This window comes from Cyprinodon tularosa, unplaced genomic scaffold, assembly GCF_016077235.1.
Source record: "Cyprinodon tularosa strain WSP-4 unplaced genomic scaffold, ASM1607723v1 ctg271, whole genome shotgun sequence".
Classification (NCBI taxonomy): domain Eukaryota; kingdom Metazoa; phylum Chordata; class Actinopteri; order Cyprinodontiformes; family Cyprinodontidae; genus Cyprinodon; species Cyprinodon tularosa.
This window is the reverse complement of record NW_024038976.1, coordinates 248,766-320,854: the sequence shown is the minus strand read 5'-3', so window position 1 is coordinate 320,854 and position 72,089 is coordinate 248,766. Positions and strand designations below refer to the sequence as shown.

Here is a 72,089-nt window from a genome sequence, read left to right as displayed (position 1 = left end):
GTAGATGTTTTTACAAATCAGTATCTTACCTTAGTTAACAATTACAGCCTCCAGTCCTAAATGTCATTGCTTGCTCTTTTTTTTTTTTTTTTTTTTTCAACTGATTGCCAAGAATTCTGTTTCTATTACTGCTTTAGTCCTGCTTTATTTTATTTACTTTAGGTACCTAAAGTTTTGTCATTCTTCAACCAGCTACTCATTAAAGTTTTAAGTAAAAGCAACATTATCTATTTATGTCCTCTCCAAGAATGCATTTTAGTGTTCAAAGAATATTTTCTTTAAATATACTTAAAAACATGTATTTGTGGAGATTATCCATTTTCAACTGCCAAAAGTAAAAAAAAAAGTATGAATTGCATAAAATAGTAATGAGTTTTATTTTTTTTCTTATTTTTGTTTCATTATAAAGTTAAGAAAAATCTTTTTCCCCATCTGTATCACATGAGATCCTTGCATTAACCACATGATGTCAGCATAGAGCCATCTAATTGTACACATAGCTTACAAATCTTATTCTCTTCATGTTATCTTCTATTTTCAAGGTTTATCAGGTGATACTTTAACATGAGATCCTGAGCATATCTCATGAGGCTAACAGCTCTTTAAATTGTCTAAAAAATCATGTTACAAAATAAAACAGAACATAAAGATAAAAATAAATGTCATAAAAAAAGACAGATTAAATGGTTTGTTCACATTAACTAATTGTTATTCATTTATATTGCAAACTCAGATTTCTTTGTGTCTTTTCTCTCTGATCCAAAAATCTATAAACATATTTTGCTATTTCCTAAATAAGTGGTTGTGCATTTTACTTCGAGGCTGCCTGAGCTGCTTATAGTGAATTCATGTAGACTTTTTGAACTGGACATTAGAGTGTGGAATTTAATTTTGATGACGTGAAATGGTGAAGTACCTCTTGGGGAAACACTGAAATTAATCAGAGATATTGCTTTGTTGATCATTTTTCCACAATTTGCATGAAGCAATAAATCTTTTATTGCACAAATGCAATTGGTTCTACCCTACCGGCTGTGTGTGATTGGGTATTTTTATAAACTACATTGCTCAGGAAGAATAGGATACATCACTGCTTTAAACAGAAGGGGTTTGGAGAATACCTTGAGATTAAATGGTATTAAAAAGATGATATCTAAAGTATATATGTATATATTATATTTTTAATTTATTATTTTGAGTTTTAAACTACTAACAATTCTAATCAATAGCTGTGTAAGTGTAAATCAGATTTCCAAATCACAAAGTATTCCACTTCTTTCAAGATGCACCATTGTTTAAGTAGGCAGAGAGTAACTTGGACTGTAAATGATATGCCATTACTTGAGTGGAGTATGCTTTTGGCATGAAAATTTAAAAGGATCTTCTTGCAAATAATTTAATCAGCTTAACTCGTAGTTTCCTGGTTAGTAATCATTTTCAGTTTAAGTTATTTCTACTATGTAATTAGAGCACTCACTAGGAGAAGCAAGGTGTTTCTATCCTTTTACTAGTTTGGCGGGTGAACATATGCTTGTTGGATGGAAATGCAGAAGTTGCTGTCGTCATTGCAATAGGAACTATTTCTGTACGAGTGCATGGTGTGTAGGCTGTCTTTTGTGATGCATGACAACATCACTGTCAGTTAGTTTGAACAGGGGAAGTGACTTTATTATTGCCTGCCCTCCTGGGAGCTGTAAACCCGGCTATTCATACTCACAGTCCCTCATGTGTGCTGTGCCAATGCCGTAGAGAAATTGGACTTTACTTAAGCATCATTCCCTTTAATCTACTTGGGCTTATATTTTGAATTATTGGCTCTAAAGTTCAAGTAAAATATATATTTGTATTCTATCTTTGTCAAGCAGCTCATCAAATAAGTTACAGTATTAACTGAGCCCAATCCAGATATATAGAAAAAGCTTTAGGAGAACATATAAGATTTATATGAACAAATATCTAAATTACCGTTGCCTAAAGGTCACCCAGTATGAATCCCTGTCAATCTCTATTCTATTTAGTCAAACAAGGTAAAGTCCAATTTCTCAAGGCAGTTTCTGTCAAACATAAATACAGGTACATCATATAACTGTAGTCTAAAAATGATGCAAAGGTGATTTTATTGATCTTTTCCAACCAACTTTAGTCAGACATTTGCCTACTAATGATGCTATGGTAATGATGCTATTATTACCTTGCTACAATGTTGTGGTAAAACATCGTCCAAAACACTGACAGCCAAGGATGCAGACCAGGAAGGAGAGTTTCAGTTTAACACACCTCCCTGCAGCTTCTATACTGTTACCCACACATTACTTCATCCAGACAGTGTCTTGTCCACGAGCGAAATAAAATTAATTAGAAAAAAACGCTAAAACAACGAATAATGATAATCTAATTAAAATGTAAAAAAAAAAAAAAACTTCAATTGGGCAAAAGTTAAAACTATATAATGTATATTTAACAATATGTTTCCTCAAAAAGTTTGTTAGTTAATGACTTGATTTGAGATAATCAAATCTATTTATGTTGCTTCACAGAAACGTGTGCATAAATGTGGAAACTCTCTCTGGTTATTTCAATTTACACATATAAATTCTGGGAAAGGAGGAGGAGTAGCAACAATCTGTCAGTCTGACTTACTAATTACTCCAAAGTCAGTTGATAATTATAACTCTTTTCACCATTTAAGCCTTAGTTTCCCTCATCCAAATTGCAAGGCAACAAAGCCTCTTCTCTTTGTAACTTTGTATCGTCCACCAGGTCCTTACTCTGCATTTTTAGATTAGTTTTTCACAGTTTCTTTCTGATTTAGTGTTAAATACTAACAAGGTCATCATAGTGAGGGATTTCACCTTCCATGCTGACATTAAAGGTGATAGCTTAAATGCAGCCTTTTATAGTATATTAGACTCAATTGGTTTTGTTCAAAATCTGAATACTCCCCCACATTTTGATATTCATACTTTTGACCTTGTGCTGACATATGGCATTGAATGTAAAGAAATAATATTATTTCCTCACAACAACCCTGTACTCTGTGATCACTTTTTAATAACCTTCAAAATGACTTTAACAGAGTTCTCCTCCCCCAAAAGAAGGTTGCACTTTAGCAAATCATTATCAGATAGTGCTGTTATAAATTTTGAAGAATCTGTTTTATTTTCTCTCTCCTCTGTGTAGCTGAGCAGTGCTGTGCGGAGTGTGAACATTTAGTTTATCCCTTCACAGCTTGATGATTTTTTTATGGGCTGAATACTGCCTTAGCCTCTTAAAATCCAGGTTTGAGTTTTGAGAATCTTGGGCTTGGGCTCGCCGGTGCACTGGTGGTGCTCGTTGTTTGGGGGTGGATACCCAGACGGCTACTGGCTTATTCCTGGCAGCTGCCTGGCAGCCCTGACCCACCATGGCCCGGCCGCAGGATCCGAGGTGCTGGGGCTTATTTTAGCTTTAAAAGCGGCAGTTTCACTATCTTCTATAGATTTTTATGTCATTATAGTTGTAAAAATACTACATATGGTTATATACATTGATTTTGAAAAAAAAAAAAGTGGAAAATACTTGCTTCATAAATGTTTTGTGGCCATCAAAACGCTTCAGTGTTATTCTATAGGTCAAATAGTAAAGCAAAGCATAGTAAAAGCATTTGGCAAAATTTGACAACTTTGGAGAGTTTTGGAGACGCTGGTGACACCAAAATTTCAAAACCCCACAGCTCTGGAACTGTAGTATGTGAAGGAGTCTAAAATTTCTGCATTTATGGTTGACATGATGTAGAACAAATGTAATACAATAAGACATGCCTTTTCTCAAGCATGTCTTTATTACTGCTGTTCATAAAAGAAATATCATTTTCGAGAATAAAAAACAACAACTTTGAGTCATGTTTGAACTGATGCAGCTTGGTCTGTGTTTCTCTCATCCAATTTTCATATATACATATAATATATTTAGAAACTACAGGGTGCTAGCTTTCAAATAATATATTGTACATGTAATTTGTGCTTACAGTTCCTAAATTATTTTTTGCTTTTCCAGTTTCCAGGGTATGCAAAATAGACTTGAATTTCACAAAATGAGGTGCATGTTAAGATGTAGCCCCTTTGAAAGAAAAAAAAAAAAAAAAGTAGAAATCTGTTTAATGCAGAGCTGCGCTCGTTGAGGCAAAATGCTGGGAAACTGGAGAGAAGGTGCTTTACATGTGTACGAGCTTCATAGCTAATCATAGCACTGAAACAGCTCTGGTGAAAGTCACTAATAATACTCTCATGACTTATCTGCACTTGTCCTGTTAGATTTCGGTGCTTCCTTTCGATACAGTTGAGCAAAGTATTCTTGGAAATACACACACACAATTCCTGAAGTTATTAGTTTAATATTTAATCATTCATAACTAATAATAATATGTAATCATTCCAAAGTATTTTTTAAAGTAGTTTTCTAACAATCCTTTGTAAATTCCAAACAAGCCAGGGCTTGCAACGTCAATCCTTTGATTTCAGGGCAAACTCCTACATCCGACGCCACTGTCGCCCCAAACAAGTGCCAACGAGGTGACTTCTAAAGTGAATTTGTTGCCCTGGATTTTATTCAGTATAATGTTAATGGTGCAGACCACACCTTTCTGTTTTAACCATGTGAAAGTATTTCAAAGCGTTGCATTGTTTCTGTTCTATGCCTCAGTTATACTATGACTTACAATAGTGTGGTATATCATAGTAAATCCCTACAAAAAACATAAAAGATCTCTGGTTTTGCAATGTAATATAAGTAAATGGTATGAACCCCTCTGTAATGTATTTTTATTTAACCACTACTTATGTTTTCAAATGTAAAGGTATCTAAAAGTCAAGAACAGTGACTTAATATACTTCTGATACTAATAATTTTACATAATGATCTTATGTGGAAAAATTTATTTCATATATTGGAAATAGAAGAGAACGGATAAAGCATTTATCACATTTAGGAGTATATCTAAACCAGCTTGGTAACTAACCTGTGAAAAATGTAAGCTAATCTTATTAACTTTGGCTTCTCATTAGCTAATTGTATTTTGTATTTTTAAAATCCAGTTTTAACCGGAAAAATAACAACTGAGATTAACAATTTCCTATTAAAGAGAGACATTTCAATATGCTAAATAACTTTATGTAACATACATTTTAATTTACAAAAAGTTAGTGACATTAATATAAAAAAACAACTCATAAACATGTTTCAATCTAAAGTATGTGAGTTTTAGGTCACATGTGATTCCTAACTGATTTCAGGTGTGAGGTCGCAGATGGTGGCACCTCCTAAGCCTTATGATGTTGTTACATTATTTATTTTTTGCTTTGATAGCTAAATCAATTACAGTATTTAAGATTAGTAATACTTTATCAGACAAAACAAGGAAAAGGATAAACACAGATTTTGCTTGAGCTGTAAAGTACCAGCACTGAGATCCAAGTCATTTGATACAATGTCTTCCTTCTTTGGCGTAACATCTTAATTGGCATCTTTCAATTATTCATGAGGTTAAATTGTTTCTTAGAGGGAACACGTTTATTTATGGTGTCCTTCTGATGTCATCAGGCATTAAACTGCACTCTGAATAAATGATCTTCTTTGTATAATGTTCATCTTATAGCCTCAGAGCATTATTTCCACTGGCAAATTAAAATCATGCTCCTAACGAGTGTGACCATAGCTAAACTTTCCTACCATTAGGGAAAAGATGAAAGGCTTTGATGTTACCTCACATGATCTTACAGACACCCTAATTACCCTTAAATGCATGAGAGATCATTGGTGTCAAATTTGATCTAATGATCTTTTGCTGCCATTTGCTGTATATTTGCTGTACAATATCTCAAATTTGTGTGAAGATATTCTTCAACATAACTTGTCTACCCTATGACATTTGTCGATTTTAAATGTTTAATAATCAAGTATTATTACCCCATGTCCAATAAACAAAACCAGGTGTTATAACTACAGATTACATCCATCTTTGTGATGAATCAGCAGAAAGAGGACAGATAGTGTAAGAGCAAATGGCAATACATGATGATAGCTTTGCATTGTTGGGTGACTTTGAAACTTGTTTGCTCTTGGCAATATACTGTCACTGTGAGCCGAGAGAGTGCAGCTGTTATTGCACAGGCAGAGCTGGCCTAAGGCATCAGAGAACTTATCTTCTATATGGGGCCCTCAGGCCACCCGGGGTCCCTGGGAACTTGAAATTTCCCACAGCGCCTCAATAAATTAGTAGTATATCATTAAACTTTTAATTTGCTCCAATGAGCCTGTTCAAAATGAGAAGGCAACAGCATAGAGAAATATACTGAGCTTTTAGTGATTTATAAACACATTTATTAATGTTAACTTGAATAAAAAAGGTGAATGTTTAACTTAGAGGTTTTACATTTCTGAACATTTTTAGATTCTATATAGCAATGAAAATCATAGTTTTTCCCTTACTTCAAAGCAATTTGTTAATTCCATGTGACAATATTATGACCTGTTGCTGACTCAATAGTAGCGATTTGAATAACACTTTGCAAAATCTAGATACAGGTAACTATAAAATATGATGGAATTGTAATCTTATTAAGACCAGATAGGTTGCATGGATAAAATGGCAGGACTTACCGTCGGACTCACTTTGTCAGGATGTTGGCTCAGAATAACATTTTATACATATCCAGGGTCACATCCAGTCAAATCAAAACATTATATCATACATAGGTTCTTTGTGAATGAAAAGACTTTCTTGGCTCCAGCCATATCAAGATAACACAGTGTTCTTAGATTAGGGATACTCCAAATGCACAGTGACAGAAAACTGTCTTAAGTTCATAAGGAGAAAACATAAGCTTTAATATTTAACACGTAGATAGTATTACAGTTTGATAAGCACATTGGTTTTCGGTTAGGCTTGGATTTATGTTATTCTGTTTTACTGTTAAAAGTTATATCTTTTTTTAATTACTTCTTAGTGTCAACAATGGCTGGTGAGGTTGCTTGAGGACCCAGATGCAGAGACAAGTGAAGCAGGGATGAGTTCTGAGAGGTTTAATTGTAGACCAAAAAGCAGCAGAGGCAGAAATCCAGAAATCCAACTTAAAAACAAACCAAAATCATGGAGACATCAGGGGAAAGACGAGTCTGAGGAGCCGGGGAGAGTTCGAACAGAGTAGACTATACAGCAACAAGAAGGAACCAGCACTGAGTGACTGCAGAGGTGGAGTATTTAAGGACAACCAAACAAAAGGATGGACTAACGAGCTGAATGGGGAGCAGGTGTGGGTGGAACTGGCAAGAGGGAATCCAAGGGAAAAGAAAACAATCACAAGGGGGCAACAGAGAGTAACTAAAGAATGCTTGAAGATCATGAAAAATAAAAAACAAAACAACTGATAACAGAAAACTGAAAACTCAGAGTCACAACAAATAAGAATCATAACACTTACTGTAGTCATTCTGTTCTTGTTTGGTTTATTTTAGTTATCTCCTAATTCAACATTCTTATTCTTGTCATTAATTTTCTAAAGTTATCTGACAGCTTGAGATAGGCACGAGAACCCATTGCGACCCCAGCATGGATAGAAAACGATGGATGGATGGATGGATGGATGGATGGATGGATGGATGGATGGATGGATGGATGGATGGATGGATGGATGGATGGATGGATGGATGGTTGTTTACAGTATTTTTTGGTTATATTTCCCAGTTACTCTCCATTGCCTCCAAGTAACATCCTCCTTCCCAGTGGCTTTCTTCTAGTTCATTCACTGCACACCTGTTCCCACACAGACCATTACTCAAATCTTTGACCTGTTAGTCTTTCTCTCTCTCTCTCTCTCTCTCTCTCTCTCTCTCTCTCTCTCTCTATATATATATATATATATATATATATATATATATATATATATATATATATATATATATATATATATATATATATATATGTATACCGTAAATTCTCTAATATTGGCCTGTATTCCAATAGCGGCCGGGTCTCTAATAATGGCCGGTCTCGCTGTCAGAGGAGGTAAATAATGGCCGGTCTCTAATACAGGCCGGGGCTATAAACGTTTTTTCTGGGCATACCTCAACATTATACTTGTGGTAGTAACATACAAGTACCACAGCCCTGCGCAGCTGAACGACAGGCCCTGACTGCTGCCCGTCTGCGCGAGGAAGAGAACAGACACGCAGCAGAACATGAGGAGCAGCGCGAGTGATGAGGAGAATAAAGGGAGAGATGAAGAGGAGGAGGAAACTGAGGAGGAGAATTAAACAGAATTGGAGGATTTTTATTTTTTTTTTTACTTCAAACCAAGCGAGACATGGTAACTGTACTTTTTCAATAAATTATCCTAGTGTTTTATAGGTTCAAATAGACACAAAATCTCGTTTTTATTCATTCCACTGGTAGTCTGTTTTGCTCAAATAGCAATAGAGGCCTGTCTCTAATACTGGCCTCTATCCAATAAAGGCCTGGACCGCGATGCACTTGAGTGAAATAAAGGCCCGGGCCTATATTAGAGAATTTACGGTATATATATATATGCATTTTGGATCCAGCTACAAATTTATCCATTTACTGACAGCACATACATGAATACAAAACAAAACTCCTGACAATACTATATGTTTAGATAATCTATGCAATTCAACTATCATTTTAGAATTAATTACTGACATAACAAATCCTTAAATAACATAAAAAATTATTGAGATGCAACTGAATACTGTATTTCATTCATATGACCAGTTCAGTGAATCAATATCCTACCAAAACATTAATGTCTGATGCTTTTTGAATAAGTGTGAAAAAAATTGGGTGGGGTAATGATACTATTTGAAGGTGTGCTTTGAAAGCTAGTTCTGCATAGGGCTCTATGGACACAAGTTGGAGAAACATTTACATCGGGACAGACGCTTTAACTTTTATAACTCTGTAGAAACGGGCTGCTCAGTGACGTGGTGGGTAGCACTGCTACCTTGCAGCAAGAAGGTGCCGCAAGTATGCGTGCGTTCTCTCTGGTCATCTGGCTTCCTCCCATAGTCCAAAAACATGACTGTTAGGTTAAGTGGTTTCTCTAAAATTCTCCTTAGGTGTGACCGTGTGTATGAATGGTTGTTTGTCTCTGTGTTGCCCTGCGGTGGACTGGCGACCTGTCCAGGGTGTACCCTGCGTCTCACCCATTGACAGCTGGAGATAGGCACCAGCACCCCTCGCGACTCCACTTGGGATTAAGCGTGTTTGAAAATGTATGGATGGATGGACTCTGTAGAAACAGATCAAATCTGATACAAGACAGTATCCAAACAACATTTTAGTCTAAGTTGACTTTAGTCTTAAAATAACCTATGGTGTTAAATTTAACAAATTACATTTAAAGATTTAGAAGCTTTTTTGAAACACAAAATTTCCAGCGTCCGCCAAAAGTGAAAACATTTGCAACATTGCCAGGAGGGACAGAGCTGACCTCTGGCGGATTAAATTATATTGTTAAGTCTCACACTAAGCCACAAGTGCAGGGTTGCCTTTTTTTCTCATTGGGAGCAGATGGTGCAGAACATGTGCAGCAGTATATGGGCTAAGGCACAGCAGCAGAGGAAGCAGTGTTTTTCCAGCAGTGGATTATTCTTAGAGATGCAGCTGTAATGGTTTATATGAATGATGAATAAACCCTGCAACTGTGCTCCATTGGTGTAAGGGTATTGGTGCCATCATTGCTGAGGCAGAGGAATGAGAGAGAGAGAGAGAGAGAGAGAGAGAGAGAGAGAGAGAGAGAGAGAGAGAGAGAGAGAGAGAGAGAGAGAGAGAGAGAGAGAGAGAGAGAAAGATGTGTTGTGAGATGGAGAGAGCACTTCTGTCGTGAGACCTGGATTAGGCCATAGGCAGTTCATGCTGTGGTGGAGACTGCTGTTTTGCAGATTGCTCTAGATTCTCAGAGATTATGGTGTATGAATGAATGAGACTGAATGAATGAATAGCTGCATGATTTTCAAAACAACTGTACAATCTTTAAAAGTTAATATCCACTTAAGTAATAAAAGATTTCAGTTTTTTGTTTAGAGCATTAGAGAATATTATACAATTTGTATGTATGATGTCTGCATGTTGTTTTCTTTTAACTGAAAAAAGTCAATGGTGTGAAACTATAACCTCCTAGTGAAAGCATAATCTCTGGCTTAAAAGGTGGACCCCAATTCTCTAGAATAAGAGGACGCAGCAGGATTAGAGGGGTACAAATAATTAATATGGGGTACCCTCATTCAGCTAAATCCATCAGACACCACAGCAACACCTAAATCATGGCTCTTTATTTGTGTATTGAACTTTAAAAGCAAACAATCTAGACTCAGTTATATCAGTCATTTGTAGTATTTTGTTCATTTGAATTTGATGCACGGAGTTTTGGAACACGGAAATTTTAAGTGAAATTTAGAAACAAGGTTATTTGTCTTAGTCTTAGTTTTTTATTAAATTTCTTGAGTACGGAATTTTAATCCGATGTCTAATCTTTGTTGGTAGAGTATAGAAGCAAATTCCAAGTTAATTGGCTCTTGAGACAAAAACACTCAAACAAAAAGAAATAGTACATAAGCAGACTTTGGTAAGATTTATTTGAAAGCATTTGTGAACGACATAGCAAGGGATGCAAGCAGCAGAACTTACTGAATGAAAAGATTTACACTCTGATGTAACACAACTATCACACAAAGAAGATGGTGTTTGATATATTTATAGACGTTAAATTTATAAATTTGCTAAAATCTTTCAGAAAAAAATATATATTTCAGCTTTAAACTACTTTAAGTATCTGCTACTGTATCCTAAGAAATCTAATATGTAAGATCCCTATTATACGTACATTATGATATACAGTGAATGAAAATTAAAATATTTTTCGGTGACTTAGGTTTTGGGACTCTAAACAGACACTAAATTATGTTATGCCCTGTTTTGGCTCTGGACACAGAGTTTAATTTTGGGAAGTCATTTCTTTTAACATCTGTAACTTGTCATGATCTGCCCTGATAGCTGACTTTAATTGTTAATTTCACTCACCTGTCTAACTCTGTCCAGTCTCTAATTATCACTCATCTCATCCCTCTGTTCGTTCTGCTTTATATTCGGCTCAGCCCAGCTATCGCTGCCAGATCATTGTTTGAGTTTTGTATGTTTCAGTTTTGTTAGTTTTAATTTATTCCAAGGTTCATGTCCCCATCCCCGGAGACCGGTGGGATGAGAGGTTTTGGTGTTTGTCTTGTTGTCTCCTGATCGTGTCTTGGCTCCTACGTGGAGACCAGTTTAAAGTTCTGCAGATTTCCTGGTACCACGTCTTGTGTCTGTCCCTCAACACCTGAGTCTGCCTGTCTGCATCTGTGAGCCTCTGTCTGAGCTCGTTGCTAAAGGCATGGAGCTCTGAACCTGCATTCATGCTATGTGGATTCCTGAAACCCTGAATCTGTCTGTCCGGTCCATCGGTTGAATCCTGCCTTCCTCTGAGAGGATGGACTGAACAGTTTAACCAGGTAAGTGACTCACACACATGTGCTCACTTACCTGTGTTTCTCCCTTCAGAATGTCAGATATTGGGCAATGCTGGCAGTTGGTCAGAGTGTGAATTAAATACAGTTATAGCAATAAAGCACACTTCCTAAACCTTGGATCCCTTCCATGTTTCTCTCCATTATTTACTTTCCTGATTTCCGTGGCACTGGTGACATCATCATTGCTAATCCAGTATGATGACATCCGCAGACATGCAGTTGTGGGTGGACAAAGGCCATGATGCTTGGTAGCGAAGGGTCACACCCAGCGTTTTTTGCAATGGGAATGGGGCCAAATGCTCATTATTATTGGGTTGCCCTATGTTTGAAATATCTGATTTAACCGACTATTTTCAGTGGGAAAGAGGCATAAGTCTAAAGTTTTATCAGTCATTGTACTTTACAGTATTTTAAATTGTATGTAAAATACTGTGATTATTTAATCAAGGTTCAAAGCCTTGTTTGGTAAAACCAGTTTAATGCACCATGAGTATGAGAATGAACAAGCAGCAGAACACAAACAGAAAAAAAGCAAGATGTAAAATGATTTTCATTTTTTTGCAAAATGTGCAAGTTTAAAATACAAAGTAATCTCTCACTGCTCAAAATTTTCAAATTTAGACTCTGCCCCTTAATTGCTGTAAAAACTAACCTGGCCACATTTGTATTTTTGGTAGGGGAAAAACTTGCAGCTAAATTTAAATATGTCGTAGGGAAGTCATATTTAAATTTCAAATCATTCTGACTTAAACACGTATATAAATGTACTCTTTATCAGACCATAATGTCCCAAAAGTTAGAAAATTCCCAATTTTAAAATAATCCTGCCTTAAAATCTGCTTTTTTTCTCTGTTATTTTATGTATGTCAGTTAGTTATACGCCAGCTTGTACACCTAAATTCGCCAATCATATATCAACAAACAATCATCTGTCAATTACATTTACGAGTATAGTATTTCGGTGATATCTCGTAGACCCTTGATTCATATGTCACATCTAATATACGCAATGCTTGAAATAAGAAATAAGAATCATTTTCTTTACCATTGAGTTACGTTACAGTGTACACAAGGATAAACGTCTGCGTCTGTTTAAAAAATGTACAGCTGTAAGCCTTCTACACCAAACGAAGCTTCTGCCACCCTGGCATAAAAAATGTATGACGGAGGAGACTCATCCCAACCTCCGACACAAAACTCACCTCTTGCATGTTTCCGCTGTCCATAGCGTTCCTTTACAGTGTTATTGCTAAGTGCAACTTGGTCCCAATGTAATTTCCCATTGGAAACCTAAATGGTTAGCAAGATGCTTCCGAGACTTGCAAACTTTCCGCCACAACAATCTTGTCCCCTTGATAACCGACTAGTCACATTCACTTTTTCGTGTAAAGTTTGGCACCACTTGGGAGAATTCAGAACTGCAACCGTTGTAACAGCCGTTTCCCTACGACTTTGATGAAGGCTTTTAAAAATGCCAGTTGTCATGATCGGCTCAAAGAGTGTATTGAGTAAAATTCAATACACTAAAGGAGATGGGACAGACAGGTATGACTGGCAGCAGCAGGGAACCCTAGGTGCTTGCAATCTCCTTTAAATAATTCTAGCTGTGATGAGCTGCACCACGGGGCTGTAAGGGAGGGTCAGGGCAGAGGAGCAGCACATGGCCTGAAAAAAGAAAGGAACAGAGGAGCAAATGCAACATAACCCCTGCTCTGTCTATATCACAGGCCAGGGGCTGTCCCACCCCCTACCTAAACAGGTTGTCCCCTCTACTGGCTCCAGACCCTTATACCAACACTTTTTTTTTGGTTTGTGTTTTTAAAGAATGTTTTGTCTTCAAGCAAGGCTACCTCAAACAGGTGGAGAATGTGCAGGTCATAACATTGTCATGGGCATGTCGAAACCAGGTCCAAAGGCAACAAGTGACCACCAGGCTTAGAACTAGACTCTGGTGGGCAAGCCAACCATTGTGAACAGGAAAATCTCATTGAGCTGAACCAGACACAAATCCTGATGCCACAGTCCAAAGTCCCAGCTGTGATCAGGAAGACCTGCAAAAACAAAATCCCTCCCTCATGTCATCTCAACTGCATGTGCTCCCACTCCGAGTAACATACCAACAAGATTCACACCTCCCATAAACAAAAGAACCAGGTAACCAAGGTAAGTATAATGCCAACACCCACAAAGACAGTACCTATATAATAATCTACATCACAAGGGCATGCAACAGGGCATCCCCTTCTTGCCCACAAATGTGCTTGATGTCCATACCAAATCTCAAATTGCCAAGGACCAACCAAACACTGATTCTGTGATTCGATGCATTTCGAAAAGGATATAAGGTTGTGGTCTGTATAAACAACTAAGGGTGCTACCCCTCCCATGTAGACTTCAGAGTGTTACATGGCCCAAATTAAGGCTAAAGCCTCCTTCACAATGACAGACTAATTGACAATATGAATTGAACTTCTGTGAAAAAACAAACAGTATTAAAATTAAAGTAATTTATATGAAACAAAGACAGGGCACTTAGCTTATGCACCTACCAGGAACACAACAAGGTCCAACTGCTGCTAACCAGTAACCAGTGTGCCCGACCCTTATCCACAGGGTGCTCAATTTAATTACCGTAGCACAACCATATTGTGTGGTTAGTTTTGATAGCAAGTGGAATGAAATTTCCTCTCAACTCCGTTATACTTGACACAGCATATTTGCCCCCTTTCGATGAAAAATAATTTGTTTTAGTGCAAAGAGATGTGCCAGCTGCACCCTGTTTGAAAGGCTAATAAGGCTAATATTTATAATGTGAGCAAAAAATTAAAATGAACATCTCTACTAATAGAAACAAACTTCACAACAATAAACATATTTTAAAAGTAAACAAATTCAGGCAATAATATATTGACCTACACTAATATTCTTTAACAGACAATTATTAAAACACGGATGGACTTTCCATTATTTTAACCTCATTCATTAGAAAACAAGATATTTCATGTAGTGTATTGTTCTGTTTGATAGTAGGACATTCATCTACTCCTGTATCAATAAGCTTAATCTCAAATCTAATAAACAACCTCTATATTTGCAATCCTTTGTTGTTTTAAAAATTGGTGAGAAACTTTTCAAGTTCTATTTGAAGATTTTGAGCAATTGTCAAAGAGGAGTTCTACACAATTCTAAAGGACCTTCGGTCTCAACAACATCACAATGACTGTTACAAATACTATTTGATAAACCTTTAAACCATTTTCATATTCGTAACACAGTTAATTAAAGTTTTGATCATAATCTGCACAGTAAATTGTGGTAGGGGAATCTTTGTTAAGCCTCTTACAGTAACAACACATTTCTTCAAAACTTATGATAATCCATTTTAGCATATTTACATATCTTTGCCCAAACGCCTCTTTATAAGAACATATTTAGCTTGTGCACTGTAACTTTGAGACATCCATGAAATACTGCTTTTACTACAGTAATTGCAGCCATAGAAGAAGTACCAAAGAGCTGACAGAAAAAAAGAGAAGCACAATGACCTCCTGGTGTCTCATTTTCTTTGTTGATTGTAAGTTAACAAAATTGTTCTCAAGGATGATTTTTAAATTAAGTCATTTTCGAAGGGCAGTTCATACAAACTGTTTCCCATGACTCTCGAAAGGTTGGAGAAGACATTGTATTACCAGAACACAAAATTGTGCATACGTAATACATAAACAGGTTTTTAAAAGGAAAATATTAAATATAAAGTTAGAAATAATCTAAATGCAATATAGAAAAAAACCAAACCATTTTACAAAAATTCTGCTGCTTTCAGAGTGATGGTAAAACATAATAAAATAAGTAAACCAATGGCTCAAGTAAAAACGGTGGGTCACCAGCAGGGGGCTCTCCAAAAAGCAATAATTGTTGGAGAAATCAAGCCTTCAAAACATGTAAGAGGATATTCTTACTGTCTTTTGAGGTTGTTGATTTAAATGCCGTCTATGTGTTTCTGGTCTTGTTGATTTATTGAAGAGATTTAAATGCTATGCAAATGATATTAGTCCTGCTTTATGTGTCCTCCGCCCTCCTCTCTAGACTGATATTGAAGAGGACTGGCCCAGTGTGGGTTTAATCCTCTCCTAAACCGCTTCCAGACCCTGAGGAGGGAGCCTATTTATTCAGGATTGGTGGTTGGATTTGGTTGTTGACTAAGGGGAAGTGCATAATGACCCAACCTCACCCACCAGGGTGCCTGTTGCAGATAGATCACTTAAGCTCCCCCAAAATATTTCTTTTTACATTGATGAAATATTTATTTCTGAATGCTATAGCCTATTGATGACCATTAAATCTCATTCGTAATTGGCCAGATGTCCACTGAGCTTAAAGAAATACTAGGACAGATGTTGGTAGACTGCAAATGAGGCTTTACATTATGAATAGATTTTCATTTGTGTGCCACATGGCTTGTCTGTACATTCTAAGCCCACTTGAATGGGTGCATGCTAAACAGACATAATTTTCATCCACCCATTGATAAAAAAGAGAAAATTATTAAGAAAACATGCCACAATTATTTCCTCTTAGTGTGTGTGTGTCCAAGAAAGAATGAAAGATACCTCCGGGATGCAGTTGAACTTTATTGAGCTAAATTAATTTTGCTTTATGTGCAGAGATTGCAGAAAATGTAAAAGATACTGCAGCGCCCCAGACAGTGCCTGGAGTCAGTCCGTTAGTCAAACACAATTCATTTTGATGTGAACTTAGACATACTGTTTTCGTTCAGACATGATTGCACAAAGGATTGTAATGTCTGCTTTTTAACCCCTATTTATAAAGTACTCACATTCTGCATTTCCTAAGAATGGGGAAAAATAAGATTTTTGTTTTTCTCAAAAAAGGCAGATCAATGTTAATCTGGTACTTAACTTATAGAGATAGCAGCAGCTGAGTTTATCAAATAAAAACTTCAACTTCAACAAGCAAATTGAAAAAAGCAAAATAACATATCAGAATGGATTATGTTCAATTATGTTCTTGATAAAAATATAGAATCAGCCTCATTGTGTTTTGTTTTGGATGTAAAAAAAAAGCTAAATAAACATTTCCATATCTATAGTTGGTAAAAGACAAATACAGCCGAGGTTAAACTTACCTTCATATTGCAATTTTCATGTTAAATCTTCTAGCCAATTTTTTTTTATTTTTTTTTTTATTGAATTTTCAGGAAAAACTGTCCAGATGGGATTAAATACAGTCCTGGTTCATTAAAAAATGTGAAATAAATTTATCTGCAAGATTAGGTGGCAGGTTCAAATCTAATATCAGCTTCAGCATTATTAACCTTATGAGACGTGCAACTATAGAGTTTGGTCCTTGCAGACAGGAGGACTACAATTCCCAGTTGAATGGAGATGTGAATTATTAAATAATATTACATTTCTACAAGTGCTCTTTGGTTATCCTTAAGTAATGCTGTCCTCATCATCCATGCAAGCAAGCATCCATCCATCCATCCATCCATCCATCCATCCATCCATCCATCCATCCATCCATCCATCCATCCATCCATCCATCCATCCATCCATCCATCCAATATTCCGGGGAACTGCGTTCACTGCAAAACACATGCAGACTACCTTAGAGGGAATATCCTGGACAGGTCGTCTTTTGATTTCAGCACCATGGACAGCAACATTATGAGTCCATCAGCCATAGAATTACTAAAACCTTACATATTTACAGGTCTGAAGACTTTTAATAGTACAGGTTAACCATATTGTATCATAAATAATTTAAAACATTCATAAACATGATTAATTAATGTATGAGTAAAGCGAAAAAGTATTTTGCACATGCTCAAGATTTAACCATTGCTTTCTTGCCGATAAACTGATGATGACACACCATGATATGTCCCTTTAAATCTCCAAGGACCATAATGCTTACTCCAGCTCCATTTGCGGTAACATAAACTGAGTTTATCACAGCTTCATTATGCAATGCAGCTTAATTGCAATATGCTAATTGGTGAATGCTAAAGTCAACCCTGTTGTAAGTTTTTTTTTTGTAAAAGTAACCATATCCCACAATTTTTTTAAAATTCTTTCAAATTAAAATAATAAATCTCAATAAATTTTATGAAGATAAGTTGATTAACACAAAATAATATCTATCTGTAAAGAAAAAAAAGGGAATCAACATTTTAAATATTTTAACATTATTGTATTTTATGTTTTAAAATTTTTGGCCTGCTCTTGTATTAATGGCCACTAAGATACTAAAGGGTAGATTACACTTTTGCAACTGCACTTATCAAATGTCGCTTGGGTCTGGTCGCGAACCAGTTTTGCTGGTATGCTGCTGCACTGTTGGTCTGGAATTTCTAGGGACGCACAGCAGTCTCCCGACTAAGGGAGCCTAATCGAAAACTCACGAGAACTTCGGTGGATGGTCACGAGAACTTTGCCGGCGCCGATGGGAGTGTTTATCTTCCAAAACAACAATGGCACGTCTCCAAGATATCACGATCACAGAGATGGATCTAGATTTGCTAGACATCAAAGAGGTACAGGTTCTGTTAATGGAGCGAACCTCCTCAATTAACCTTTTGTCATAGTTGTCCATTGTAGTCTTGCTTAGTTTTTAAAAATGGTGCGCCCCGGCACTGAATCGAGAAGGACGACCACACAGACAGCCGGAAAGGCATACCAAGGACCAATCACAGCTGCTTTTTGGCTGAGCACTTCCGCTGCGTGGGTTTGCGACCGTCCGGCGCGTAGTCAGGATTTTTTTTTTTTCAGCTGCAGAACCTCTGCTTGAAGTATAAATTGGCTTTAAATCTGCCTAGTGGTGGATGGTGGATCGGTCTTGAATAAGTTGTTAAAATAAACAAAACATTTGTGTGAATGAACTGAATCAAAACAATATCAGTAACTGATTTGTTACTCTCTATGTTTAGTTAAAATCAGCTCCAGCTGGTCCTGAGGGAACTTCTATTAGTCACGCAACGGCATCAGGTACTCCGACTTAACAGCTCCATCCCTCCTGGTTATCCCAAGTTAGCCTTGATACCCCAAACTAATTGCTAAGCTGTCTAAAGCTAAGGGAGTAAGTTGTCTATGTTAAGCTAACCTACTAGAGAAACAGTGCCAAGGAGAGATTTGCCAAGTAGTACTTCATGAAAATGACATTGATTCACTCTCTCTGGTACTTTAAGAATCTGTGGTGATTCTTAATGGGCTGTAATAGAGTTGGTTCAATCACTCACTCACAGTAGGGAGGTCATACTTGCTGAGAGTCAGGAGTAATTCATGGTGCTGGATTCCCTCAATCCCTAAGTCTACAAACAAGTAGCTGATGTGTTCACAATGCTGTGTCCTGAATGAATCATGCAGTACAGAAATGACACTGAGTGGTGCTGTTTCTCCTACTGTACTTTGCTTTTAGGGAACATAAAAGTCTGTGATGGACTGGTGATCTGTCCAGGGTGTATTTTGGCATTTCACCAGCATTTGTACCAGCCTCGTGACCATGACAGATAAGATAAAGATGGATGGATGGATAGATGGATGGAACATAACACTTTATTTGCAGAAAAGCCATACTTATTAACAGAACATCTTATAGGTGTGCTCCAATGCTATCCTTATCATACCTGTATGTTAGACAGAGAACCAGTTCTGAGGACGGCTACTCTGGATTTTAGTAGCATTTTAAAGGATTTTCTTTGTAAAGCAACTGTGAAAGCAGCATTTCACTTTTCTGTTATTGCGCAACTCAAGAAAAACCTTCGACTTTACCACATGTAAACGCTCCCTGGCTTCTGTTTGTAAAAAATACACAGTACATAAATTACTTTATTATTTATTTGTTTGCATGCTTTGAATTAGTTATTTAACTAAATAAATCTTACCTTGCACTGGTACGCACGGGGAATTTCGAGCTCTTTGATTGAGACACATCGATTTTAAAATCATTAGAGATCTAGCAGACCTTGTTTGTGTTAAATATTGATGTCTGAAGGGTTGATGTCTTTGCTTTATGAGACAGATGCATTTTGATTCTTAACAATCAGTCCCTGCTGGGAGAAAAAAGAAGTGAAGGTTACAATTAGCGCAAAGTCTTTCCTCAGGTTTTAATGCAGCTGTAGTGCACAAGCAGAGCTGCCTAAGCCCACTGAGAGCAGCGTCACTCCTCTGGCATATTATCCAGCGTCCAGTGTGAGCGCCACACACACACCGAGACGGAGGACGTCAGGATCGCACCCCATCTTCAGTGCGAAATGCTCCGCGTATCGGATCTCACTCAAGCTTTCCTCCCCGAATCCGTCCGGCGTTTCGGCGAGGAGGCATTCACACGCTCCGGTATACAAGCAGGGTAAAGAACTCCAAGTGAAGGAAGGAGGTTTAATTTAGAATAGGTATTGAAAAAAATTAAAAATAAAAGTGGAAAGAGGTTTCACCCCCTGTCCGCAAGTAGAGGATGCAAGAGGAACCATCACAAAGACGCAGCATCTGCAACTTCAGGATTTACTTATAAAGGCGCTTTTTTATTGGAGGTCGTGGAATTATCAGCGTGTAAACATGCCTGTAAGAAGAGGTCACGTTGCGCCACAAAACACGTTCCTTGGATTAATCATTAGGAAATTCGAGGGGCAGAGTGAGTATTCTTTTTAAATGCCCTACATGTATTTCAACATAAGAGTAATAATAGATTCTCACCTTCTTTTCTCTCATAAATTCAAAAATATGAATAAGAATGTGTTAATTTTTTCCAGCGTTATGTATATGTACATGTATAGCCTATGCAATATGATTTTTGTGTATTTTTTCATAAATAAGTGGAGTTTGTTTTCTTCATTACAGATCGCAAATTTGTGATAGCCAATGCCAGGGTTGAGAATTGTGCAATTATCTACTGTAACGATGGTTTCTGTGAGATGACGGGATTCTCAAGACCAGACATCATGCAAAAGCCTTGCACCTGTGACTTTCTCCACGGGGACCTCACCGAAAAGGAGGCGATCAACCAGGTGGCGCAGGCTATGCTTGGCTCTGAGGAGCGCAAGGTGGAGATCACCTACTACAGGAAGGATGGTGAGTAACTGGCATGGAAAAGCAGCAGCGGATCTTGCATTAGTGGCACCCTGGGGCACATCAGACCTCTTTCTGGCTTAGTATAGAAAGTATAGAATACTTTACACAAAGTTGCATTTAGATTAACTTTGAATTAATATAGCCCCATTAATTATGGGCTTCTCTGTTGCATTCAGTGTTTTCCACTTTTCATTGCCTCTCCTTTATATTGCTCTAATGATAGAATGTGCACAGAGTTTTTCACTGTCTGGGAACAGAAATGGGAAGGGTACAAATATCAGGGCTTCAAAAACATACACAGGAGATGCCAGTGTAGGGCATATTTTACTGAGTTGCTTAGTTTGTTTTAAACTGTTTAAGGATGGATTGAGTAGCTCTGCCCTATCCCCTCTTGCTGCTGCACAATAGTCAGCTGGCTGAAAGAAAGCTGTTACTTTTCCCCCTCACTTACAGTACAAAAACAAAAATGTAACTGTTTGAAAATATTACAGTAAATATTACAGTGCGAGAAATTCTCTTCATTTGGAAATATTAAAATAGTCCCCTCTTTATTCTCATATAAACTCTCCATCTCAAAGTCAATACTTTCTTAAAGGCAACAACAAAACCAACTTCTTGTGGAGGTATCTGTTGCCAGTTTAAATCCAAGAGTCTGACTAACACCTTTAAATAAACTGTGTCCACTGCTAATATGGGCAGAAACGTGTGCCATTAGAAATTGCCCCATTCATGTAATTTGCAGTTAAATACTAAATAAATTTCACTACATTGAAACCTAATTTAACAGTTTGAAACTGAATTAATTAGCATTTGTTGCATTTTGGTTTTTCATTCAGTTATACAATTAGATTTCCGCTTGAAAATGTTGTTTCTTTGTGTTAGACAACTTAGGCCTCATGTAGGAAGTGTGGGTATGTGCAAAAATATTGAGGCGAAATCTTTCAAGCACAACTTGGCATGTACATAAAAAACATGTGAATATATGCGTTAATTCACACAAACTTTAAACCTGCTGTGAAAATGTGATGTAGCAAAGCAAAATGTTTAAATCTAAATTAACAATCTATAAACCCCATCTAAATACACTGAAATATGACTCCAAGGTTTGAAGAACTAGATGCTTTTTTTGTCCATGAATATGAACTTTTATGACTTAATGTTTTAAAGGGACTAGCAGCAGGATAAGGAAATGAGAGTCTGGAATGACATGAATGGCAATGCGGGCAATGGCAACTGCAGATAGGCTATTGTCATAGTCCTCCACTAATAGATAAACAATGGCGATTTCCTTTATCAAAGCTGTTGGGGGCACGCATGCAGCGTCAATTGCCGTCACAACGCTATCCCTTCTGCACTGGAAGCGCATTGTGAAAAATACAGCCTATTCAAGCCAATAGAAAGATACGAGGGTGGGCTCGTTGTGGTTTTGGATTGTAAGGCTTCATTGGCCATTAGCATTGGACATGTATGTGTATTCTTAAATGATTTCTTCTTGTAGTTTGTTTACCTATAACCCATTTACGGTTACTTTCATTCTAACTAAAAAGGCAAGTTTATTTTAATTGCAAAATTCAGTAAAAAGATGCTTCAAAGTGTTTTAAATGAATTAAACAGAAATAAGGTTAGATAATAGGAGCAAAATAAAATCCGAGTTAAAGCAAGGAAAGTTAAAAAGCATGTTAAAAGCAAGTATTAAAGTAAGTATATGTTTAATGGAATGCAGTATGTGTTCCGAGTTTTGACTGAACTGCACATAATGATGGATGGCTTATTAGCTGGTTTACACTGACCAGCCTCACAGAGGGGCCCTAGGAGGAACCTTTGGTTCAGCTCGTCACTGTGTTATGTGCAGCTGGAGTGTTTGCAGCTGATGGACAGTTCTGTTTTTTATCCGTCAGCCCTAAGCCACCTCACTTCAGGCAAATGGGATGACCTCACTTAATATTATTCAATATATATAATGCAGTTTATTATTTAATATAAACTCCACCTGAATGGACAGAATTATGATATAAAGCAAGAATTTAAAAACATAATCTATGGTTGTCCTCATTCTGCTATAAGGACACCATCTGTTAATGAATTTTTGCTTTTATGAATGGAAAGCTTTTTTATTGAGTAGATGTACACCTATTTGGTGCTCACAAATGTAAAGGAACAGACTTCAAGCAGGCTTTGTGTACAACTTCTTACTTCCGTTCTTTCTTTTTTTATTTGAGGTCCTGAATGGTTATAAACATTGATTATACTTTACATAGTTTGTGTAGGCAACATGGGGGCATTTTTAAATAAACAACTCAGTTAGTTACTTTTTATGTGACAAGCAAGGATCATGCTGCACATTTTTGTGAACACAACTGGCACCTTTGTTGAGCATTATAACGTGAGATTTCCATTTCTATTTAATTGATCCTAATTATACAGTGCAACTTTAGAGAGTCAAGAGTGTTATATAGTTGCATGACTATGTGTGAATATGTAGCTCCTCAGAACTTTCTTATCAGTTTGCCTCAAGGCAGATGGGAACAGGTTAGCTAGTCCTTCAGCCTCTTGGATCCATTTTAAAATACAACAAACATAGCCACTAATATAAAAGCCCTAATGGCTATCTTCACAGTAATTTGTATATATTCAATATAGCTTGTAATCTCTTTGGAATACCAGTCAAACTACCAAAGATCATCTTAGCATGTAGGACGAGGCAAGTCCGCTGGAAGTCGGAGTGCTGGGGGTGCTGTAGCACCAAGAGGGATACTTTTAAAAAAAATGTATGAAAATACTTTGCACAGTTTATAAATTTCTTAATAATATTTTAGGAAATTATTTTTATTTTACTATTAGGTGTATTTGGATTTTTTATTTTTATTTTGAGGCATAATCAACACAAGTTCACTGAAGTTACATTGTCATGGCAATGTCAATCAAGCCAGTGGTGACTATAAGAGATATCCCACACGCTGCAGCAGACTAGTAAATTTACATAGTGTAATAACGGAAACGAGGAGGAATTATGGCACAGAAATATATTGCAGATTCATTCGCTCATCAGAGACTTTATCTCCATGAACCCAGAGCGCACCTCAACAGTTGGACCATGTTAACAGAGCACCCTGCCTGTAGCTGAAAATAAGAGCATGGTGCCGCCGTGCACTTTCATATCTATATGTGCAGTTTAACGTAACCATAGTGTTTTATAGTGTTATTTTGATCTTGTGTTCTTTGTGTAAAGCAGAACTGTTCACTAATGTTTAAAAAATGTGTAATAATATAATTATTTTTTTGTCATCCTTGGCTGGAAGTCTAAATAGATGACCAAATTCTTATTTTTGGCACAACTGACTGATGCTAAGGCCAGAAAGGCTCATCGTCCATTTCAGAATCTGACACTGAGTGAAGATGGTATCGATGCAAACCATGAAGCATCCTTTTTTACCTGCTTACGCCTTGTTGCAGCTCCTGTCTTTATCCCCCAAGTCATCACTTATGTTGGTTGGTTGCAAACATACAGTACAGAGTCAGTTACACGGAGCACAGCACACATTACCCTAGATAAGAGAAAACAATGAGGGCAGTCAGCTGTAGCTCCAGCCTGTACGTTTAGTCTGAAGGTAATGTACAGTGTAAAAGCCTGACTTTAATGATCCTGAAAAACAATGAAGGTTCTTGAAATCTTACTTGCACGACAATAAACATAAAAAATCGTAATGAAAAGGATTGTCTTGAAAATAGTACATCTACCATGTTTCTTCAATTGTTTAGATTACGTCACTATGGGTGTGTGAAAGGATATTGCAAAAAATACAATGATTTGGATATTATATTTTAATCTGGTTTTTAGACTTTTATATCAATGATTAGCAGGGCTTGTATGGTAGCCATTAGTAAGTCTGTTTCCATGTGTATCCCCTACAAAATGCACATCCTTACAGTGGTTTTTACATTTCTAAAGGTAGACAAGCACTCAGAAACTCTGCTTTTCCACAAAAGACCGAAGTGGGTGTGTTAAAGGAGGAACTTTGCTGCATTGCATTCCTCTTTCCATGTATTCATCGCTATGCCTTCTCAGTTCTAATTTCTTTACTGAAAAATTTTGGTGCAACTTGATTATGAGTATTTCTAGTTCATGAATGATGTGGTGTTTCATTTATCAAAGATTGTGTCAGATCTATACAAAGAGTGTGAATATATCTAAAAGTGGACAGTGGTACAGTTGATGTGAGGGACTGTATGTTTCAACGCCGTTTGTTTTTGATAGATGGCATCCTTTTCTATGGAAAATTTAGTATGCAAGTTTCAGGATTCTTTATGCATCCTGATATCCCTGAACATCTCTATTCTACTGTGCCAAAGTGTCTTGCTTCACTTTTGATTCACACCATAAGAGAAGATTAGAACAGGGGTTTTATAAGGTTATAGATGCTGAACAGGATTTAAGATTTGATGAATTGTGGGAAACAGTAATGAAAGTGACAGATTATACAAAACAGATGAGCCTAGCCACAGCGACTTCATCCTTCCCTCTTTATAGACAGGCATTTTGTTCTAGTAATTCTACTCTGCTGTGTTACATTTGACTGTTGAAGCCACTGAGTGCTAATTCTGGAACATAAGCTTGCTTAACCATACCCTGAAATGATAGTTTCTGTCTATATAAATCAAGTTTTAACTCACACCTGTCAGACTGTTGTGGTACAGTACATGGAGTTGGACACAAATGCAGACAGGCGGAGAGGAGTAACTCAGTAAATAAAAAGCTTTACATTTTCCAAATAGAAACCTAAAGCAATAAGGTGAACAGAGCAAAATAAAGACTGAAGCAGACATGGATACAGATGGGTAAGGCATTAACATAAAGTAAGATTTTCCAGTGAGGAGTAAACAGAACTGAATAATATAGAGCTGGAGTTGAGACAGAGAAAATCGATTGGCGTTACACAGCTGGATTGAAAGAGACTAATTGACCAAGTGACAAAGATTAAAATGTGAAATTAAATATCAAATGAGCTGAATAGATATGCAGGCCAAAATACGTGAGCGAATCACTACTCACACAATAAAAAAAGAGCTTAAATTTTAAAGTTAAAATGTTCTTTATAACTTATTCAAGCATGCCAAGAAAACACAAAAGAGAACTGCCTAATTATATTAATCAAGCAAGTTATAATTCCCTCACACCAATCAATGCGTTTTAAGAACTTAACTGTACATTTCCACATTGAGTAAATGGGCTACTATGCATATGCTACTCTGGCTCTGTCTCTGTATCTGGCCTGGGCTGAGATGCAGTCTCTAACAATGCCTGCTCAACCAGGCTGAGCAACCATTACCTCCATGACCCCAGATAACCTACACACATCAAATGTTAAGCATTGCTAATTTAATGAAACCAAACAGTGCAAGCAAAATGTATATAGTTTTTTTGGGGGGCGAAATATTCACTTTTAAATAAATTGCTTTCACATGAGAGAATGAGAGAGTAAGTTTGCTCCTTCTACATTTTGTCTTTCATCAACATTTATTTTGCATGTGAAATTTTTATCCCGTCTTGTTTGGAAGAAGACTGAATATTTTGGATATACAAATAAACAGGTTGAGCAGAGGTAACATTCGAGGAGAATAAATAAGTAATTTAGATATCGAAAAGTAATATAATTGAATACAAAATAACTATTCAAAATTATGATTTTAGTTTTTTTGAAAAAAAATCAAGTCAGTGCTATTAATGCTTAGAAATTAACTTACGTTGAGCAAATTTTCATAAATGTGGAGTAGGCTATAATGATTACAAAAAGCAGCAATATTTCCCCAAACTGAAGAAAATCATTAGATAGGAATGTCATGACTGGGAGGATCCAGAATTCAGGCAAGACAGGCAGTGGAATAACTTAAAGTGTTTATCAAAACAATGATAATCTGAGTAGCAGCGACTAGGGCGTATATCACAGGAACATCTATAGGAGAGAAAAACAGGTTAGTGACCACAATAATCTGACAGAAGATGATGTTGGTTTGACAGTTCAGTCCATGCCCAGAGAAAAATGATGATTTCAGCCAGTTGGCTGACAAGATGCAGTGGATGCTGCCAGAGAGTTCCAGATGTGGAAGGCCAGAAGGCTGCAAAACTGATGGCAGATCAGACCTGAGCAGACATAGAAAGGCAGGATAATCCACAGGGTGAAGTCATGTTCAGTCCACAGAAGAATCCAGCAGGAGTCCGAAGACAGTCCAGGCAAACCGATCAGACACGGGCAGGCAGGCTCGTAAGTCTGGATAAAGAAACAGGTCAGAATCCGGCAAACATTAGCTGTAACGAACACTCAAAAACTCTGTACACCAAAGGCTCAAGAATACTCTGGCACTGATGGCTGGGACCAAGGAGCTTGAATTGAAGCAGGAGCAGGGGGATCTGATGAGCATTGATGAGAAAAGGTAGAGCTAGACAGGTGAACGAAATGAGCAATCAAACCAGCCATTATCGCCAAAGCCATGACAAGGAAGCATTTACCCTGAGTGATTAAATGATTTCAAAGCTAAAGCTATGAGACCTCAGCAAACCACAGTAAGAATGAATATCCACAAGTGAACAAAATAAGGAAAGATGGTTAAATTTTTCACTTTGACGGCATATTTTCTGTTTAATATTATTACCCCTGTATTGACAATTTTTTCCTTTGTCTAATATCAAAATTCATTTGTTATCTTCAACATTTTAGTAAAATCAACATTTACATGTGGAGAAAATACACTTTAGATATTTGATGGCACAATAGAATTTGTTGTTTACATCTGCAAAATCAGAGCCCTGTTTGAATGATGTACTGCAGAGAAAGCAGTCCTAAATCGGAGAGAATTAATACAATGTCACCACTCACTGGCATAAATCCCCAGATTGACCACCTCCTACTGTGCCTTATCTAAAGCTTTTTATGGCAAGCATGACATGGCTGCACACAAACAATCTGAGGTCCCTTCTGTTTTTCAGCAGCATGTAATAAGTTTGCATGTCCAATTTTAATTTTGACACGAGGCAGTTTATTTCTTTTAGCAATGCTCTTGTGTTTAATGACTGTCTGAAAAGGCTTAAGATGAAGGTGCAAATAGCAGTCTCAGTTTTAAGGAGTTCAAATGTAAGTAAAGAAGTAATATTTTATTTAATCAGAAGGAGCCTGATGTTAATAATTGATTAGGGTCCTGACTACACTCTGGACTGCAGATACAAGTTTAAAGGTACACTATGCAACCGGTGTTGATTTTCCAGTGAGGCTCCCTCCAGAGGGCGAAAGTAAAAGTGCACTGTCGTAAATATGCTCAGCTGTTCTCCTGGTTTCTCCGTCAAGCCAGGCGCGGTTGTTTTGAGCTTAGCAGCGAATGACTAATGCTGCGTTCACACTGGACGTAGCTGGTGCGACAGAAGCAGCGAGTTTACATGCAAAGTCAATGGTTGACGCGCGTCAAGGCGCAACAAAAGGTCCCGCGGCGCGTTTTGAGCACCAGGCGCAGCACGTCTGAGCAGCTGAAGCAGCGCGTCGGGTGCGTTTAACGCAGGGAGAGAGACACAGCGCTGATGATCACTCCTCTTAAACAGTTTATTGACGCCTAAATTAACTTAAAATGCAGAAATCTGCCGGCAGAATATGCAGTTTGGATTATTTAGATGAAAAACACCTACCAGCTGCCGCGGTGAACCGCTGCTGATGAAGGGATCCATACTGTCGGCGCCCCGCTGGTATGTGGGGGTCTGAGCGGCTCCGACAGAAAAAAAATATGGAAGGCAGGATAATATTCTGAATGAACTGACTGCACTGATTACGTTTTCAGGTGTATTTTCTCACTTAAACACATATTAAAACTACTTTATTCCCACTGATCACAGCAAATATAGCTGCAAGGCAGAGAAAGGATAGTGAAGCTCCGCCCAACGCGCGTCAGAGCCACTTTTGCACCGGGCAGCCAGAGCAGCAAAGCTGCTTCAGCCACGCGTCAGAACTAAACTGGTACAAGCAATAAAAATGAAGCAGCAGACGCGATTTTGTTGCTTTTGCTGCGTGAACGTAGCATAACTGCACAAGGATCGCCACTGTGCTAGCAACGAGAATGCTTTTAACTGGGGGGTGTAGCAGTTCTCGCCGTAAAGCAAGACTGACTCTCACGAGACTTCTGAGCCTGTGGTTGCGGGTCGGTGCTCCTGCAGTTGCAAGTGCAGTATTTCCCCCACAGACCACCAGGGCGGCCGAGAATACCTTTGTTCAACCTGAAATGACTCATTTAGTCATCCATAACGTTAAGGAACACATTAATTAACTGAAAAATGTTGCATAGTGTCCCTTTAATCTACAATCCGCAGCCATCAACCTCAATTTCTCTTCCTTTTATGGCTCATCTTTGAACAGTCAAACATAATATTTTTTTTTGTGTACATGTACTTGGAGTATTTTAAAGGAACTTTGTTTGGTTTCCATATCCTTCCGTCATTCATGCCAGTTTTGTGGAGCGTTTGAAAAGAATCTCATGGCTAGAATATTTTAAAAGCAGAGGATGGGAGCTGCTAAACCTTCTAATGTTATAGTTGCCTCGAGTCTCTTTACAATCCTCCCTAGTGTGCATCAGAGCTTCAAGACAACTCCTAATACTCCTCAGAGGAATTTAGAGGGAGCTCATGAATAAAGATGTCAAGGCTGACAGTGCAGTGACTGGGAATGAGCAGCTTACAGAGTAAATGCATTAAACTGGTATGGAGGACCCAGTTCGTGCTCTCCTGGTGCTAGAGGGAAATTAAAGATTCATGCCTTCCTTGAGAGTAATAGACCCATTGATTTAAGAGTGTCTTTAAACTGAAGTCGATTGAATGGAAGTGCATCTGATGCCTCTTCTCCTGAAAGTACAGTATTTCAACAATCAATTCTAAAGGAAATTAGCTACAATCCTTTCATTTCCCTATGTGAATGTTTGAAATCACAAAATAAACCATCCTCAGTTCAGACAGATTCGTAGCCTTATTTTTTTTTTTTAAACATGTGAGATTTACTCAATTTTATCACGTAATATGATATGAATTGTAACTTTAAAATCCCTTTTAACTTTGAGTAGATTTCCTTTTTATTTAATAAAAGGGGATGTCTTAGAAAATGAGGTTTGAATTGATGAATCCTAGTGACAGCAGGAGCAGCATAGCTTTGCCGTTTTTTTCCCCTGAAAAGGCAACAAGTTAAGCTGCTTATATGTACACTGCTTAAAATGAAAGGTAATGCAACGATAGAAATTACCGAAGCTCTGAAAAGACTTCCCGCATGGGATCTTTTTCTGTGAGTTTCCCTATTTGGGAGAAACCTAGACAGGTTGTAAGAGATTCGTCACATGCAGTCTTCCTCCTGTGTGGATACATAGTCAATGAGAAAAACGCTTTCCCTTAAGGGCTTTGTAAAGCTATCCTATTCCAGAGGGTGTAATAATACTTTGTACCTGAATGAGTCTTAACAAAAGGAAGCTGACACCGTGGAGCAGGGAGAAGTTAAATGGATAATGACTACATAACAGCAGCAGCTTAGCTAAGCACGCTGAATGATCTGGGACATGTGGCGTGCGTGGGTGCAGTGTTTCATAGGTGACTCCCCACCAAGGGGACTGAAGGGCCATGTGCACCCCGTCAAGGCTTCAGTGGCAGGGGAATGAGGGGACGTGGGACATAGAGTGCCTCCAGTACACAAGGTGCGTTGTAGGACACTTGGGTGCCTACACTCTGAAAGAGTGCATTCATTTTTTATTACGTACAGCCTTCACTGCTCTCTTGCACTGTAGTATTCATCATATAAGCTCTCCAAGCAGTAGTATCAAATTATATTGAATTAAGTGCTATGAAAAGTTTGGATACATGCCGTAGCTGACATTCATTTCAGACTATAAATATCAGCTTAATTAATGGAGGTATTGGATGAAGATAATTATTAATTAGGATATGATGGCAGCCTTGAAACATCACAACACAAGAAGAATAAAAGATTCTTTTGATTACTCTCATAACTGAGTGATGGAAAGGATTTTTTTTTTAAATACTCTGGCATTTGGCAGATGTATAGATGTATATATGTATATATGACTGGCTTGTTTCATCCATTTTACTAAACATTAAATGCTCTTTGCACAGTTACTGGTGATATACTCAGTAGCTGAACTGAGTATTTGCCCTATATTTTTGACAGAAGTAAACAGAACTTCTGTTTGTTGACAGAAGCGGCTGTACACTGGCTCTGCTGGACCTTCTTGTTGCATGCCAAACTCCTTCATGGTTATATTAGTAGCTCCTTCTGACCCCACTGCCATCCCCAAGAATCATAAAGATGGTTAGATTCCTGTAATGCAAGCATGTCCAAAGTCAGTCCTCATGGACCACTGTCCTACAGGTTGTCAATTGGGGGTTGAATTTGGTGGCTGAGTCCTCCAAAGGATCACGCCTACAGGTGCTTCAAAGACCATGAAAATGAGGAGGCCGGAAGAGTTCCATTATAGATTTGAAAAGGTCGAGCCTTCTCCAGTTGTAATCGCCCCTCACTTGGCATAAACTCTGTCACTAAGCAACCGTGAGAGTTGACACACAAAGCAGGCAAAGAATGGATGCTGAACTTTTCACTACTGTTCATTTTTTGTGCTAATTTCATTTTTGAGTAGCTTCAGCTGCAGTAGCACAGATATCAGATTTGTAGTTCACGCACTGCATATCTGTTGGAATCTGTGATTAAATGTCGGTCAAATCCATTTGTACAGAGGCTGATACAAACAAGTCAATAAACCTAAAATTACCTGAGGCCTGAGGACTTACTGACCATTTAAATTACCGTATTTTCCAGACCATAGAGTTCAACTATCTTGAATGATTCTACGATCGATTTATTGTTAAAATACAGCTTGGATTTAAAAAAATAAAACAAAAACAAAAAAAATAAAACAAAAATCAGGATATTAGTTGTCTTACAAGTATTTCCCTTTAAAACATGTCATAAACCCAGTTGAGCATTTTCTCCTAAAATGTGAACTAATCCCTCACTGACATTATTTTTTTCGTTTTGGGTATTGTACAGTTTGGCATGTGTGTTTTTTCACCATTTACTGCAAAGTTGTTTAATCATTTATAAGCTGCAAAATTTCTGCTAAATTAAACAAAGTTAAAGAATAGAAATTAGAGTACCATGAACTAGCAAAGGTAAACACAAATGAATCAGTGCAATAGCTGGTGCCTCAGGTTATCGCTGAATGACCTGCACAATCTGAAATAGGATGAAATTAGGCCAGACTGTGTGGCTAACAGTATAACCAGTGAGGAGAGATATTGCCACAAGCCCTAAGGACTTCAAACAAAGGGTGAGTTTGCATGGCCTCTCCCTACATGTCCTACTCTTGACTGACTATGCCCCTAATGTTGTGTTTTGGCCAAATTAGAATAGCTCTTAAACAGAAACATGTCACATTTCATTAGATAAGGCTTGCAGCTGAGAAGTAGTTGTAGAGCAGCAGCAGTAGTGCTTGGAGAGGATATTGCATGAGCACTAAAACTTGGTGACTAGCAATACTAAAATAATTAAGGTAGAGGACAAAATTAAAGATTCACATTTAAGTAATATTGAATACAATAGTTTAAACCGCTATTAGATTAAGATGAGTAGGAATCCTTGTGCCTTTAAGATGTCCTACTATAACTGCTTGTGACCTTTGAATTGTCTCTGTAAAAGCATTCAGATGATTGTTTAATTAAGCAGCAGCGTTTTAATAATAAATGATGGAAATGTAATCTAGAGTAATGAAATTTCCATCACGAAAAGGAAGCCAGTCTTAATATGTCATGCCTTCATTCAAGCAGGTGTAAATTACATTTTTTTGGCCCACAAGAAAACACATTATAGATGTCAAGAACTGAATAGCCGTTCACTTGTTAATCAATGCAAAATGCCAAGGATGTTAACCACATCTAGCAGCTGTGACTGAGACCACGGCTATTTATTTTATTTTTTTTACTGTAGGGAGTTTTGCCAAAGATCACAATGACTGAATAGCCTGAACCCTATTGTAAAGACATTCAGCTCTATACCTCCAATTAATAAACTCACAGTGGCAGAGGCTAATAATGTGAAACTGTAATAAACGGTTATCCAGAGAATGAATCTCCACATCTTTACTATTTTTACTACATGTTTTCTACTTTTAGAAAAGAGAAACATGACTCATTCACGAGTTTGCTTTAGCTAACTAATATAATATCAATAATATGGTGCTTTACACTTACTACATTGTGCATATAAGGAATTTGTCAACTTGTTATAGGGAGTTTATTTGCTTAAAAAATAACTATTTATAAATAACTTTTTTTTTTTCATTTGTAAGATTAGCTTTTCTTCAGTTAAGCTGTTCAAGTTAAAATAGATGAAATAGACTGGCCTACAAATGGTAACTGTATCCCAGAAAAGTAAGTATACACTTCAAGCTTGATGCACAGTACACACTAAAATGATGACACTTTAATTCAATACAAAGTAGCCAGGGCGCAGCGTGTAATATAGGGCAAATTAGCTGTCCCTGCAAAATAACTCAACACATAGCCATTCCAAATCAGTGTTGACAAAAGTGAGTACATCTCTCAGGTAAAATCTCCAAATTTTGTTTAAAGTGTCGATATACATCCCACTGTTATTTTCTATTATATTTTAGAGCTCCAGGAGGAGTTCCACTCCTCTAGTGAGACATCTAAGAACTGCCAGGTGTCACTTCACTTTCTGTTTGAGGTAGCACCACAGAAGCTAAATTTTTTGTATGAAGACATTCATGGCCAGTCCAGCACCTTTACACTCAGTTACAGTCATGTTACCCAATTACCGAAGGAAGGTGGTTAAGATCTGCCTAAGTAACTAACCTCACAGGATATTCTAGCAATCATGGTTTCCTCAATGAACAGTAGCTCACCATGGCCAGCGGCACTCATGTAGCCCTGGATCATAACACTCCCATCACTGTGCTTGACTATGAGTGAAACAAACTTGTCTTGTACGTAGTACTAACCTGCTTGCCATTATGCACACACATATCTCTATCCAAACAATATACGTTTATTTTGATCTCTTCAGATAACAGCACATGGTCTCAGTAATCCATGTCCTAACTCTGCTTGTCTTCACACTCTGGTTGTATGCTGTGTTGTGCATCATTTTACAGGAGGCTTCCTTCTGGAGCTACAGCCAAATTGCAGACCAATTTGATGCAGTTTGTAGCTCATGCTCTGAGCACTGACACGCTGACCCCCCACCTCTTCACCTTCTGAAGCATTGCTGGCAGTACTTACACGTCAGTTTTCACAGAAAAAAACTCTATATGATGCTGAGCCCATACACTATGCTGAGGTCTGTTCTGACAATGTGTTCTGTTAAGGCACCATCCTGTAGCTCTGTGTTAGGGTGTTATCTTCATATCTTACTATAACCTAGGCCAAAGAAAAGATTCTGTTGTTCAGATCTTAAAGGATTTCTTTTCCATGAGTTGCCATGTTGAAATTTCAGTTATAAATATGAGAGAGTCTGAGAGCAATAAATTTACATTCAAAACATGCTTCACATCTACATTATGAGACCCTACAACACTACCAAGTCATTTGACCCCGGGGAGCAAAAATGATACGTCTGGAACAATTTGGATATTTTCCCTTTGGCTTTACTTCCTTTAGTTGCTAGAGGTTTAAACATTAATTGCTGTTTGTAGAGTTAAGATAAGAGGACAGCAATTGTACACTATTATGCAAGCTCTAAACTGACTACTTTAAGGTGTGTCATATCATCACTGCTGTCCAATGAATAGATAAGATAAATTCTTTGAAAATGTTGGAATGAGTTACTCTATTCTTACATTATTTGACCATTTGTTTTTTAAGTCAACCAGGTTTTAGGAAGTTTCCATGAAGCTAATTAAGTATTGTGGCATTAATAACAAACAAATCCTTTGGGAGGTTTGACAGGACCCAAATGCAGACACAAAAGAGGCACTGATGGCTGGGACCAAAGAGTTTGAATAGAAGAAGAGGTGGGTTCTTGAAGGCTTAATTACAAAAGTTCAACAGAAGCAAAAATCTAAAAACATGAATCCACAAAAATCCCCCCAAAATGCTGAAAATCAGGAATGCTAACAACAAGAAGAGGACAAAGTAATGATGACAACCCAGCAAAGAGTGACTGAGCAGGAGGAGAATAAATGGGAGAGAGAAACAAAGACCAGGCTGCTTAGCAGATTGGGAGCAGGTGTGAACAGAGAAAGAAGAGAGGTAGGGAAAAGGAGACACAACAGGGCAAATAGGAAATATCTAAGAACTCAAATACAATCAAAAATACCTATAACACAACAATGAAAAATAAGACCAATAAAAACTCAAAGATAAAATTTGAACAAAACCAAAACCATGACATCCTTCTCAGATCTTTAAAAACATATCTAAGCCTTGAAAGTAATAGATCTGAAAGGAAGCTTAACAGAACATTGCTGTGAAGAATATCGATGTCTCAAAAATCCAACCTGTATTACCAGCATTACTTTACTTACAGCGCTTTTGGCATTATGATGGAAGTGTTAATGTAGGGATAAGGAGAAATGAACCAGATAAGATGAAATAGTCTTCAAAGTTTGCTCAAGCAAGTTTATTACTGTCAAGGTCCATGAAGGTTAAACAAACATATAATAGCACACAGAAACTACATCAGTTTAAGATTTGTGTGAGGTTTTGTCACTTTAAGAGATTTATTGCAGAAAATGCTTTGTCATCCATCAAAGCTTAGGAGAAGGAAACTTGTTATACCAAAATAAAATACCAAAAATTGCTAGAGGTTGATTACATGGTGAGAATAAACAATTATTATGTGTAACTTCTTAAGCAAAAGAGTCTCACAATATATTGACACATAATCATTGTTGTAAAGGATTTTAAGTGTATTAAAGTGATGTGTACAGGTGCTGGTCATAAAATTAGAATATCATGAAAAAGTAGATTGATTTCAGTAATTCCATTTAAAAAGTGAAACTTGTATATTATATTCATACATTACATACAAACTCATATATTTCAGATGTTTATTTGGTTTAATTTTGATGATTACAAATGACAACAAATGAAAATCTCAAATTCATCATATCAGAAAATTAGAATATTGTGAAAAGGTTCAAAATTGATGGCCCCTGGTGCCACACTCTAATCAGCTAATTAACTCAAACCACCTGCAAAAGCCTTTAAATGGTCTTTCAGTCTAGTTCTATAGGCTACACAATCATGGGGAAGACTGCTGACTTGACAGTTGTCCAAAAGACGACCATCGACACCTTGCACAAGGAGGGCAAGACACAAAAGGTCATCGCTAAAGAGGCTGGCTGTTCACAGAGCTCAGTGTCCAAGCACATTAATAGAGAGGCGAAGGGAAGGAAAAGATGTGGTCGAAAAAAGTGTACAAGCAAGAGAGATAACCGCACCCTGGAGAGGATTGTGAAACAAAACCCCTTCAAAAATGTGGGGGAGATTCACAAAGAGTGGACTGCAGCTGGAGTGAGTGCTTCAAGAACCACCACACACAGACGTATGAAAGACATGGGTTTCTGCTGTCGCATTCCTTGTGTCAAGCCACTCTTGAACCACAGACAGCGTCAGAAGCGTCTTGCCTGGGCTAAAGAGAAACAGGACTGGACTGCTGGTGAGTGGTCCAAAGTCATGTTCTCTGATGAAAGTAAATTTTGCATTTCCTTTGGAAATCAAGGTCCCAGAGTCTGGAGGAAAAGAAGAGAGGCACTTCATCCACGTTGCTTGAAGTCCAGTGTAAAGTTTCCACAGTCAGTGATGGTTTGGGGTGCCATGTCATCTGCTGGTGTTGGTCCATTGTGTTTTCTGAGGTCCAGGGTCAACGCAGCCACATACCAGGAAGTTTTAGAGCACTTCATGCTTCCTGCAGCTGACCAACTTTTTGGAGATGCAGATTTCATTTTCCAACAGGACTTGGCACCTGCACACAGTGCCAAAGCTACCAGTACCTGGTTGAAGGACCATGGTATCCCTGTTCTTAATTGGCCAGCAAACTCTCCTGACCTTAACCCCATAGAAAATCTATGGGGTACTGTGAAGAAGAAGATGCAATACACCAGACCCAACAATTCAGAAGAGCTAAAAGCCACTATTAGAGCAACCTGGGCTATCATAACACCTGAGCAGTGCCACAGACTGATCGACTCCATGCCACGCCGCATTGCTGCAGTAATACAGGCCAAAGGAGGCCCAACTAAATACTGAGTGCTGTACATGCTCATACTTTTCATGTTCATACTTTTCAGTTGGCCAACATTTCTATAAATCCTTTGTTTTTATTGGTCTTCAGTAATATTCTAATTTTCTGATATGATGAATTTGAGATTTTCATTTGTTGTCATTTGTAATCATCAAAATTAAACCAAATAAACATCTGAAATATATGAGTTTGTATGTAATGTATGAATATAATATACAAGTTTCACTTTTTAAATGGAATTACTGAAATCAATCTACTTTTTCATGATATTCTAATTTTATGACCAGCACCTGTATATTTCCTTTTAGGATAATTAAAGGCCAAAACGTATCATATACCTTGCTCACCCATTGGAACTAAATTTAGGTAATGGTTGACATAATCTACTGAGAAATATGGCACTCCATCAGAAACATTATACAACATATGACATAATATAAATTGTATCAACAGTTTTGTGAGATAATCATGATTATTACATTATTATTGTTTTGGAGTCTGTATACCATGTGATGATTACTGTTCCTATATTTTAAACTGAGATTCACCAACACTTCACACTTTAAATTTAAAACATTTGAAAAACTTCAAATTACATATAGCAACAGCCGTTGTAATATATATCACATATATGAACATCCCAAATCTCTAAACCACCCTCTTAGTTTCAAAGAGAGCACATGAAAAATAACAGGTTTTAAAGGCCAAAGAGCCTTAGTCTTTCCACTACTCCAAACAGAAGCAACAAGGATGCCATACCCTTTGGAAAAGGAGGTTTAATGGCTAAACATGCTTAAAAAATAGGCCTAAGAGGTTTAATGGGATTCAGCAAGAGGCATAATTAGGTAATATCCTCCAATGGGGGGAGATAAAAGGAACCACTTTTTACTTTTCGATTTCTTTACTCTGTAATATAAACCTCTTACAGAGTACCACAAGTTGTAAAAGTGAATTTCGATATTTAGAATTCACTTTTACTGCTCTTGCAATGTCATCTTTACAGGCTTTTCTTTAGATCTGTTTTAGCAGAGGTGACATTCAGCAGGAGACTAGATGAGAAAAGGCCCCCGACGGCTCAGCCTTTAAGCATGACTATTGTTTCCCCATCTGTTAAGGTAAAGCTCAGCCCAAAAACTTTCCTACTGAATTTATTACTTCAAGTTTGAGCCCCAACAGCTCTTCACAGCTATCTGAATGTTAATTATTTTATATTTTCTAAGCTACTGTAGATGTAAAGACAGATAGTAGTTATTATTATTTATTTTTTTATGAAATATTCTTTACAGCTGAATAATGTACTCATTGGTGTGCAAATATTTTTAGCTTCAACCTTGAGCCATTCAAAAGTGTTATTACATGTAGTTTCTCATACTGTGCATTGTTAGTTGAACAGTTGGCGTAAATAAGATATGTGCTTCAGTATCAAATTCAAAGTCCTGGGTCTTTTGAGTTGCAATTCTTTTCTAGCTCCAATAAATATTTTTTTAACTGGCAATAATGTATATATTTATGTTAAGATATAACAGAAACATGCTGGAGTTTGAAAATATTTAGGGGGGTTGGAATACTTCTGCACTTTTTAAAGCAATGTTTGAATAGCCGGGATTAAGGTAAAACTTGTGTTTCTACATATTTGTCCAATGTTGTGTAAATGCTAATTAAGCCTGGTCTGTGTGAAAGGTAGTTAGTATGCTGTCCAAATCTTCCAAGATGACTGTGAAAAGTCTAATACAAAAATAGATTTCCTGGAAGTCAAAGAGTCAACACATTGAGTACTTTGATTGTGACTTAACGATCTTGTTTTCAGCAAATAACAGTCCTGTATAGATTTCTGTTTTTTGTTTTTTTTTTCTTCTTGCTAGATTTAAACAGTAAATAAATGTTGTAGTTAAAAAGTGGGGAATTTGCATTACCAAAAACATCCAGTGGAAATGCTTTTTTTCATGAAAAGGGAATCTTCTAGTAAAGGACAAACAGCTGTGTGTTGTTAGGCTCGATGTAGTCCACACCTGCTGCTCCTATTATCTTACCACATATGCAGCTTTATGTTGCACCATTTATTCCTAGCAGTTCCCCTCACATTATATTCATGAAACAATAACGGAAAACAATTTATTCACGTTTTCTATTTAAATAATTTCAAGATACTTCAAAGTTGACAATGCATCATTACTTTGTTTCATTTGGATTCATAAACCCATCCAACACATTTCTGGCATGTTGAGGCAGAACAAGCTCGTTATATTTAGTCAGACACCAAGTCTCCTGCTAATGAATGCTGCTGGCAGGGTGTCTGTGTGCCCTGAGGAGATTACAGGGAACACTGGTAATGTGTGTCCTCTCTATAAATGAGCAAGACAGAATGACAGACAGACACTGTACAGTTGCTATTGTGACTTTCTTTAGAGCATAGCGGATAGAAAGTTTTATTGTTGTGGCCAAAGGGTTCAATTTCAAATATCCAGCACAATGTGATTCTCTGGTCTCTGTTCTTCTTAAATTGACTTTAATAGGGCTCATCCATCCATGGAAACCATGCTTCCATTATTATATCATTGCCTGGATTCAAGTACTCACACACAATATATATATATATTATATATATATATTTTTTTGATATATATATATAATGTTAGGAGAAATATGACATTTGATAGTAATAAAGTAACAATAACAAATGTTGATTCCTGCTTTGCGCTAAGCTTCTGTAGAGGTGGAGCAGGTAAAATCTATCATTTAAGTTTATTTTTAGCGATTTAAACCAACAGTGTCTAAGTTTTTATCTCGAGATATAAATAAATATTAAAACACTAAGCCCCCATCATTTTTCAATAAAAGTATATAATAATTTAATATATAACTTCGAGCACTGCATGTCTTTAATTAAAATAAATATATATTTGCCAGAAAAAAATTGCTCTGAGTTATACATGATTATGTTTGTTTATTAATGTGAATGATCAAAAAGTTATTAGCAGCAGTTAGATTTCCTCAGCCTCTCATGCCAGTTCGATTTCCTCAGCTCTGCTTGGAGCTCCGCTCTCTATTAAACTAAACCAATATTATTGCTTCCTTGGGGTGATTTGACTATTTTTAGTTGTATTCGGTTCTCTGCTGTGTGTTTAGCAGTGATATTTGCCGTGATGTGGACACATTCTGCATTAGGTTTTCAGCATCAGTGTATTTTCCTTCTTACCAGCCAAACAGACTGATGATCACAGTAAGATAAAAAGGTTATGAGACAAAAGGGACTATTTAATAAATTTTTGCCAAAACCCCACTTAATGGCATCCTGTTGCCTGGGCTAATATTTGATGTCACAGATCCTTATTTCTCATTAAAATGGATTTAAAAAAAATCTAATTAAAAGATAGAAATCATGTCTCACTTTTTTAAAAATGATACTTTTGTTCTCTTTCAGGGTCTGACTTTCAGTGTACCACTCACGTAATCCCAGTGAAGAATGAAGAAGGCGTGGTGATGATGTTTATTTTGAATTTTGATTACATCGTGGATGAAGGAAGTGACCACTCTACGGAAAACATAAGCCCTGCATCCCCTGCAAAGTCAGATCAAAGTGAGTATCAGATGTACCAGAAGTATATTAGTGACCTTCTATAAATAGCACCCCATCTTTCCATGCTGTGTGTGTAATAATTTTTTTTTTCACTCTGCTCCATTGCTCCATACCAGAATTTACGATCAAGATAAAAATGGCAAGGCAAGTTTACTTACATGGCATATTTGAGAAGAAAGACTCAAAGACAATTACAAGTAAAAGAACATTAGAGTGGCATGGAGGTGACATGAATAATTAAAGAGAAGAAAAATGAATAATCAAAACAATATATGTATTTTATTTATTTATTCATTTATAAATAATATATGTATAGTTTAATAGTAATGTATTTTTCATTAGAAATTAATATATATTTATTATTTATTGAAAAAAATGAATCAAAAGATTGATTGCAAAACAAAAGATTGATTAGTTATTTTTATAGAATATAATCAATTACCACTTTTAATCTTTATTTATTTAAAGTAATTTTAGGTATAAATGCAGGTGGAGATTTCTGGGAGTTTATTCCAGATTATTGGAGTTTTGGGACTGCAGAGTAGATTTAAGCTAGAAGAACCGAAAAGTCTGGGCTTTTCTCTATTTCAACTACCAAATTTCTTAAAAAATTTATTTATTTATTTTTTTTTTTTTTGCTTCATATCAGTAGTTACCTGATTGGTTCAAGCCTTTTTCTGCTGACTCTATTAGTCCCACCTGTCAAATTGCTGCTCGTCTCCATTTTGCTGGCCAGGCTAATATCCGTGAGTCCTGAAGTGTTATACAAGTGGGGCTTCTTTAAGTGGCACTGTGAATAGATGTAATAATAATTACAATAAGATAATAATGCTTTGCAACGGCAAATTAGATAATCCTACAAAGCTATTAAGCACAAGAAGATGAATGATGAGGTGTCTATTTGCCTTTGTTTTGTCAGAAGCTTCTTAGCTGAAAATTTGAGAAGAGAACATTTTGATAACAAGTGTAACTAATGATACCTGCTGTTGACTTTCTGTATCTGTGCACCAATATGGGTTAACATTTTATCTAAGAAAAACTTATTTGTTCCGGCAAAGTTATAAAACTGCTGAGATTCACACAGTTCTGTGCTCAGTTACTATACTTACTGCTATTATCATTACAATGTTACAACAACTAAGATGTCAGCATACTTTTAATATTTAATTAAATACATTTTCAGAAATATAAATAAACAATTTAGACCGGAGATGTCCCTAAGTTATAGGATATGTCAGAAAGCCATATTTAATTTGTAGGTTAAGGTTGATTGGAAATCTTCAATTTACCCACTTGAATTTCGATTTAATGGGATATTTCTGTTACCTCCTCAAATAGAAATGTAAAAGCCCTATTATTGTTCCTTGAACCTATAATATCAATAAAAGATAAAGATATTCTTTTCTTCTTTTGTTGTTATGGCATAAGACAGCTGACAACATGCTGAATAGCTATTTTAGAAAGACCGCTAAGATGATGGTATATGGGCAATTCAGTATTTACTCTGTATGCCCTCTCTCCCTATAGAGAAAGTGGTTTGCCTTATTAGGCAGCCAGCACAGTCCAGTTTACAAGGATGCAGTAACAAGTCCCATGTGAACACAGCGATGTAATGGTTTGCTTTGCTTTGCTCGGCTTGCATCTTTGTATTTTCAATTTAATGTGTATCCGATGTTCTGAAAACAATGAAACATTACAGGCTAGCTATATATTCTTTTCTCTCTATCTGCAGGGCTTTTTCAGTCAGATTGTGCTGCACAGTGTTCATATGTGAATATTATGTCTCTGCATGCAGCCATGCCTCTTTGCTTGGCGCTAACATTGCTAATCAGAGTTGATGGCTTGTGATGAGGTTTCAAAAAGAGAACCTGTGGGTACATGAGACAGATGAACATACGATGTGACTTTAGATTAGTGGAGTCAGAGAGAAAGAGTCTTTTCCCTCACACACACAGCCCATACTTAAAGCATGACCTTAATATTGTCTTTGACTTTGAATTTATCTTACACAACAGGAAGGAATTAACAGACTTGAGACTTCCCGACTGAAGCTGTATTTGAACAAGATCCTTTGCAGAGTCTTACATGTAATATCTTAAATTCAGACATTATTGCAACTGTTTAAGGGCATTAAAATTAATTATTTCAGATAATATCATTACATTTTTTCAACGTTAAGTTTGTGTTAACTTAATGATGTATGTTGCAAAAAGAGATCTAGAGTTTGTCATTGTGGCTCATATTAAGATGCCAAGCCAGAATATTTAATTAAATTCAATACAATTCAAAAATCCTTTATTACTCCTGAAGGGAATTTAAATGTTGGAGCAACTCGTGTTATTTTTTACAAAGGTAATACAAGCTACATAAAAAGGTAATATCAGAGGCAAGCTAGCAGAGTTACTCCAACAGCATAATTAAGCAGCATAATCCTAGAATATGCAATAATGTGTTACTGCTTCTTAAAATGTGTTGTTTTCTGCCTCTTTTGCATAAGTTTTACACCTTTTGGGTGTTTTATATGGAAAAGCTTTCATTGCAAACTTCAGTTCCAAAATTGCTCCTGCTAAACTAATTTTCTTCTTCCGACTATTACCAAGCACTTTATGAGAAAAGCTACGAATGGACAAGGAAACTTGGTGATCTTCACACCACATCTTTTAATATGAAGTCCCATTACAGCAAGGCAATATTGAAACAACTCTTTTATTAGATAGTGTTACAGATGCATCTAACAGCAGTTGCAGTTTCATCTCTGTCTTGGGTTCATACAACCATAAAAGGCTTTTTGTTCCCTCCTTATTGTTTCATAATTTATTGCAAATATTACCTATATCACTCAGAGACAAACAATAACTCTGCATTGGACCTTCTTTCTACTTTTCTCCTTTAAAGAAATACAGTATGATTTTTGATATTTTTTTATTTCCTCTAATGCTTTGTAGGCTGCATGTATGTGCAATGTGTAGCATTACTGCCTTGCAGCAAAAGGGTTCTAAGTTCAATTCCCGGCCCAGGAAGTGTGTGTGTGCATGGTTGTGTGTCTCTGTGTTGCCCTGCGACAGACTGGGGACCTGTCCAGGGTGTACCTGGCCTCTCTCCCGCCTCTCTCACTGCAGGAGATAGGCACCAACCCCACTGCAAACCTGAAAAGGACTAAGTGGGAGAGGATGAATGGATGGATACTTTGTAGTTATTGATGGTCAATTTTCAACAAGAAGAGTCATTAAAACAGATTAACATTCAATGGCAAGTTTATAATGTATATTTTGCTGGGATATATTTTGTAGTGTGGGACTCTGGAGGGCATGGGTGCTCAGCATACTTGTTTTCAACAAACTAGTTTTACAGTAGATCATTTGAGCTTTTTGACATGACGCATTATCCTGCTGGAAGCAGCCATCAGAAGATGAGTCACAAAGAGATTAACATAATCTGCAACTATCTAAGGCATGTGGCATTCAAACAGGGCTAAGTTTGTATAAAAGGGTTCAAAGTGTGCAAAGAAAATATCTCAACACCATGACACTACTGCTACTTGCCAGAAGCATTGAAACACAGCAGAGTAAATCCATGCTTATTCAGATACTTTTCTCTACATTTTTAACCTTAGCTTTATATAAGTAAGGGTTACTTCAATGGCTGTGTGTAGTAATTATCCCTTGACATCTGTCACTGACAAGAAATTTTTATTCACACAGCTTCTACTTATTTGATATTTTCCCATTTACCTGTAAACAAGTGAGATGGCAATGCATAAATGTCTTGATGAATCATTACTTTGAAAAAACGGACCAATCTAGAACCGAGGCCTTTTTTCTTTTCCATTCTGTTTCAGTTTCAGCTTTGCTGATTTGATATTTGTGCGAGCAATTAATATATACTTATACATCCTAAATAAATGAGGCCTTTGAGTGTGTTTGACCATCTCTAATCCTTATGACAGGCTATACATTCTCATGCTCATAACATTAAAAATAATAAAAAGTTAACTTTTTTAAGCATTTAAAAGCTGCTTTTTTTATCATGTCTGGTTGTGAGGCAATTGCATTACAAGTTCCTTTCATACACAAACAGTCCTTATTTTGAACGGGCCAGTTGTTGATAGACCATGTGGCTTTCCTCTTTCTATAAATTTACATGTAAAAACAAACAACCCATGCATTAAACACTGAAACTGAACTCATGCCTTGTTGTATGGTTCTGCATGTAAACCATGTAAACCATGGCTTTGGAGTTGTCTAACAACTACTGCTACTGTTAAAAGTCAGGATAAGTTTAGCTTTATATAATAAGAATTAGTTATTGGCTATGGTTTAAAAAAGGCTCTTTAAATGTCAGCTTTATGGATAAAAAATTAATGATCTTGATTTTTTTTTTTTTTGTAGGGAGGAGCCGCTTCTTTCGCTTCCGTCAGGTTGCTTTGAGCCTGATGAACACCAACAAGCAATCTCTTCCCCAAGAGGACCCAGATGCTGTGATGGTGGATTCTCCCAAAGAAGATGAGGACTCGGTGGCCTTGCAGAACTTTCCCTCACCCACAAAGAGTATTTGCAGTCCTTCTGACACCAATGACACGCATGCCCTCATAAGCTCCAGCCACCATTCTTCCCAGCCTAGCATCGGCCCTGAACCACTTGATCATTCATCCCTCAAAGTCCCCTGGGACAAGCTGTACCAGACAGAGCCTCATCAGTCCTCTACCTCCCTGTCAAACACTTTCCCCAGAGGAAGCACCAGCAGCATGAGGAGAGCCTCATCTATCCATGAAATTGAGGGCTATAGCTCCAATTCAAAAAGTGCATTCAGGGACCGGCATACAAATGAAGGTACAGTATCTACACAGTTATGATTTATATCACAATTATATATAAGTAACTCAAACTGTAAGGGATCTCAAATATGTGTTAGAGAAACTTTAGATACCTCAAAGAAAAAAGCTAGCCTGTAAACTTTTTGCAGAAAAGTTACCAGCTGATTCAAATAGAAAGAAACACTTGTTTGTGCCTGAAAGTAATATAACTGGCATGCAATATAGAATTAGGACATAAATCTATAAATGCAATTCTTATGGTATTGTTTTTGAGAATGACTTCTGATAGTATGATTGTCCTGTTTACTAACAAGAAAATATGTCAACTTAGGGAAGGATATTAAGTTCTGTATATACATGCATGCATTATGTTCCATCTAGTCATTTCTTGTTTTAAAAGATCAAAATGAAACATGAAACATAAAAATCTATGTAAAAAGTTTATTTTACATAGATATATATTTGATATCAAAGTGTATTTATTTTATTGAGAATAATAAATATCAAGCTCATTAATGATGAGTTGGTTGTAAAATGATCAACTCTCTGAGTAAACTCAAAGTGAGTTGACAGGTAGTGTGAGTGTGAAGTGTTAGCACCGCATGAGCTTTCCTGGAAATGGAAAAGTACATCTATGGCTCTTTTAAAAGATTAGACTAATAAATAAAGACTGTTTCCAACAAATACGAGGTCAACAAATGAAACATGATGTCTTAAGGCAAACATGACATGAAAATTTTCAAAAAGACAAACAGGAATTACTGACATGCTTGTTCTTCTTTTACAAAAATTCAATGAAGTCAACGATAAGAAACACTTCGCCTTAGTTAGGATGAAATACATAACATAAGATACTGGAGCCTTACATTTTCAATGCCTCAGCTGTGAACATAAGCTAATTATTATCATAAGCCTATTCCTGAGAGTCCAAAGAAGAAAGGTCTGGTTTCATCAAAATGCTTTCATGTTTTTTGGTGGACTTCAGAACCTCCAGAGAAACTGTGCTCGTCTTATCCTTCTTCCTCCTTTCTTTGAAGTTGTTAATGTCAGTAATCAGCCACAGGCATTTTTATTTTTACTTTTAATTTATCCCTAATGGTATACTGTACAGTAACTGAAAGTAGTGTCAAAGCTAACAAGAAAAGTGTGAAAGATTGTAATATTAAGAAACTCTTGAAGCACTACTACATATTGTGCAAATGTTCATTTAGTGTGTCTTGTATTCTCTGTACTTGTAGTTGTTTTTTGTATCAAACTAGAGAATTAAGGGATGATGTGAAGGACTTTTCTAAAATAGTGTCATTTATTTATTTTAATGAAAGTGGCATTGGTTAAGGAAAATAAATAACCAAAGATGACATTATATTTTTACAGTGGTTTACTATGAATGTCCTCAGTCAGTATAGTTATATTTTTGTTAGGTCGTACTACAGAAAATGTGGAGAAATTTGTATTTAAAAGTTCTTTTAATTTTATTTTATTCAATTTAAAAATACTTTATTAATCTCAAAGGGAAATTAAATGCTGCAGTAACTCATAGCTTTTGTTGTTTTTAATCAGTCTTTGTGAGTGTTGATAGCTGTAGGCAGGAAGGATCTTCTGTATTAGTCTGTTTTGCACCGAGCTGGAAAAGTCTCTTACTAAAGACCCTCTGTTTTCATTAAAATATTTTCTGAAGAGGATGCCCAATGTTCTGCATAATTTCTTCCCTTTATGAAAAATTCTTGTGTGTGAAATTGTCATGATTGGTTTAAGGATCTAAACCCACATGCAGAACACCACTGGAGACAGAGTAAAAGTTCAACAGAGTTTATTGAATGGTTTTCACACAATGACATGAACTGGTTCAGGAAACTGGTCCGGGCAGGATTCACTGTCGACTGCGGAGACGGATAGTTTGATTAGCCAAGTTATCAGATGATTTGTTGAGTTTTGATATTCTGAAAATACCTTAAAGAGGTTCAGGCTTTCCTTGTGTGAGAGGGGGAACCGGTTGGGTCCAGAGACCGTTGGTTCAGCAGAGTGCACAGCAGCAGCAGCGTCTAGCTTCTGGCTAGTGAGTGTCAGACCTTGGTTTGGGATTCCAGCTCTTCTCTGAGAGCAGCAGGAGGAATCCAAATTTAGATCTTCAGGTTTGGCTCTCTAGGGCAGGCAGGCAGGTAACAGGCTTAGCTCTTCCAGAGCTTCAGACTCGAGACGGGTTTCCTGTGAGCGAGAAGACAGAGGCAGATTAGAATCAGGTTTCTCTCTAGAGACAACTAATATTCTTCAGGTAACAGAGGCTCAGGTTCGCTAACCAAACTTTGTCAACACTGCGGCGTTGAAGGAAGGTCTGGCAGCTGCTTAAGTAGGGGAGGTCTCCTGATGGGCTGACGAGCTCCAGGTGTGCTGGAGGGCTCCAGCCCAGGAGACCCACGGCGCACTCTGCTAGAGAAAGGTGGTACTTCTCCAGATCCCAACAGAAATAACCTCCGGAGGCTGTAGAGGAGTTCCTAGAACAGAGCTGGCCATCTTTATTAGCTTGTTGAGCTTTTCTAATTAATTTATTTATTCCAAATTAGAAAAAAAACAACAAACCATATTGCTACTATGATGTTACAGTAATAAACATAAAGATTTCTTATGCTTTGATATTTAAATAATTTAAGAGAAAATGTGTTCTTTTTATTGATAGAGTAAAAAAAAAAAACTGTGTTTTTTTATAATCCATTATATGGAATGAGATAATAAAAAATAATTTGTATTGTATTGGATAATTCTTCACTTAAACAAATATGTTTTCCCATGAATTACCAGGCCATTTCAACCATGTGAAGTCCAGTTTGCTTGGCTCTACCTCTGATTCAAACATCAACAAATACAGCACCATCCACAAAATCCCCCTGATTGCATTGAACTTTACAGAAGGCACAGATAAGAAGGCTCATTCACCCCCAACCTCTGAGAAAGCCATCATAGCACCGAAAGTCAAAGACAGAACTCACAATGTCACAGAGAAAGTTACACAGGTGAGTTAAAAGATGTAATTTTTTCATAATTGAAATTCTGTTGTATGCTTGCTGTTGTACATAAAGGAAATTGGCAATATTCATGGGAAGCTTTAGGTGTGATATTGAAGAATCACAGAATAATGCTTCTATTTTTCATAAACAGACTGCTGCCACTGTGGTGGCTGAAGCTGACGATAAACCAGTTTTTCCCCTAATTTCTCAATCATACATTGATAAATGTATGTTTGTGCGAGGGAGTCTTTACCTTTCTATAAAATCATTAATTCATGTTTGTTTTAAATATGGCAAATACAGAATTTAGAAACATGTAAACAAGTGACAGATAAGAAGTTATAAATTTTTTATAGTTTATTAATTTTAAATACAAATGTAAAAGTAAGATTGTTTGATCCCACCAGTTAAACCATACTGATGTTTTAATTATGACCACTGCTTTGAGGATCACTATGGAAAAATACAACTGCACAATGCATGATTAAATGTGTTTAAAATCAGAAGCCATACCATTACAATACTTATCTGACATATTTAATTGCAGTTATGGTTCAAAACATAAGTACTGCTAACAAGGATGCCTTTCTAATTCAGCTTGGATTAAAAAAAATATCTTTAATTACATAAACAATTCAACATAAAATATGGTAATAAATGGTAATACAATTAAAATGGATAATTCTATCACAATGGTATGGCATTTGTACTGTGAAAAAGTGAAACTACAGCAAAGTTCAAATACAAATTGCCAACCCAACACTATTGTTTCTACATACTGGTACTGTTAAAGAGCAGAGTTGAAGAGGCCAACCCATTGTTCTAAAAGCCAATACATATTCTGCAGAACAGCTAAATCTTCTTTCCCCACAAGGGCTGCAAGCATTTATTCATTTACTCATCTTATTCTGCAACACTGCTTTGGGAGTTCCTGCATTTTGTTTTTTTACACATTTCTGCATTGTGTTACCTGCAAAAATGGCAATTACAGTATATTAATCAGGTGTAGAGGCAGGTGAACATCTAAATGTTATAGGTCTATACAAGTCTGTCAGGTGGAGACATAGGTTCTAAAATTTTAACCTTTGATTAGTTTGTGTAGCTGTAAACTTAAACATTGTGCTTATGAATACCCATAAAGTAGATATGTATGGATGTCAAATGTCTGGAGGGGTAGTTAGATTTTTAAATTGGAGTGGACTGTAAAATTCCACCCTCAGATCGTCTGAGAGCAAAAAACTATACCTCTGTATCAGGACTATGTCTAATTTGTGTGTCTAGTATTAAAAACTTCATATCTTTTTGAAATTGCATATAAACAGTTCTTTTTTAATTGTATGGTGTCACTAGTGGATATTGGAAAAACAACTGCATTGTGATATGTTGTGCAGCTCCATTAGCAAAATGCAAATAAAACAACATGCAGAGAAATCTGTAAATTAAATGTCTTTCAACATAACAGCATGTTTCTCTTAGATGATGCAGCACCATCATTAATTAAATGCGTTTCCCCTTCCACTCTTTGATTTGAGGTTATGAAGTTCTGCTGACATATAAACGCTGCATGTACTCCCTGACTGCTTGCAAGGCCAAATTTATAATTCATGTGTTTGAGACAGGATGTGCTGAAAAGAACAGAACCAAGAAAGAGATCCATGGCCCTCATCATTACTGACTGACACCCTATTTTCTGCTTTAAGAGAATCCTATCTTTTTTACAGTTAAACTAAAAAACAAGAGAAGCACACTTAGCACCAATAAAAAGCACTTAATAAGCCAGAATACATTCATCTTAAAAATCAGAACCAAACTTTACTCATTAAAGAAATTGAATGATGATGTCTTTTTTTCATCACTTTATCATGCGTACGTATCTGTGGAATATTGATTTATCTGTAAATTTTAGGTAGCAAACCTGTTACAGTGGCTCAAAATTGAAATATGTAAAATGTAAATAAATATCAAAATAGATAAACTACCTCTCTTTCCACTCCTCAGGTCCTGTCTCTAGGAGCAGATGTACTTCCAGAGTACAAACTCCAGGCACCCCGCATTGATAAGTTCACCATCCTCCACTACAGCCCCTTCAAAGCAATGTGGGACTGGCTGATTCTGCTGCTGGTCATCTACACAGCAATTCTCACTCCTTACTCTGCTGCTTTCCTACTCAATGACCAGGAGGAGCAGAGGAGGCGTGAATGCGGCTACTCCTGCAGCCCTCTCAATGTGGTAGATTTGATGGTGGACATCATGTTTATTATTGACATCCTCATAAACTTCAGGACCACCTATGTTAATCACAACGAGGAGGTGGTTAGCCATCCAACTAAGATAGCAATCCATTACTTCAAAGGATGGTTCCTAATAGATATGGTGGCGGCGATCCCCTTTGACCTTCTGATCTTCGGCTCGGGATCAGATGAGGTTTGTTGACTTTAAAGTATACTCTGTATTTTTGATCCCACTTTTTATGTCTTTAACTTTGTATTACATCAGACTCGGTTGCTTTATTAACTGGATTTGTTCCAAAGGGGAGCTCCTTAAAGCTCAAAATATGAAAGGATTATTTCAATTAGTTGTTTTTCCCTTGTATAATTCTTTACATCTCTCTTTTTTTCTGAATGGTCCTCATTCTAGTATCCATTTGCATGGATTAAAGGCTTACCAAATGGCAATCAATGGTGCATTTATGTGAGGACCAGACCAGAAGGGTTATGTACACAGCTGGTGATGTTAGAGATGGTCATTGGCGGGCTGACTGCCAGCTCTGGCGGCTTGTTTGTCTGGCAGGATATTTCCCCTAAGGCTCTGGATACACTTCAGGGCTTTATCATGCTTCGTGGTCACTCCATTACACCAGGAAAGCTCCCGATTATAGACCATAATCATCTTTTCTATCACTGCTGCTGCCAGTGCTGAGTCACTAGATCACAGCAAATCAAAAAGGAAATGGGCTTTTTTTTCTTTTTTTCAAAGAAAGAAAAAAAAATGGCTGGCTTCAGCAATTTCTCATGGTAATTGACACATGATGATGACATCTCAGTTCATAGTTTCTAATTATAGCCTCTTAGCTTAGTGCTTACATGTTTCAGAATAATCATGCAAAGTTCCACTCGGTTTTGTTTTCAATTTGGAAAGGAAAGCAAGTGAAGCAGTGGCAGATGGTTTTCACAAGGCTCATTTAATTTAGAAGCTTAACAAGAAGATTGAGGCTCCAAGCAGTTAAGCATACATTAATATCAGCATAAGGAATGTGTAAAAATGTGGGATTTTAATGGCAGTGCACTGTACCAAAAGATTGCTGACACTGTGAAATTAAGTAAGAGTAAAATATGTGGCATGAATTAAGAAAAATATGAGTTAGAAAGAAAATGAGTGAACCTTAACTGTTCTTTGCAAGCTGTTCAACTTTGACATATTAGAAAAACCTAAATTCTATGTTCAAAATGTTTGTGTTCCCTATAGAGATGAGCCTTTAAGAATAGGAGGGTACAACTCTCATGTAGCTACTTTATGTGATATATTTACAGATAAGTGTTCAGAGACACTGTGAGACACCTTCTTTTTGTCTGTATCTAATATTCCCATTCATTTACATTTCAAAGTGCTTTACTTAAACTACAAGATTTGATTGGTGTTGGCTTTGTCTTTAAGCTAATTGATAAAAACAAATAAGTTATAGTGCTGCAGTTCTGACCCATATCTTTCACTGTATTTAAAATAAAAGTTAGAGCAAATTTGGACCAAACACCTCAGTACAAAACAAACAGATTTTAGTAAATCTAAGTCAGTAACGCAAATGTTTATTTACCAACTGTTATACAATTTGGTCATGGCCAATAGGTGTTAAAGTACAGAGCTTGACTGTTGTTTTTTTCTAGTAAAAAATAGCCTGATTGGGAGAGAGACAGAAGACACAACAATCAAAAGAAAACAATGGAATACAGTAAGGTAACATAGATGCCAAAAATTAATGGTATTGGCAAAGTTTATATATAAAACATAAAAAAGCCTAATAAATTATAATGACAAAAAAACCGACGTAATTAGATAACATTATATAGAAAATACACAGTATTAATCAATGTTACTGACAGAACTTAAAGACCTAAAGATATTAGAAATGGGTCCACCAAAAATGAAAAATACAGTATTCTGAGTTATCTTGCAACACTGAAACAAATGAGCTTGGTGCTCACTCTGCATCACCAGACTGTCTGCTTTAGTGACAGGATCCAGCTGTCCATTTAAACTTTGATTATACAATATACACTATATTGCCAAAAGTATTTGCTCACCCATCCAAATTATTGGAATCAGGTGTTCCAATCACTTCCATGGCCACAAGTGTATAAATTCAAGCACCTAGGCATGCAGACTGTTTTTACAAACATTTGTGAAAGAATGGGTCGCTCTCAGGAGCTCAGTGAATTCCAGCGTGGAACTGTGATAGGATGCCACCTGTGCAACAAATCCAGTCGTGAAATTTCCTCGCTCCTAAATATTCCACAGTCAACTGTCAGCTGTATTATAAGAAAATGGAAGTGTTTGGGAACGACAGCAACTCAGCCACGAAGTGGTAGGCCACGTAAACTGACGGAGCGGGGTCAGCGGATGCTGACGCGCATAGTGCGAAGAGGTCGCCAACTTTCTGCAGAGTCAATCACTACAGACCTCCAAACTTCATGTGGCCTTCAGATTAGCTCAAGAACAGTGCGCAGAGAGCTTCATGGAATGGGTTTCCATGGTCGAGCAGCTGCATCCAAGCCATACATCACCAAGTGCAATGCAAAGCGTCGGATGCGGTGGTGTAAAGCACGCCGCCACTGGACTCTAGAGCAGTGGAGACGCGTTCTCTGGAGTGACGAATCGCGCTTCTCCATCTGGCAATCTGATGGACGGGTCTGGGTTTGGCGGTTGCCAGGAGAACGGTACTTGTCTGACTGCATTGTGCCAAGTGTAAAGTTTGGTGGAGGGGGGATTATGGTGTGGGGTTGTTTTTCAGGAGCTGGGCTTGGCCCCTTACTTCCAGTGAAAGGAACTCTGAATGCTTCAGCATACCAAGACATTTTGGACAATTCCATGCTCCCAACTTTGTGGGAACAGTTTGGAGCTGGCCCCTTCCTCTTCCAACATGACTGTGCACCAGTGCACAAAGCAAGGTCCATAAAGACATAGATGACAGAGTCTGGTGTGGATGAACTTGACTGGCCTGCACAGAGTCCTGACCTCAACCCGATAGAACACCTTTGGGATGAATTAGAGCGGAGACTGAGAGCCAGGCCTTCTCGTCCAACATCAGTGTGCGACCTCACAAATGCGCTTCTGGAAGAATGGTCAAAAATTCCCATAAACACACTCCTAAACCTTGTGGACAGCCTTCCCAGAAGAGTTGAAGCTGTTCTAGCTGCAAAGGGTGGACCGACGTCATATTGAACCCTATGGATTAGGAACGGGATGTCACTTAAGCTCATATGTGAGTCAAGGCAGGTGAGCAAATACTTTTGGCAATATAGTGTATGTGATATTTAAGAAACATCTGTTTTTATACAATTTAATTTAGACCCAAGGAAACATGATTAATGTTTTTTTTCTTGTTTTTTGGGGGGATAAATTAACAATATTTTGCTTGTAAACCAAACATTATCAGTAAAATAAGGCAAAATACAACTTTAAGCAAGGATCAGTGGCCCAAGGCTGATTATATCAAAGCATAAACTTAGTGGATGTTATACTGCATTGAACTGAATATGTTACAGTTGTATAAGGTTAATTAAAAATGCTAAAAAAAACAATGTTACGTCATAATCTTTAGCAGATATTTGGGCAAGGTAGACATCTGGACATCAGTGCACTTACAGATAAAGTAATAAGATACTGTATATATGTGTGTATTTTTGCAGGGACAAAAATAGGTCTGCTAATCATGGGCAGAACAAGTACCTGACCAAAAAGGAAACGTATTTGTCATGTACTACAAGTTAGAATTTGAATAAAATGATTTAAATAAACATCATAAACACTATCGCGTGAACCACACAACAGACCGGAAGGTTAAAAAAAAGATTACTGAAGAATCATGCAGTTCACATGTTACAGTTTTTGACGTATGCATCCAAAATGCTTCTCGATGTAGGAAGAGTCTGTCTTTGTTACCACTTCTCTAGGGAGCAGAACCTTTTCAATAGCTGTAAAATTAACAGCTATTGATCACAACTTTTTAAAAATCCTGTCCACTAGAAATCTCCCATTGTTAAAATTGATACTGCTTTTGTTTAGAAAGCCTCTCTTTTAGCTTTATCAATTTAAATCAATACATAGTTGAGTTTCCATAAATATACCAAATAGTTTAACAGGTAATCCTACTCTTTATATGGAATTTCTTACCTGTATGTCGAAGTAGAAAATCAAAAAAAATATTTTCTTTAAGCTTCATGCGCCATAATGAGCACAACTTTAATACTAGTTCCAGATAACTGCAACAAGGTACATATGGGAGGGGTATGGGATCCCTTCTAAGCAAAGCATAGACACACAATGGCCTATAGCCAAGTCACTGAAAAAATATATACCAATATTTGTTGACACCTCTTTTAATTTTCTTTGGTTATTGGGGAAAATTATTGGTCAATACAATTTTGGAGTTACTGTATAAGGAGGGTTTAGGTGCTAAATCTCCATCCTTGCCAAGATTTAAACAGTATTGTAACATTAACGCAAATTATTAAAAAGTTTAGTCACATGTATATGATCATGTCAGTAGTTTGTAGAACCACTACCACCACCAAGTTTCCATGTTGGGTTCTGAGTTATGCTTTATTTTATGTTATTCTGTATTGTCAAGATCTATTTCGTTTTTGAATTCTTAGTTTTACTCTTCCAAATTATCTCTTTTCAGCATTTTTGCTATTTTTTATTTATTGATCTAGTTTAATTAGTTATTATTTCTCTTATTCTTATGTTTTCCATGGCTTTAAGAATCTCCAGTTCTTTCTCTTATCCTCTAGTTTTCCTCTTAGTTAATCCTTATTTTGTAATTATTAGTTTTATTCCCCTTTAGCCTTATTTAAGCACTTTTCTTCTTACAGTTAAGGCGTGTTTTTCCTGATTGCTCTTTGTTGTCCCCTTGTGCCCTTTTCCTTCCCCTTTGCTCCTTTCTAGCTGCCTCTATTCACACCTGCTCTCAATTGATGATAACTCCACTCTTGGTTCTGTCTCCCATATCAAATCCTCCTCTGCAGTTCATCAGTGCTGGTTCCTCTTCATTATCTACTCTTCATGTACTCCCTGGTGTCTCCTGTTTTTTTGGTTTCCTGTTTATTGTTTTTGGATTGCTTTTGAATGCTTCTGTATCCATTTATTTCCTCATTAATTTTGTAAAACTCATCTCTGCCTCCTCATCTATGCATCTGGGTCCTCAACCAATCTCCACCCTACCTTGACACACAGCTGCTAGTTCATATTCTGAGATTGTAAATGGTCATTATTATTTTTTTGTAGAAAAATCAGTTAGTCAGATTGAAGTACCTATGTATTTTTGCAGCCCCGAGGTTATCTTCCAGGATTGTCATGTGTTTAGCTCCACATTAACTTAAGTGACTAGTTTTCTTTTGCAGATGTGGGTCTCTTTTTGTGCCAGCATAGCTTAGGGCAGCTTAACTCAACCATGCTATACTGTGTTATTATCCAGTCTGCCTTTGTTTGGGTATCAGTTGGAGTGATATCCAGCAATGTGTAGCCTGATTGTAATTTGAATTGACAATGCTATAATACATTCCAATACTCTACAAGTGTTGATTAACTTCCTTAATGCCTACTTTCTGCAGACAACCACTCTGATTGGCCTGCTGAAGACAGCGAGGCTCCTGCGATTGGTGCGTGTTGCCAGGAAGCTGGACCGTTACTCTGAATATGGAGCTGCTGTCCTAATGTTGCTCATGTGTATCTTTGCCCTAATTGCTCACTGGTTGGCTTGTATATGGTATGCCATCGGCAATGTGGAGAAGCCCTACCTAGAGCACAACATTGGCTGGCTCGACAATTTGGCATTGTCCATAGGGAAGAGATACAATGGCAGTGATCCAAACTCTGGTCCTTCCATCAAGGACAAGTATGTCACAGCCCTTTACTTCACTTTCAGCAGTCTCACAAGTGTGGGATTTGGGAATGTTTCCCCCAACACCAACTCAGAGAAGATCTTTTCCATATGTGTCATGTTAATTGGGTGTAAGTATTGCTGCTTTTCCATTTCATCTGTTTATATTAAGTCTTTCAAATTTTAATGGTAAAATTCTAGCTGAATGTATTGTTGCTCATACAAACACTGTCATTATTTCAGCCCTTATGTATGCTAGTATCTTTGGAAACGTCTCTGCCATCATCCAGAGACTATACTCCGGAACAGCTCGCTACCATGCTCAAATGTTACGGGTCAAGGAGTTTATCCGCTTCCATCAGATCCCTAACCCTCTCAGACAAAGGCTGGAAGAGTACTTCCAACACTCATGGACCTACACCAATGGCATTGACATGAACACGGTAAATAAAAGAAAATCAAATCCTTTAGAACAGAATAGGATATCCAACCACAATCCTTGCATTAATGACTCTAATTCTAAAAAAGCTTTCCTTCTTTTCTCTCCCCTACATCTGGACTGTCACCTCTTCACTGGTAAGAGCAGGAGGTACAGTTGCCTACATCAATTTGCTAATATTTACTTTTATTTTAAAAATATTCAGTTCATAGCAATCATCGTGCTAAGCATTTATGGGAAGACTGTTCATAGAAAAGGCATAGCCATCCTACAGAGCTGAAAAATATGTTCTACGTAATGCCGCTATAAACATTTTATTTTTATGGTAAGTTTAAACATTTTAGTCAGGACTTAAAAAGGGTTTATTATTTATTATTAGAGTTATTGTAGTGTGAAGGTTACTCAGATATGCAGAGTGTACTGTAAGTAATACAGATTAGTTAGATCAATTATGATAATGTGGCTAATTTGTGGTTAAATTGTCATAACAATATTGCTTTGCAGCAAAATTTACCACACAAAGTGGCAATATCTCAGCACTTTGAATTTATTAGCCTACACCAACATAAAAACATTTTACTAGATGGCTTAGGATGCTATAAATAAGATCATACCCAGTTAATCTAATACCTGCACTAAAGAGAAAACTCTTACAGCATTTTCATTTACAAAACAGAAAAAAAATCCTGATTATTTGGTGCTGAAGGATGAAGCTACTAACCAAAACAGGTGGGGCCAAATACCAGCTCCATTCTCAAAAAGGTTGCATTTTATTTTCATGCTATTTTTTTAAATTTAGTGGTTACTTACACAGAAAGTGAAGATTCATTACATGAAAAATATAGACAGGAGGATAAACACATTTGTGCTCAGAGAAACAACAATTAAAACATTTAGGTAAGTGATTTGACTGGAAATATTTTTCATGCTCGGTTATCAAAAATGAGTCCGAGGAGTTTATAAGTGTTATATTGCCTCTAATCTTTACAAACTGGGTAAATAATTATCCTCATGTGTAATTCCTTACTCAGGGTAAATGTTGAAGTATTATAACGATTATTAAAAAAAGTGCTTAGACAAATTGCTGTGAGTTCTTAAAAAAACGTGTTGTTCTAAAATGGTGAAAGTGTCCTTCTAGTCTTAAATCTCTTTCAGATAAGCTGAAAGCTTGGATTTGATGCAAGCTAAGCTAGATTTAAACTAAATGGAATGACTGATCAAAAGAACAAAATGTTTGATGCAGCAGATCAAGTTGTGCCACTAATACAACCTTTTGATCCATAAAAATAACAAGAAATAAAGGAATACAGAAACATAAAAGAATTTGAGAGCTTGTTTGACTTTCTCTGACGACTGCAAATCTTCTATGTGTACTACCTTTATTAAAGTTAGTGCTAAATAACATAAATATTAAATAAATGATCATCAATAAAACACATAAATTAAGACAACTCTATATAAGCCAAGCTAAAGTGCTCCTTTCAGACTAAATCTAAGTCAAAGATTTATATTCAATATTTATATAAACACCTAAAATTTTCACTGTGTTTTCCTATAAAGTTTTTTTTTTTTTTCCAAGTAATAATTTTGTATTTCCATTTTATATTTTAGTATAGTGAGTTATGGTTTGTACCTGATTATTAAAGCACACCAGCATTGTGTGTTAGATCATTTTGTCAGTGTGTATATTTATCTTGTGAAATAGTTAAAGATAGATCAATATTTTGTGTGCTAGAAATGTCACTAGTAACACTGATGATGATAAAGATTTGAACATGTACGCAAAAGGTCTTTACAGACAATTTCAACTGAAAGGCTATTAGCAATCAGTCAAAGCAAGACCACAATCAATAAATATTATTACAAGACAGAACAAAGTCACATTTTTAAAAGGAGTGAGAGGAAGTGTAGGCAAGCACACTTAATATTAATTAGCAGGTTAATTAATTTGTGACACCCAGTATTTGTTTAATGGCTACTACTCTTTCTGGTTTAGCAAGATGTACATAGTCTTTTCAAGCCAGAAAAAATAATAAAACATTATGTGTTTTGGGAAATATGTTTTTTTTTTTTTTTTCACTATGTGGCTGGTTTTGCTTTCTCTCTAAAGTATAAATCTAATTATTTTGTTTGCTGAGTTTTAATCTAATTCATAAATAATTTTCATTTGTGCATGTAGTTATTATTTTCTTTCCTGAGAATAGCATCCAGTTAGAATATATGCTTTCTGAATGTTGCCCTTTATGGAAAATAACAGATTGTTCTTGTGTCACAGGTGTTGAAAGGTTTTCCTGAATGCCTGCAGGCAGATATCTGCCTCCACCTTAACCAAAATCTTCTAGAGAACTGCAAAGCATTCCAAGGGGCGACTAAAGGGTGCTTGAGGGCGTTGGCCATGCGCTTCAAAACTACTCACGCTCCTCCTGGAGACACTCTGGTCCACAGTGGCGATGTTCTCACGGCTCTCTATTTTCTGTCCCGTGGCTCTATTGAGATCCTGAAGGATGACATTGTGGTAGCTATTCTGGGTAAATATACAATGTTGGTTGGTTGGTTGGATGGATGGATGGATGGATGGATGGGTGGGTGGATGGATGGATGGATGGATGGATGGATGGATGGGTGGATGGATGGATGGACTCCAGCTTTGTGCACTATGTGAACTGAGTCATATAAACATTGTATTCAGTTGACCTTTTCTACACTGCAAAAAATATAAATCTCAATAAGTTATTTTTTCTTAAAATAAGTGTGTTTTTCCTTGATTTGAGGAGATAAGTAAGACACTTTGCCAATGGAACAAGACAATTTCCTTTTAAAATAAGAAAAAACTATTTTATCGTCTTATTTCAAGTAAATATTATCTAACTATCTTATTTTAAGAGTGAAAATACTCATTCCATTGGCAAATCATCTTATTTACCTGCTCAAATTAAGGCTAAATATACTTAATTTAAGCCATTTTTTACTTATTTCTGGATTGTTTTTGCAGTGTAGAGTATAATTATTCATGCTTAAAAGTAAGAGCCCCTATTAAACATCAAATCCTCATCATTTCTGTAATAAGTGATTTTGTACAGAAGGTCAACACAGTGTCCTTCATCTGGAAGTGCAGAAACCTCTAAAAACACATTTTCTTTATTCAAACATGCAATTCATATGTTTATACTTTGCAAATGGGAAAATTAAAGGATATCAATCTGCTGCAACTTTCAAATCCTTGGGAAACCTAAAATAAGCATTATTGCTTTGAAAAAGCAAGCTAGAAGCATTTACTGATCAAATGCTTCCAAAAGAATTGTTTATTTATTAGCACTCCTTAGCTAACTCGGGTATATTTACATTGTTTTAATGTTGATTAATGTACACTGTCCCCTTTCAAATAAACAATAAATTAAATGAAAGAATAAATAAAGCCACCAGAGACCAATGTAAAGAGTATTTCCCTGCATGATGGAAACTATTAAAAAGAATGCAGTAGGTTGAAAGGGTTATTTATTGAAGGTAGAAACCCCTCCCATTGAGACTGTAGGGAAATGGTTAGTTGGTGCTTGCCCTCCTAGGGGAGATTGCTTTGGACCTATTTCCCAGCAGAGCACCAATATCTTTAAGAAGTTCTACATCAAGTTCAGGTCAGTGACTTTAAAGTCTTTACGAGCCCTTATATCACTGTCTCTGGGCTTGAATTTAATAAGACATTTGTCCCTGGCTGGAAACAGTTTCTAAAAATGTGCATAACACTGACATTATACAGATTTATGCAGCATGGGCCAACAGCTTTGTCTTAGGGAGGCTGCAAGGAGAAGCTTTACGGTTCTCATGACATACACATCTCTTTGATTGCTCTTGAACAGAGAGCCACCACTGTCGACTTCTTCACTGACACTGTGGCAGTTGGAGGTAAAGCAGGAGAATAAAAGCAGGGTAGAGACAGCTCACATGTAGCATGCAGCACATGGAACACAAAGATAACACAAAGCCAGGATCACTGAAGGACCATAGCTGGGTGGCTCATCATGCGGTTGACATGGCCATCCTTCACGCTTTGTCAGGAGAGAAATTGTGGATATCCATGCAAAATTTTGGATTTGTATTCGGATATGTTTGAATTTAGGCATTCAATTTTCTTCCATGGGTTTGTACTTGGAGCACTACTTTGACAAGTAGAAGTTAGCACAGAGACAGATACCTTGAAAGGTTAATAGTAATTTTCCTGGTGACATACTCTCCCACCTGAGTTGTGTATTGTTGCAGTTCCTCCACTGGTACTTTTGTCCTTATGTTTTTTGTTTTTAATAATGACCCTTTTTTTGTTGGTAGGTCTATAGGTCTGCAGTTGTGTTAAAATCTCTACTTTAAGATGGTTGTGTTCTGTTTTTTAAGGTAATTATGTGGAAAATATTAAAAAGGTTAAAGTGGTTTTGCAAGACACTGTAGGAATGTAGACAAGTGGTCTTTTTTTATAACAGTCCTGCAATGCTTTTTCTTTTTACTAGTTCCTTTGTTTCAACCTCATTATATCTCTAAGCCTGATATGCTCATAATACTGAGCCATTTTTCCCTTCATAATAACACAGTAAACCTGGTTGTATTGTTTCACGGGTGTGAAATTAGTCTGCTGCACTAGCGATTATCTAAATCCTTGTGTTGAGAGCCGCTTGTTGGGGAGAAATGTATCACTCTGTGTGAGGCTTGCCTCTGCAGTAGAAAGGTGTCTAGTGCTTGCTGTGAAAGAAGCACTGGCAGCCAGCGTATCATATCTCTTTTTCCTGAACCCCTGCTTACACAGTTGGCATTTAGTGGACCCCACACAGCAACAAAGGGATGTTTCATGATGGCCTTTAGACCAGACCTCTTGTCCTTTGCAAGAATTGGACTATAATAGGTGAATTTATAGTTTATTTTTTTCACCTTTTGAAAACTAAGCTTTTTGTACAGCAGATTCCATTATATTCTACAAGTTTGCTGAAGAGCTGGCCTTATTATGTTTTGTCTCCCACTAACCCTGATATTTCCTTTGAAGTGCACAACAAGTAATGTTTGTCAATCACCAACAGCCCTCCTATTTTTACCTCACATCAAAGTTGCTCTGTGTTAGTGGTATTCCTCAGGATGAATAATGGATCAAAGATAGATAGGCAGCTGATGCCCAGGCCTTGGGAAAACATCTTCGGAGCGAGGAGACCTGATTCTATTTTCATTAAGCACAAAAAGAAACACTCCCTCTGCTCTATAGCGATAAACAACAAACAACTCGATCTCCCATTGGAAATCTGATATAAATTATCCTGTTTGAGCACCTACTGTAGGTAAATTGGAAGTATTTCTCTATTTTACTAATTACATCTCTTGTGTATCCTCAACAGGCAAAAATGACATATTTGGAGAAATGATCCATCTTTGCACCACACCCGGGAAGTCAAACGCTGATGTGCGCGCTCTGTGTTACTGTGACCTGAGTACCATTCAGAGAGAAGACCTCCTGGAGGTGCTGGATATGTACCCAGAATTTGCTGACTACTTCTTCAACAACTTGGAGCTTACCTTCAACCTCAGAGATGAACCAATCAAGGTTGAGAAATGATAAAATCTGTTTAATGAAACATACAATTTCTCTCAGCTGTTGAAGTGCATGCATTATGTTAACCCGTATGATTATTTTAGGGTTTCTACTTATAGATTTGTGCAACACAATATTAAGGGGATTCCTAAAAATCAAGAAGTGGATGCAATAGATTGACTTTTTAGGGGATTTCTTAACTCCACACTGAACACTAAGGTTTAAATACAAACATCCTCAATATTATTTGGGTATGTGTTACAGTACTTAGCAAGGCAAATACTGACTACTGAATACCTTTGTTTCAATGCTGACTGGGAGATGGTGAACTCTTTTTTTTTTTTTTTGTTGATTGGTGTAGTAAGTTAAATGGCCTAGTCATTCCAAACAAAGAAAATACAAAAACAAACCACTGGACTTTGGCCACATTCACACTGTAGCCTGAAATGACCCAAATCCGATTTTTTTGCCCATATGTGACCTGGATCTGATCTTTTCATAGCTGTCTGAACAACACAGATCCGATTTTTTCCAAAACGACCCAGGCCACTTGGCTGTGGGGTCCTGAATCTGATACAGATCTGATCTTTTCAAATGCAACCTGTGTTTGAACAGCCAGGTTGCATTCATCCGAAGTGAACACCATTAATACCTGACAAAGGTCACTATTCTGAGTCTTGCTATGGAGAAGTGGCAAGAACAACAACAACCATTACAGAAGATGATTCAGAGAGCAGTATTTTTGTTTAACCATCTTGGAGAGATTGAGGTTTTAAGGTTGGGAAAGATCACTAGATGTGCTCCAGCACTACCATCCATGTTTACTTCCTTAAACACAGAACACACTGGCCTGTGATGTCATTGCGTCCTCTACTGCGCATGCGGGACACCTGCATTGTATGACTGCAGTTCACACAAGAGATCACATACAAGTCGCATATATTTGGAAATGTGAACAGCAACGCAAAAAAAATCAGATTTCACAAAAAAATCTGAATTGAGCATCAAGGCCTGCAGTATGAACGTAGCCTTGTTTTCAAGTTTGAAGACATTTCGCTTCCCATCCAAGAAGCTTTTTAAGCTCCTCTCATACTCACTTATTATTCTGAGGGTGTCTTTCCCAAAATGGAGTGCAATATGCTGGTGAAGATTGTAATTCATCCAGGTTCATAGTAATAAAAAAACATAATTTTTAAACAAACCACTGGCCATGTTATTGGATAGGAAGCTAAAAGTCTTCAAACTTGTAAACAAAGTTCAGTAGTTTGTTTTTTCTTTATTTTTTTGGGAATGACTATGACCTGGATGACTGAGAATCTTCACCAGCATAAATGGCCTAGTGTTACAGTAGCTTGGTGCGATCCTAGCTTTGCAGAGGCACATTAGGATGCTTAATGTAAGCATTATAAAACAGATGTTCTTTGGGGGTTAATATTTTAATAAAATGTTCAACCATGTCCATCCAGAGAAAGCAAAACAAATCTATAGGACTTACAAGAACAACCCTGTAACCACCAAGGCAGGGTTAGAGTGAACTGGAAATTGCTGCAGCACCTTTGTCACTTTCTACATTGAATTAATTTTGGCATCAACATGGCCATCAACAAATAAAGAAGTTATTGATATGATTCCCACACTGTCAAGATGAATTGAAATGTTCCACCTCTCACTTTCAAAATCAAAAAGCTTCGGGTTAATAAAAATCTGGTCAGGTGAAAAGAAATATTAATTTACTTTGCCTTAATATTGCTGGAGGAGTTGAATGTTTGATTTAAACCCTAAGATAACTTTCAGAAGCATCAACCAGATGCTCTGTTTAGCTACCTATGATACTGAAGTAATAATAATAATAATTAAACTGTAAACACTAAATATTTAATTGAAACCTGGACAAAACTGAGCTTTAAAAACAGGATGTATTTGTAACCCCCATAAAAACTGTGATGAATGGATAAAGTAGAAAAGGTGCTAATCTCTACAGTGTTAAAAAAAATCTGGTCTATGCTTAAAAGCCAGGTATGATCCAACATATATGAACTCTACAGATTCTGATAACAGTAATGGTCAAATATCCAGCCAGAATTATTCTAAACACCTTTCAGTGGCTACAAAAAGGTATGTAGTCATATTTAGACTGCTAAAGATGAGATACACCCATTATACATTTTATCTTAGGCAGCCAATTCAGTTTTTTTGTAATAGCGTTAGAGTCTTATCCTTATATTGACTTCCAATAAATAAACATTTGTAAAAAAAAAAATATTAATAGTCAAAATGTTTATAACTTCCATGACAAGGAATTATGAGTATATGTAAACTTCTGGTCACTTTTGTTTGTCCTTGTGTTTTAGATTAGGCTTTTGTACAAATTCTGAATTATTGAAATCATTGCCACTTTTATTCAGCTAAATCTACTCTTTTTAGCCTGTTGGTGCCCAAGAGGGTGATCCAGATGATGACCATAATAGTAGCATGAAAAGAAGAATCTCATTTACTCCAGAAATACCTACGGGTTAGTACAGACTTGTAAAGTATTCTCTGCAGTCACAATTATGCACGTTTTTGTTGTTTCCTAACAACATGTGCTCTCTGTGGAATTTACTTGGTGCTATTTCCACTGACTTTCTTTCGGTTAATATTCCCCAGGAGAAAACAAGGAAGAGGATAAAGATTTCCAAAAGGAGAGAGGCTCTAACTCGTGTCTGAAGAGGTGTTCAGTGGCTCTTGATTCTTCCTCACTCAGTGTTCCAGTATTGGACTCCGATATTATTGTCAGAGAAGGTCTGGACAGAAGACCCTGTATAGAAGGTACAATAACTTATATACACTCACCGGCCACTTTATTAGGTACCCCATGCTAGTAACGGGTTGGACCCCCTTTTGCCTTCAGAACTGCCTCAATTCTTTGTGGCATAGATTCAACAAGGTGCTGGAAGCATTCCTAAGGGAGTTTGGTCCATATTGACATGATGGCATCACACAGTTGCCGCAGATTTGTCGGCTGCACATCCATGATGCGAATCTCCCGTTCCACCACATCCCAAAGATGCTCTATTGGACTGAGATCTGGTGACTGTGGAGGCCATTTGAGTACAGTGAACTAATTGTCATGTTCAAGAAACCAGTCTGAGATGATTCCAGCCTTATGACATGGCACATTATCCTGCTGAAAGTAGCCATCAGAAGTTGGGTACATTGTGGTCATAAAGGGATGGACATGGTCAGCAACAATACTCAGGTAGGCTGTGGCGTTGCAACGATGATCAATTGGTACCAAGGGGCCCAAAGAGTGCCAAGAAAATATTCCCCACACCATGACACCACCACCACCAGCCTGAACCGTTGATACAAGGCAGGATGGATCCATGCTTTCATGTTGTAGACGCCAAATTCTGACCCTACCATCCGAATGTCGCAGCAGAAATTGAGACTCATCAGACCAGGCAACGTTTTTCCAATCTTCTATTGTCCAATTTCAATGAGCTTGTGCAAATTGTAGCCTCAGTTTCCTGTTCTTAGCTGAAAGGAGTGGCACCGGGTGCGGTCTTCTGCTGCTGTAGCCCATCTGCCTCAAAGTTCGACGTACTGTGCGTTCAGAGATGCTCTTCTGCCCACCTTGGTTGTAACGGGTGGTTATTTGAGTCACTGTTGCCCTTCTATCAGCTCAAACCAGTCTGGCCATTCTCCTCTGACCTCTGGCATCAACAAGGCATTTCCACCCACAGAACTGCCGATCACTGGATGTTTTTTTCTTTTTCGGACCATTCTCTGTAAACCCTAGAGATAGTTGTGCGTGAAAATCCCAGTAGATCAGCAGTTTCTGAAATACTCAGACCAGCCCTTCTGGCACCAACAATCATGCCACGTTCAAAGTCACTCAAATCACCTTTCTTCCCCATACTGATGCTCGGTTTGAACTGCAGGAGATTGTATTGACCATGTCTACATGCCTAAATGCACTGAGTTGCCGCCATGTGATTGGCTGCTTAGAAATTAAGTGTTAATGAGCAGGTGGACAGGTGTACCTAATAAAGTGGCCGGTGAGTGTATAGCTGCAGTGCAAATATGATTCAACCACCGTCAATATCTCTGAGTTTGCTGCGTTTGATGAGAACTTCAGATAATAATTAAGTATATTATCTGAAATGTTTGTGTTCCGTTTTTATTTTTATTTAACCAATTGCTTGTCCAATTTTTGTAACAAAATATGAGAGCTGATTGTACAGTATGTGCTTAGTAACTTAGGAAATTGGACATATGGAGGACAAAGGAGGTATAAATGAATCAATGACTATAGATAGATAGATAGATAGATAGATAGATAGATAGATAGATCTATCTTATTAGTTGATAATTGATTAGTTTTTACTAACACACAACCATTGCAAAAATATCATATCCTTTTTTAAGAAAATCCCTTTGACCCTTTTCAGTAACGTAACAGCTGGGACATCCCCTTATTTAAACACTGAGTTTGTCATGTAATTTCACACCATTCATTGAAATATAGATTCTTTTCATGTGGTTTGGAGCACATAATACTTTGAAATTTAGATTATTCCTGTAATTATACACTCCCTCTCTCTCAATTTGTCTAGTAGCCCTTTTCTGCAGTGTCCATTGTGATTTGAGTGATTTCCTGTGGGTGTTACTCAAGACCTCTACACAATTAAGACACAATTTACTTGTTTTATAAGACTTTGCAGAAAATAAATCCACCAAATACATGAAACAGGACCTGAGAGATTAATTCCTCTACACCCAATTGTTTTTGGTGTGAAAACTGTTCAGCTTTTAAAATTAAAACATTTCTGACAATTGGAAAATCTGCAACTAAAAAAGTCTACTTAAAACAATCTTTCAAACAGCTACATTCACTAAGTTTTGTGTCATGAAACTTTTTTGTCTACTTGAGTTAAGGGGTCATTGATTATTTGGTCATAACTGCCTCTTTTACTTGTGTGACATGTTGAATTTAAACTCTGAAATCCATTCTTTAAACCTTCCCTTCACAGTTCAGGTTCTACAACAGTTTTGCAATCTAATTTAGAACAGCAGCAATCATACCTTGGTTATAACAAGTGTACAACTAAAATACTGTTGCCTTATTATCATCTGAAACAATTCAGTCAATCATGCTCTGTTAGTTTCTGAACTATTCAGAGCAGCACATCTATTCCTTTGCAATAAAGAATGTGTTAAATGTTTATTCTAATGTAAAAAAACAACATGTTTTATTCCACTTATCCTAAGATTCTGCTGTAGAACAGTGTTTTTATATTGCAGACAACCAGTGATGTGCCTGGAAAAAATTATAAAACTAGTCTGCCTTTAACTTATGCTTTGCCAAACCCACTTTCAAGGAAAATCACTACAGATCAAATTGTTGAACAAGCCTTGTCGTTGTTAAAACCCATGAAAGGGGGCACAGTACATATCACAGGACAGCAGGTTGGAAACTACCATATGCCCAGTAGAGATAACAACAGGGCAAACATTGCTGTAAGAGTCCACCTGCAACAAAAGCTTGATAGATTACAAGGACGAACCAACATGGTGCTCCAGTGTGAAGATTAATTAGGTTCTATTTTAGTTTTCTTTTTGTGTGGTGAGGACATTGTTCTGAGCCACATATGAAAAATGTAAAGCACATGTGGTGGTGTGGTTTTCCAGATCTTCGTTGTGATAAATGGGCCTGTAAGAAGCCTGCGGACTATCTGGATGAGTCAGCACAGATCCCGGACCTGAGAGAGGATGATAATTCTCCCAGCGAAATCACATACGGAGAGGTGGAACAACGCTTAGGTCAGCTTCAGGAGCACTTAAACAGGTACAGGTTTTTAGAGTCGGCAAAAAGGAGGTCTATCCTATTTTTTGAGTGGGAACTTAATTGATTTATATAAATACACTTATCCTTTCCACAGGTAAATCCGAGTGTAATATTTTTTTTCATGCCTTTTTGTTATTACTAAACAGGTGCAGTTCAATAAGTCCTTTCTATGTGTAGCTGCTTTGAGACCTGTCCAACATCTTTTACTTGGCAAATTTCCCCAAGATATGTACATTGAAAAACACAAGTATAATTAAGAAGGAATAAACAGAAATGTTAAAAGAGAGCACTTACAAATTATACTGATGTAATCAGTCAACCTAACTTGAAAAATAAATGTTCACTTTTATTATGTTGGTAAGAATGTAATTAGGCAGGATTGTAAATATTATAACAACTGAGAGTTAATGACTTTAATGGCATGTAGGTGTTACATTGAACAAAAAGCTGTTCAAAGTAAAAATCCAGCTTACACTAGTGGGGTGAGAGAATGAGCATAAACTATATTTTCTTCTATATTTTTTCATTTTCTAATATAAATGTGTCTGGGTGATATGGTTTTATTTATTTATTTACTTGTCACCTCCCACTCTATTAAAAGGACAGAAAACCAGTATTACATGTTCACGAGTAGGAGGAGGAGGAAGACAACGAGCTGGCAGATTCTCTTGTAGGACTCAGAGTGGGAGTCAGGATCTACTGGAAGGACGTTATAGTAATGCATCCCTACAGAACCGCAGCATATTAAACTCGAGAATGAGTTGGAGAAAAGTCTGTGCTATTTTTAACTAGTGCTAAATAGAACCAAGGGAAAAAAAGGATGACTAAGTACAAAGTCTGAAAGAACAACGTGACAATAAAGAAGCTATGTTTTTCAGTGTGTTTTCCCTATACAAACATTTTATTCTTACCGTTTTGTGAATGAGGAAAATCGTCAGTCTTGCATTAAGCAGTATGCCAGCAGTCTTTCTGAACTGCAGGAGCTATTTTTGGCTACTGTACAAGTGTAGCAGGGAATCAGTGAGGGTATCAGGATTCCTGAAAATTGGCAGAGCCCATTTTACCTGCCTCAAATATTACATTTTGCTCACTGCTCTAGGCCTCACCTCCTTTTATATATAATGCACAATGGCTACAGCATCCACAGCATTTTTCTGGCATGTTGTGTTTTCCTGGCTTTGTCAAGCCTGGAAGCATGTGGCAGAGGAGGGGAAATGGGGATATAACAGCTTCTGAAAAAGATTCTTTACAAAAAAATAGCCCCCAAAATCAGTTTGCTACATTAAAAATAGATATGGTACTGCATGTGAAACTCATTTTGCCTCCAGTAAAATAGTCGAGTGATATCTGGTCATAGCTAGATTGTCTTAACTAAGATAATAAACTAATTTGCACAATAAATTGTGAACTCACACCTCCCACCCAAAGCTAATTATCACTCATTGCTGGAGCAGTATTAGTCTTCCAACATGTGCTTCCACACCTTACAGTCTTCATCATTCCGCCACAAAGAAGCACAGAGGCTCCATCTACTGCTCATTGAAAACTAGCAAAGGGTGTTATCGGACCTTATAAGTCTAATCCAGAATTAATCATTGGACCCTCCTTGTTTGGTTTCTAACTGGTATTCATCTTCATTTAACTTTTTTGGTCTTTCCTCAGGTTAGAGTCGCAGCTGATATCAGATATTCAAACAATTCTTCAGATGTTGCAGAGACAGCCAACTTTGGGACCCCCTGCCTACAGCACTGTGACTGCCAGTCCCGAATATCAAAGACCTGCTGTAAAGGTTCAGCCAGTTGCTCTGTCTTTAAGTCATTTATTCAGCCATACACACTAAAGTATGGAAGCTTTTATATTCGGAAGACTGAAATTTCCTTAATTACTCCCATTTCTAATGTCTTTATTTGTTTTTCTTACATTTTGGCAAGTTACAACCACAATTTTCTAGGTTTTTCTATGAGATTGTATGCAATACACCAACACAAGGTAGCAAGAACAAATGGAAATGAAAAATGTGTGTCATTGATTTGTTATCTATCTTTGTTCTAATAATTAGTTCCCACACAATGCCACCCTCCTTCACCATTAACATCTTAAAGAAATATACTTCAAGGGTGCAAAACTTTGATTAGAGGATGGATAGAGTTATAGTATATAATACTATCCCTAAAAGGAAAAAGTTTGAGGCTGTAAGGCTCTATAACCTAGGATAAAGAATAACATTCAGTAGGACAAAGATTCTAAACATACAACCAGCACTACACTGAGATCTTTGTTAAAGCTTGATAGTTTCCAGAAGGTTTCCATTTGATCTGATGGAAATTTTTGCAAACAATAGATTAAATTATGTGAATTCAGTATGTTAAATCTGCACAACTGATACAGGTAAAACCCCAAAAGAATTTCAATTACAAAAATGAAACCCCGGGGAGTCTGAATATACAAAGACACCTCATATTTTACAGTAATTTGTCGACACATTTATAATCTGAATTGTTTTCACTGTTGTTCTATTTGTGCTGCTTTTACAGGTTTGTGGTTGTACCATGACAAAATGAAAGCATATATTTGAGATGCTAAGCCTTTTTAGAATGTGCTTATTGTAACAATTTCCTTCCCAGGCCACCAGCCAAAAACTGGAGAGCCCCATTCAGGAATCCAAAGACTCTGTGTCCAGCTTGGCCATTGTGAATGCAACTATAGAAGACAGCCTTACAGCATTTTTTGAACAAAGACATGCAGATGTGCATCAGCAGCAACAACAGACCACAGCTCATCAACAGTCAGCATTGATCCCTCTTCCAACTCAAGCCTCATCTGCATCCTGTTCTTCTCCATTGCCCTCAGACTCTGACCCCACCTCAGAAAGACATCCCAGACATGACTCAGATGGTGCAGAGTTTCCCAGGACATAAATTTCTCTTCAGCATCATTTGGGAATATCTGGGTATTATGAAGTTACCAATAGGTAGCTTATTTTTGTTTTTTTTTATCAGCATGCTAGCACAGACATCTGTTTTCACAATTTAAAGTAGGTATGTTAAGAAAAGGAGATTTTAGTTCATGTGCATGTGGGGATTTCACTTCAGTTAGGAAGAAGACAACTAACAAAAGTTGCATATTTTATCACCCTGTTTTAACATTATTTATAATGTACAAATTTTAATTATTACAATCTACATGAAACTAACTGCTATTTATTGGACAGAACGTCTTCTACTGGCATTAACACCTGGTTGTATTACTAAAACCAAAAGCAGTATGCCTAACTACCATTTTGTAGGCTTTTTTTCCAATACTGTGCTTTAATTCATATGTTCTCATCAGCTGTCAGTTCCATGCAATGTCATGTCAGAGTCAGCCAGAATGAACACCAACCGACTATTATATATATACAGGTGCTGGTCATAAAATTAGAATATCATGAAAAAGTAGATTGATTTCAGTAATTCCATTTAAAAAGTGAAACTTGTATATTATATTCATACATTACATACAAACTCATATATTTCAGATGTTTATTTTGTTTAATTTTGATGATTACAAATGACAACAAATGAAAATCTCAAATTCATCATATCAGAAAATTAGAATATTACTGAAGACCAATAAAAACAAAGGATTTATAGAAATGTTGGCCAACTGAAAAGTATGAACATGAAAAGTATGAGCATGTACAGCACTCAGTATTTAGTTGGGCCTCCTTTGGCCTGTATTACTGCAGCAATGCGGCGTGGCATGGAGTCGATCAGTCTGTGGCACTGCTCAGGTGTTATGATAGCCCAGGTTGCTCTAATAGTGGCTTTTAGCTCTTCTGAATTGTTGGGTCTGGTGCA

General features: G+C 37.0%; 1 protein-coding gene across 2 annotated transcripts; it reads left to right on the top strand.

The window, feature by feature from the left end:
* The first annotated feature begins 19,723 nt into the window (after positions 1–19,723).
* On the top strand, positions 19,724–71,629 carry LOC119786421 (potassium voltage-gated channel subfamily H member 7-like). Of its 2 annotated transcripts, XM_038289750.1 has the most exons (15): positions 19,728–20,211; positions 20,418–20,648; positions 40,356–40,511; positions 44,900–45,340; positions 48,121–48,332; positions 50,325–50,750; positions 56,153–56,552; positions 56,665–56,865; positions 59,134–59,388; positions 62,227–62,432; positions 64,845–64,932; positions 65,067–65,228; positions 68,094–68,250; positions 69,913–70,039; positions 70,875–71,629. In XM_038289750.1, exons 1-15 carry the CDS (start codon positions 20,136–20,138, stop codon positions 71,166–71,168), a joined length of 3,432 nt encoding a protein of 1,143 aa, XP_038145678.1. In that variant the 5' UTR covers positions 19,728–20,135; the 3' UTR covers positions 71,169–71,629. The 2 variants fall into 2 exon arrangements, with proteins under 2 accessions (XP_038145679.1, XP_038145678.1); XM_038289751.1 differs by lacking the exons at positions 59,134–59,388; positions 62,227–62,432; positions 64,845–64,932; ... (2 more) ...; positions 69,913–70,039; positions 70,875–71,629 and adding an exon at positions 57,008–57,106 and having other exon boundaries at positions 19,724–20,211; positions 56,665–56,864.
* The last annotated feature ends 460 nt before the right edge of the window (positions 71,630–72,089 follow it).

Coding starts and splice junctions, on each gene's coding strand:
- LOC119786421 (XM_038289750.1), top strand. CDS start 20,136: ATGCCTGTAAGAAGAGGTCACGTTGCGCCACAAAACACGTTCCTTGGA. Junction 62,433..64,844: donor TCAGAGATGAACCAATCAAG/GTTGAGAAATGA, acceptor TACTCTTTTTAG/CCTGTTGGTGCCCAAGAGGG. Junction 65,229..68,093: donor CAGAAGACCCTGTATAGAAG/GTACAATAACTT, acceptor GTGGTTTTCCAG/ATCTTCGTTGTGATAAATGG.